Here is a 72,089-nt window from a genome sequence, read left to right on the forward strand (position 1 = left end):
GGCACACAAAAAGGCCATGACTTTTTTTTATAAAGGGCACTTGTTCAGAAAAAGGCACTTGTTAACAAAAGTCAAATGATGTCTTAAGTTATGAAATTCAGTTTTGTAAGAAACTGTCGACTATTCGAAAACACTTTAGACCGAAACATTTTTTGTTCTCATCTTATAACAAGGGGGGGGGCGCAAAAGGGTCCCTCTATCGATCCTGGAAGTGCCATGACCGATGTTTTCCCTATGTCAATGCTAGTGGGAATATTCAAACTCAATTCGTATGTGAAATTTGAGCAAAGAAAGCATTTTGTAATTATGGTCCTTTAGGTACTAGGCCTTGTCACTGTTAGCACCTCTGCATTTATTCGCAAATGGAGATGTATGTATTCGCTATTGAAGGTTGAAACTAAAGCCGAAGGCAAATACAAATATCACTTAAATAATCCAATCATATTAGCACCAAAGTACACGATTTAACAATTACATCAATAGATTTACAGAAAACAATAACGAATGGGCAGCACCTTATCGATAATATCATCGGTAGTGGGGAAGTCAAAAATCCCTTTAATACAATTAATCCAATGAATTATTTAAATAAAGAAACCCACTGGTATTACATAAACTTACAATCGTTCCCGGGGTAAGGAATCGTCAGCGCACACAGTGAGGTAACGGGTTGAAACAGTTGGGTGTACAGGGGTTGACGGCGGCATTCTGGGGTGCTGTACAAATGATATAAATAGCAAATAAATATGCAAACAACATTGCTACACAGTTCAACGATATAAATAACACCATAACATTACTCTTACTGTACCCGAAATAAGAATCCATACATTGAATGTCCATGTACCGGGGTAAAGGCCTATAAAATAAGGGCGTTGGCTCTAAGGAATGATAGACATTTCGACGTAAACTAAAATACATGTATCCATGATTATCGAGCCAGACACTAGTAGTATAGAATACGGATGAATGCTTACGGAGAATGAAATATCAAGAAATCAACATGATATCAATTAAAGTAAAAATACTTACATATTTTTGGCTACAGAAATGTGTAGTGAGTTGATCGGGAGCGTGGAGGCAACTGATTCGAATGTCCCGCACGCCGGGGTGGCGCGAGCAAAGATATTACGTAATTGCATACCAGAGATGCCTAAGAGGGGTTGGTCGGGTGACTGACTAGATTAAACTTATGTAATAAGGGCTCTATTTAAAATAAGGGAAATATTTACGCGAAGGGAGAAAATAAATAACGGAATAAACACATAGCAGTGACGATAACAGGCTTATATTGCACTCTTCCGTCCGAGCAAGGTCGCGTTTATATATCCACAAGCTGATTTACCCGATCATAGATCGGGTAGGGCGTAGTGTTGGGGAGGAAAATGTGGGGAGTTAAATGTAAATGGGGGATATAGTTGGGGAGACATGCAGTTAAAGAATAGCAATTTCTGTGGTGTGATCTGAGGCAATTTCTGATCACTAAAACCAATTTGAGCAAAAGATCATCTGTGAAAGTTTTGAGTTTTGAGTAATTGAATCAGCTACATGTATTCTGAGCAATAGAATCATTATTGTAGGCTACAATATTTTTATTCGGGGAAGAAAAAGTGTGTGTGGGGGAGGGAGACCAAACAATGTCCCCCCTCAAAATGTGTGTGTGTGTGTGTGGGGGGGGGGGGGGGAGGGGGGGGGTTCCCCTGTCCCCCGTTGATTTACGCACATGATAATTATGTACCATGGCAACTGTCTGTAAATGTTGCCGTTGGTCTGTTAAATTGGCTTTTTGTGAGGCAGTCGCATTTGGAAAACGTAGTGAAAAGGTTACTGTAGTACACAGGCGAAGGCTGGTTGTACAGTTTGACAATAAATCATAATGCAATAAAACGTGAAGGTGTCATTTAAAATGAAAATGTTGAGTGTTACCAAAAAATTACAAACGGTCTGAATCATGGAGGAAGGTCATAATTAAGTTTCAGTATTGGACTCTTCAACAAACGTAAACTTGAACTTCTTACAATTTGCGAGACCGTCTGCGATTCAACTTTTATTCAAGTTGGTTCAACCATCTATATATAAGAGCAAGTTTTACTCGGCCTCCGAGAAATGTTTGCTTCTGAAAGGATCCGAGACCGCGGCGATCCTTCGTTGACCCCAAACAGGCCCCCGAAATTATAACGCGACACTGAATTATACGTGGCGGGCAGCGAACTCACAACGCTCAGCCTTGGTGGTGGGAGCTGTAAACACATTATGGAAGCAACAGCACTCTATCACGTCACATGCTTGCGCTTCAAATAGCGAGCACCGTAGACCCAACCTCGTTTACAGGGTGTGGAGCAGGCTGCAGTACGCGTTGCCATCGACAGTTTTGCATAGCCCGGAAATACTACGCAGTGTAGACTTTCGATTGGTCAGACCGCGCAAGGCATACTTAATGTGTAGTCCTTCTGAGTATTCGTTGCACTCGGCGAAGGGGCGGCAAGCGAAGCATACGAAAGAATAGGGGCACTTGGTGGCCACGCACCATGGAGAAAAAATATTTTACCAAGGTCACACCAACTACAATTTGGTGAACGCTTTTGCAGAACGGCCGAGTAGAACACGTAAACGCAACCCCTACGTCGAAGCCGCTGACCTCGCACAGTCTAGACACGCAGAAAAGCCAGGACAGGGGGCGGCCAGGCTGTCAACGTGAAAGCACACACGACGGCAAATTCCTGCGCAAAATGCAGTCACGAAAAATAGACGAAAAGGATCGCCGGTCCGTACGGGAAAATCAGGACGACCCGAAGTGTCCGACCCGGCGGAAGACACCCTCCGCATTTTTCCACGGACGTGGAGCGATTTTGGCGCCGCGGGAGCCCGCGGTCTCGGATCCTTTCATGAGCAAACATCGTCTCGGAGGCCGAGTTAAACTCTCTCTTATATACATAGATATCGTCTACAATCCTTAAACAATGTTTCGAAATTTGGGGAGAATGCCATGCCCTGTTTTATTCAATTTCTTACAGGTTTTTCCGTATGATTTAGTACAAATTGCAGCCTATTTTCACAAATTTAACGCCTAAGTTATATGCGGGCTGGACGCAGTAAAAAAAAAAGACTCTGGAGGAGGGGCAAGAAATTGCAAGATGAATGACGAGATGAGAAGTCAGCCCTTCAAGGAATTCTTGCCACGAATCTTCTCCTGACACTTCAGCAGGTGGGTCAACTGCAAACAGCTCCTTGTAGTTAAACGCCTGATTGTTTCTAGCACGCGAAATATTTTGAATCGACCTCACGCGTAGCGGCCATCTTAGAGGGCGTCTTTTGTTCTGTAATCTAGTAGCAATGAATGCATGAAAGGTTGACTCATGCATATCCCAGCAAAACAAATGCATTGCCCCCCAAGATTGCTACTGTGTAGAATGTCTATAAAGAAGGAGCGATATACATTTAGTTCCAGTGCTGAAATGGGGGCGCTCTCATTGTAGCCTATTGCAAACTTTACAAGGCAGGGCAGCAGTGTTAATTCAACTACTACAGTTTAGTATTATGTGCAAAAAGGGGGCGGGGACATCGCTCCAGTGGGGGTTGGGGAGATACACAGTCAAACGTTATAGAAGGCGATGGATTGATAAAGAAAGAATTGACCTGAACTTGCACCGACACATCCTACTATTGCACTCCCGTATCAAGCAGGTTTGCAGAGATAACAGCAAGGGTTAGAACCCACGAGCAAAAATACAAAGGAAATGCACCACAGAATAATTGACGGTGAAAACTTTGGATGGATAATATAAGTATTTTGTATTAACAAAGAAAATATTACAAACCAAGATATACAATATCTCTGATATCATTTATTTTTGTTCACTATGTCCGAAATAATCCAGCTGCAAGTTTATACAAAAGTTACCAAAATAAAAAAGTCCATACAAATATTCCTGTCATACAGATGAAGTTTCAGGATAAACATTAATTAAAAAAAAATAATAATCGTTTTTATATGTTCACATTTATTACCTAATTGCTAGTGTTTTACTTTCATTGAAGCCAGAAATGTGTGAATTTTTCTTGCAGGCAAACATAAACCAAAAACACGATGATAAATCAACAAGTGCTAAGAAATACACTGACAAAATTGCCTGCGTTAATTTTACACAAGACATGGTGAAAACTGCCATTATACCCAAAATTGGGTTGTTCTATAACTCAGTGACATTTGTAAAATGGAGCCTGGTTTTAATGGTTTAACAACAAATGACCAATTCATTTTAGTGATGTCGTTGTCAGATAAACATACTATTCAATGTGTAGCTAAATATACTTCCCTATGTACAAATCCTAAAAAGAAGCATAGCATGACGTAATTTCAAAGCATATTCTTTGTTTACCCAATTGCCAAAAATTTGATGTTTTATTTCACTGTTGTACCCTTTTCCGGGGTTATGGGGTTTGTTCCTATTTGTGGAATAAAACATAACATAACATAACTATAACCAATTATTTGGGTAAGTTTAACCAAAAGTTGTAGTCATAGACGTTGCAAAAGTAACATGGAAGAGATTATGACAATTAAGGTATCATTTATTACATGTATCCAGGTCGGAACGAATAGCAGACAATTTGGAAAACCTTCATTTCATATTAATGATTTACATCAAACTCTAAACAAAGAAGCGTACAAGTAAATAAATCCAGGACACAAAGACATTCTAATGATTTACAAAAGGTTAGTGGAGCGTCTTACAGAAAAGTTGTGGAAACCTTGGTTTCATTTTTAAATTCAAATACAAACCAAATAGTTGCAAAAAACCTTGCTCTAGAATCCATTAATTTTTTTTCGACTATAGCTTGAATTTTATCTTATTCATTAGCTGTTATATACATTGAACATACATAGTGTACAATTGTTTTACATATTAAACTATCTTTGTGAAATCACACTATTATCAAAAGTGTAGATTATTAGAGAAGTTATAGTAAGAATCGAGAATTTACTGTAGATTCGTTGCGAATTCACTGTAAACTGTAGATTCGTAACAAATCACAGATAACATAGATTCCGGAAGTTTGTATATTTACGATTAATGTACTGCTGAAATGAGGTAAAATGAGAAACAAACTGAAAAAGCGATAATGTTGCGAAATTGTACCATATTGTACTTTGCTCAGATTTAATGTACCAGAGATAATTTAGAATGTCAACTTCATTGCCAGTTGTCAAACTGATCTTCGAGACAATGGATTTAACAAATCTTGACATCGTATTACTAGGAATGAACAGTCAACAGATAAACAGAATGAACTCAAGCCTTGAAGATGTTTAATAAAACAGGAAACCAAACCACATACACGTTCATATTAAGTTCTGTACATGCATGTCACATGACATGTCACATTGAGAGCTCAAGAAAACTCTTCTTGTTTCAATTGATTAATTATTCTTTCAGGCGGAGCATAGATTAATGTCTGACAATTGTGTTTCACAATACATGTAGTGGGTATTTACGCAAGATTTTATTGGTTTGTCATAAAGTTTCACTTGCTCAGAACAGCGCTGTGTTAGTCATTATAATTATGACCGCAGCAATTAAAGGTCTGATAGAAAAATGCAAATGACGAGTTGTTGAGCTGTACGCTGGAATTTTGAACAGATTCTTGGGACTAAGCCAAAAAATGTTGAAATCTTCATGATATGTATTTCATGTGGTTGCCTTAGATGTGTTCAGGAATATTCAGCGTTTTGTCTCTGGCACTCCTCAGGTGATTTATTAGAGTTGAGAGAAAATAAGGAAGGAAATTCAAGTCTAAGAAGCAAGAAAGGGACGAGAAAGAACAGTTCTTGGCAGAAACCACGTGATGCAGCTGTGGCATCTGCCCTTGACGAGAATCGAACCGAATGGTTGTGCGATGGGAGTACCCGACCACTACCTCAATGTCCAGACAACACATCTAATACAAACAGCCACGATTCAGAGTCAATAAGCCTCAAAGAAGCCCTAGTTGGATGTGGACCTCGCCAAAACAGACAAGAAACAAGAAAAGATCAAGCGGATAGCCAGATTGAGTAAAACGAGCATTCAGAGAAAACAACAAAGTAGTCTTGGTTGGATTCAAACCGTGGACAAGATAATATCGAAGGTAAGGGAAATTTAGTCATTCCACACTGCAAAGATGTGAACCGGGTACCGATTGTGTAAAGGCAAGCATGCACTGTAATGCCAAGCTACGTTCGTAGACATGCTGAGGTGGAAGGCAAGGGGCGTGAATTCACGAAGTCCTGGGATGTGAACAAGGTACAAGAGGACAGAGGCAGACCATGAACCAAGTTACTAAACTTACAATTAATCTTGGATGACATTTGTAATTTTATCTTTCCTCTGTATTTTTGCTCGGGTAATTTTTTGATCTGTAGTTTTTTTTTTATTGTTCCATTGTAATTAACACTAATGCATTCACCATTACGCTAATTCCGCTGAAAAAACGTCTGATACGTGATGTTCTTCACGTAATTAGCTGTTTCGGTGTACACACCGAAACAGCTCTTGTTTTCGTGTTTTGTACACGTTACACGGTACACGGTACACGGTACACGTTTTGTACACGTTTTAAAACACTCCAGTTTGGTATCTTCGTAAATCCGATCGACGTTACACTTGGTACACACTTAGACCATCACCCACAGAGGGTCCTTGAAGAAATTCGTGATCGTGTCGTCATCAGGTGTTACGAGTGTGACCTGTCGTGTTTTACAACAGGCAGGTCTCGGTAACATTTCTAATATAATCATAAGCATAGTACATAGGCTGTACAATATGATGAGCCATTATTTTGATAACATAATTAGCGCCCTCTGTAGTTACAGAAACTTTTTATTGCAACGCCCTCGCTTGGTTCCTTAACTTTCCTGCAATCACATTCTAGCATAACCAGCTACATTGGCCAGGAACATTCCAACATACCTTGCATTCCAGAATATTGTTAACACTTTCTGAGCTGCATTGCGAGCTGCATAACTTAGCTTTCGTGTAATGACAAGGCATTGCTAGAGAGACTCATCCACTTGCTTGCGATCAGACCACACCTATAATTTAGAAGTGCTCTGATTATAGCTCAACTACAGCTAGTTGGGGACAATTTCCCCTTCGTTTGGTGGTGGCACGACCGTTGTTCAGCCTAGGCGGTGAGTACACACCTAATTTTTATATCTTTCTTTTCAATTTTTATTGTAAATTTTGTAGAAGCCTTGTGTAAAGATACTATGGATAGATTTTCACATAATACAAAGGGTTTGATTCTCTTCAATTGTAATTATGCTTGAAAGAGAAGTGTTCTCGATATTAAAGGGAATACATGCTATAAAATATCACCTTTTCCCACCAGCTTTAGGCATAATTGGCCATAATTGTAAGGTGAATTAGCAAGAAATGTAAAGCAATAACTAAAGTAGAACGTGCTTCTTCAAGTTTCTCTTATTACCTGACGCTTAAGTAAACTAAAGCACTGTTTCAGAGACCATGGGCAGTATTATGCACCATGAGGCTCCGCCAAATATTAGTTTAAATGTTAGAATTATCTTATTAGTTGTGTAACTGATTGGATTTTGTTAAGTAAGGAAAAATTAAATGGATGACAACCAGTTTACACGATGGCAAGTTTTACAAATATATGTACACATTCCAAATAGCTTCAGTTAAATAATTAAATTCCTGGATGTTGAAGTTTTTCCAATTTTATCAGCAAAAGCTAAGATTAAAACATGCAACAGTAATTTTATGTCCCGACATGAAACAGTCGTTGTATACAACCATGTGCTTTACCCGCAAACGTTTTCACCAGATTGATACGATAAATGAATCCCAAATTACCCTTTTTCGATTCAGCACATGGACTTGAGATTTGCACAATGGAAACAGGGATGATAATGAGAGAATATGGCATAGTAATTATGTAATATATCTAGCAAATTTATCATTAATAGTTAGGGTTTGGGACACGATTTAACCTACCTACCTACACGTTTGGTGGCGGACCCGAAAAGGACCGTTTTGCACAGCGCATTATAAGATGGCAAGTCACATGTGTTATAAATAGACATGATGGAATCACGGTTTTGCATAAACACTACGGTGTGTCCTAAAGGAAACGGACTCTGACAATAATAATTATTGGCTGGCCTATTATTAATGGATGGATTTAGGATTTTATAATGCATTTATTGCATATCCTTGGAACTCTGAGAAGAAAATATATTGAACCTCTTTCAGGATTGTATGGTACTGTTACATATAAATTAACGTATTTACATTGCGGAGCTAAGCTGTAAATGCTGAATTGAATTGCTATGTACATGTACTTTTAAATGATAACAAACTAATGAGATGTCCATTTTTGTTTTCTTTAATTCCACAGACGTACAACTGTATACCCATTTGACTGTCGTTTTTTTGTATATATATTCGAGAGAGCCACAACTGTTTATTTTGTATAGATTCATCCGAATAAATTAATCAAATCTAGTCATCGCTCCGTGTCCACTCGCTTCACATCAATATTTATTAACTATAAGTAGCCTTCGGCCACATGAGGAGTTCCCTGCTAGACCAAACCAATAACTCTTCCCTTGGCTACACGTTACTTCACATTAAAGATGCACATTTTACCCATAGGTTTTGTACACGTTTTAAAACGCTCCACTTTGGCACTTTCGTAAATTTGATCGACTATATACGTGGTACAAACTTAGACCACTACCCATAGATAGTCCTAGAAGAAATTCGTCATCGTGGCGTCATGAAGTGTCAGGTTACATCACATTAAAGATGCACGTTTTTCTTCAAACTGAACTTCGGAAGTACAAGTCTGATTGGGTTAAAACTTGGTATGCATATTCACATGGATGTGTTATACATGGAAATTGAAGTGATATCATCATCAAATGTCATGTGAAGTCCCTTAAAGGGGCATTTTATTCTTTTATAGGTCTATATCTACAGAACTAAAATGTTCGATTTGGTTGTGACTTGACATGTGCATGGTATAATGTGCTGTTATAGATGACATTTATAGTGCCGTCATTGATTGTTCATCACGTGCACAGAGTATTTCAAATATCCGAAACAGCTTGTGTTTGTCCACAAACACATTTCTAGTTTCATTTGAAATACTTCTAAACGGGGGCGGATCCAGGAATATTTTTGTTTGGGGGGGGGGGGGAGGTTGTTATGCCCGTCACCGTTTTTTTTTTTTATTTATATCCTATTTTTGCAGACAGGTAACATATATATGGGTAATTATCATTACAATAATTGTTATAATTTTTTGTTTTTGTTTTTGGGTGACAGAGCAGGAAGGGGTTTTCGATCTCAACCCCCGGGATCCCCGCCTATCTCAACGTGTATTTTCACGGAATATGTGTCTGTTTAATGCTTACCAACGTTGTGATTTACACAGAAATATGATAGGAATATGTCTCTGCAATGATGTCAACAACAGTTCTAATTTGGAGATTCGAGCGAAATAGCCCAACTGCCCAATTTGAAATGTTGGTGATGTAACTGGTAAGAACATCAACACATTAATGATATATTTTGTATCATTTAATAAAAAAGACTGGACCGGACGTTTGGAAGATTTTGCTCGACCATTTCCCTGATACACTCTGCATCGGGACCGTTGTAATAAAGCCAAAAAGAGTGCAGTTTAGGTAGATTCCTGAGATGAGCAGTAAGAGTCTCCAATCCAACCACACTGAAATCATTGCCAGAAACATCAAGCTCCACCAAACCATGCCCGGCAGGGAGGATGCTGATCAGGTCAGGGATGTCATCATCATTCAGTCCACATGACTCTAATACCAACCACTCCAGGGATGGAGGAACAAGAGGGGCTACATCAGCCAGATGGCCGTGAAGGTTGGTATAGCACACAAATACCCATGCCAACCTATCACAACCAGCCAGTGCACTCACTAGTCTAATGACGTCAGCATACGTCCTCTCCAACAGCATGACTGTCTTAATGATCTGCTTGCATACACGACACAGGGATCCTAACACAGGCTCATCAACGTGAGACTTCTCATCAATCCACAGTGTAAGCTGTATGCGATCATGAAGCCTCTCATCTACCACTACGGCTGTCTGCATCTCCTCGTCCGGTTTATCCGACACGGTGTAGATGACAGACACCTCAAATCTCCTGATTGACCTGATGTTATCAATCGGTAGTATCTCCCCCAGCAGCTTAGGCATTCATGCAATCTACCGGTGATACTTAAATCAATGCGTACCTTTGTGTCATCATGCAGTAGGCTTACTATTCCCCTCAACGGCACCAATTCTTCAAGCAATCTGCAGCAGACAATTAAGCGCTCAAGTTCTACTAGTGGCTGACGGAGACACTGTAAGCGTCTAATTCTACCTGTACCTCTATGATGCAAGAAGAAGCGCATCGCTATCATATCCTCCTGACTATCACATCTCGCGTTAGTTGGTCGGTCTAGCTTATCAGCCAGCTTGCCACAACCAGACTCCCATAACATCTGATACGTCACTTTCTGCAGTATAACCGCGTACTCATGTCTCCGCCTGTAACGTTGTTTTTGTACGTGCTCAAGAATGAGCGCAGTAGCCGGAGACTCCGGTGATATGCCGCATGCAAACTGAAGCAGATATTCCATTTTATTGACATTGTCTCGATTGATCTTTTTCAACCTCTTTTGAAATTCCCTTTTGTTCTCGGTATACAAGTGCGCAAAGTAGTATTCCGCACTATACTCCTGAAATGTCGTGTGGAGGAACGTGACTACTGTCTTCTCATCTGTGCCACTCGTGTACCTATCCAATTGTATGAAGCCACTCTTTCCAGATGCAGACGTGTCTAAGACGGATTCATGCCCACCGGATTCAAACACCAACTCGTTTTTCCTGTCAATTAATGCTTCAAATGCAACCCTTTGTCACACAATGGGTCCGTTTTTCCCTTGTGGACGTGACAGAGGATAGAATTGATAAAACAGCAGAACAGAAAATAAAACACAGGACTGCAAAGTTGTACGATCAGAACTTAATACTAATATTATTCAATTATTCAATTAATATTACAACTTACCCACCACCACAATAATTATCTATTTACAATCAACGCAATTAATCTTGATCCCTGGGGACGAGCGGACAGTTCTAGGAGAGCTGAACTCCCGACGTTGTCGGCTGTAATGTCTGGTAGGGTGTTCCTTCTGAGGTAAGTCTACCCCGTGAGTAAGACACTGTGAAACTCACGCGATCTGTCTCCACCACTGAGCTCAGGTAAGGGTCTATAGATGGGCCTACTCCTGGACGTCCGGCGTCTCCATTTAGGACGATGGATCGAGGTGCGTACTTCCCTTGTCGGATAGCTCACCTCGCCGATGGAAGGAATTACGGGGTTACATACTGCAATTTCACACAGAAACTGTGTACATACCTGATGACACGGCACAGTCGGCTTTCACACAGGACCATTAGACGTGCACATGCGGTGGTAGTTCACACAGAACTCACATAGTCGGGTGCGTAGTGTTTACCCCCAGTCCACACAGGATCAATGGGCTCGTAGTCCACTAAGGACAGGCAAACCCCCGTAGTCCCACACAGGGAAAAGCCCTTTAAAGAAAGATTAAACATAATACACCATGACACTACAACTATAAGATTCCAAAAATTTGCAACCAATTAAATAAAATTTACATGCGCTATATCCTCAACCACAACTCCAGTTACATTTTTGCGAAATGAAAATTCCCCTAAAATCGCCATACTCTCATAACTATATTTTACTACATCCCTGTATTTCCACAGAACACTAAATCACAAATATAAAGGGAACTCCAATTTTCAATCCTTAAGATCTGCTTCAAAATTCAGTTCTTGGAATGAATGTTTTCTCCAAAAAACCTCCTCACACCATTTTGTAAACTCTTTACTTGCCAAACTGACTAATGATTAATAAATTTACAATGAAAGAAATACTTACAGTTTACTGACAAAACTGGCTTTTAAAACATGGGCCGCGCCCTGGTACACACAGTACCACTGTATATACTCCCAAAGGAATATAAGGTGACTGCACACAGTGAAGGCTAAAATAGCAGTGCCCTGGGGAATGCACATGGCATCTAAGTGCTAACAAAATTACTCAACCAAATCATTAATTTGCATACTGCATTAACATAAGAAAGATTTAACTGTGCTGTACATTCTGGGTAGCTTCATTTCTGGATGGGGGAGAATTAAATTAACTTGTGCTAAAAATAAATGTATAAGTGATAATCCAATAATTAATTACTTGAATAAAAACAATGATCACTACTTGATTAATAAATCTATCACATCTTGTGACACCCTTCCAAGATTTTTGAGTTCAGATTCCAACTTCGTCGACCAGTTTTCAATTTCTTGACAGCGGCGCTTTGCAAGAACCTCTGTGAAGCGTCTGTACAGTGCCGATTTACGGTCAGGCAATTCATCATCTTCACTGAAAACTACGCACATTATCTGACAAAGAAGTGGAATATGCGCCATGTTCTTCCACATTTCCTTTCGTTGTAAGCATTGAATTAACTTGTCTGCTTTATTTGTCTGATCATCTGAGAAATGCTTCTTGATATACTGATTGATGCCTTTGGATGAGAATCCCTCTGTATGAACGCGAGCATATGATGTCTGGTTGTCTTTCAGAAGACGATCCACCATGTGTTGCCGTGTTGCCACCAACACGCGACTGTCTCGTAAAACCTTGTTATGCAATACGTTATAGAGACAAAATGTATTATTCTCCTTAGGCTCAAGCAAATCGGGCCGAAGTTCATCTAAACCGTCTAATAAGAACACACTTTCCTTTTCGTTTTCAGTAATTATCCTGATTAAATCAGCGCGATTAGGCTGTTTATCTTTCCGAAAACATTGGTTTAAAATTGCATCAATGACGCAGGGGGTTTTCATGTGTTTTAACTCGAGAAAAAATAAAAGCCTGAAATTGGAAAATAAGTCACGTTTTGCCCAAGTATCCACGATTTTCTTAAAAATAGTTGATTTCCCATGTCCAGCTCCACCTGAGAGAATAATTAACAATTTCTTAATCTTTTCGGCATCTAACAAGTCCTCAAAAGAGTCGTATGGTTTTGTTTTAGCTTTATTGATTTCGGATTGCCCTAACCTTTCCTTAACCAGCTGTGTATAATCATCTTGAGACAGAAGTAACCCGGTATAAATACCATCAACCGCCACCCGATGTTCTTCCTTGGTACTGATGGGGTGTTTAGAGATGAAGCCACTTTTGTTGTATTGTTGTTTTAGCTGTTCCTGACACGAGTTCATATCCCAAGTTCCTGTCGATTGAGAAAGGTTTAGGCCTACGTATATGTTACACATGACACATTTATTTTTACCCAGGAAATCGTTAGCTCGCCGGACCGATGAAGTAACCGCCATGCGTATAGAAACATCGAAATATTATTGCATTAAGACCTTTTTTTCAATGATTCTTGTTGTTTTGTGCTCTTGTAAATATTTTAAATCAATCGAATATTCAATTGAGCTTCTAATTAAATACCTGTGGTAATTAATTAAGGAACTAAACAAGGCGTTCTCCATTAATGCCTTTTTTGGCAGTGGGACAAACAATATGAAACAAATGACAAAACAAATGTACTCTGAGTGAACTGAGCCACCGTCTTGGGGAATTTCGGACCTAATGTTATGTAATTGAAATTGTTGACAACGGTGCAATAGCAAGTGTTATTAAGGCAATAGTACCAGTACTTGACTGAATGCATTTGATGCTAGTCGACAAAAGGGTTTGGCAACAACGTAATCGAAGTGCACCACCTTAGGAGACACCACTGTACAACGTGTGTAGAAGATAAACGACGGCGGCGGCTGCGCTACAATAATTTGGTCACCGACATCACACAACTGGTGATAACTTCGTTTAATCTGTAACAATAAAATAATATGAAAACAATACAAACATTACGTTAGGTTCCAATTATTAAGCTACAATATACATCATATTTTGGTCATGAATATCCATGCAGTTTGAAAATGAACGAATCAATGAAGAGTATTTTAATTTACTTACGACTTTGTTGGCATTTGTAGCACACTTCTAGTATTAACGATGTGTATTTAACATTTGTATGTAAAATCAATGAACAAATTAATATGAATTCGAACGATTTTTTTGTAAGCGCAGCGCACACGCGCAAAGGCGTGCGTGCGCCAGGCGCGCGCGCTACAACGCCCGCTGACAAACATTTTTGACATTGACAACGTGGACACCAATTTGAAGACGTGACTGACAAAAACTGCTCGAATGGATGGATCCCGTTTGTGCATGTAAATTTTAATCGGAGCAGACGTTTCTGTGGAGGCTATCCTATGCATCAAATTGAGCTAGTGACACTGCGACTATTGAACTAGGAAATATAAATACACATATGATGACGACATTTTACATGTTCCCCTAAAAGCAATAAGCCTCTGGCGTGATGACGCCACAGTTTGTTTACACTAACTTTATGCACTTTCCTATGGAGCCAATAGGGGCCCACGGTCCACTAAACACCATAGGAAAGCACACACGTACACACAGTGTGACGTCATCAGTAGTGGTGTATCCAGTGGGGGGGGGGGGGGGGGGGGGCAAGGGGGGAACTTTGCACCCCCGGCGGTTTTTAGACATTTTTTGGTTTTTGTCAGCAATGATTTGAAGTGTTTATATAATTCTGCTGACATCAATCCCACCAAAGAAAACCCGCTCATCAACCATTACAATGCGCCGTGAAATTGTACATATAATAATATAGTATACTCGATAATGGTCAGTTTTGGAGAGCGCTCCAATTTGAAAGATGGGTAACAGCAGAGATGCATTCTCGCACTCTATGGTTTTAATAAACTTTCAGTAAATAAATACATTGTAATACAATAAAGCGTTATCACGAAGGGGCGAATTTCAGGCGCGGGCAATGAAAAGTGTTCACGAAGGGGCGAATTTTAAGGCGCAGGCGCAGTGGGGCAAGATCTGCGCGTACTGTAAATGACTCAGACCGCAGAACGCAGTAGGGCGAAATTTGCGCGTACTCACTTTGGCGTTTTCACGAATGGGCGAATTTGCTAATTTGCCGTTCTTTTTTTTTTCGTTTTCACGAACAACCACTTTTCGTAATTCATTAATTCTAAAAAAATAATGAACTATTTTGCTTCAAGTTTGCTTCATTTAGGAAGATTAGAATCTCTTCTTTCCTCTGATACCTAAATCTTGCATATTTCATGCATCTTTAAGTTTCAAATTGTTTAATGAAAAAAAAACACCAATACTAAATTCGCCTCTTCGTGAAAACGGTGACGACATGTTGCAAAAACTGTTACTAGAACTATTTTCTCGCCATCTTAAAGTTGCCTTAATTATAACATACTCGTGAAACACCAATACATCCTTACCTGTGCCAGCATTTTGTGGGTTTAAACCTAGCCGATGAGAAGCTGTTGATGGGTGTGATGCACTTCCTGGATAAAGATTTAAGAACAAGAAGTAAAGGCATCAATGTAAACTCGTTGGTATTGTGTATAGAATGTTAATACTTTCGTTAACACCGAATATAAAGGTATTTTGAGTGGTCGTCCGATGACTTTAGGGAAAACATTTCATCCAATGATGACCACCCCGAAAAGTGGTCATGTGGCCCACCGCCGTTTTGAAAACGATGCCTGTGAGCCATTGCAAATAAGAGCAATTCTTGGGCCCACTGTCATGATCCAAATTTGAGACATACGAGCTTGCAGGCCTGTGCACGGCATCAACTGATATTGTTTACAGAGCTTCATGTTCATGGCCCACAAAATGCCCTATAATAACAACAATGGAGGGCATACAAATTGTGACTTGGCCTGCGTAAGCGTAAGCAGGCCTATTTACATGTCTGCACCCATAAAAGAACAAATTACAAGAATTTAACCAATGCAAATACCACACCCAAACCTTGTGTCCAGCATAATAAAATTGGTGACCCTCTGGCTCACAGAACTGAAAATTCTTCCCCGTTTATATCACCCTCCCCATGCCCCTCCCCCTTTAAAAAATACATTAACACTAAATCTAAGAAATCAAACTACTCTATTGTATCGAGCATGATTATATTTACCCGGTCTCTCCGACGTCAAGTTGCAAGTGATATGAACTTTCTTTGCACCGATATGCCCGGTGTTTCCTATGATGGTTCGAGTACTGTGTGGGTCTACAATCAAAAGCAAGAATAACAATTGCGAGTGGATAATAAGCTCTGGTGAAAAATGCAACGCCAATGGCACATATGGAAAACTATACTTTTGCTCAATTTTAGGGACAATATAATTCCTCCCTCTGTCTACCGTCCAATCACTACACAAAGTACCACCCGACCATAACACAACTCCACCCCGAAAAGTGGTCATGTGGCCCACCGCCGTTTTGAAAACGATGCCTGTGCGCATTGCAAATAAGAGCAATTCTTGGGCCCACTGTTATGATCCAAATTTGAGACATACGAGCTCGCAGTCCTGTGTACGGCATCAATCAATATTGTCTACAGAGCTTCATGTTCATGGCCCACAAAATGCCCTATAATAACAACATTGGAGGGCATACAAATTGTGATTTGGCCTGCGTAAGCAGTTTTGGGCCTATTTACATGTCTGCACCCATAAAAGAACACATTACAAGAATTTAACCAATGCAAATACCACCCCCATACTGTGTCCAGCATAATAAAATTGGTGACTCTCTGGCTCACAGAACTGAAAATTCTTCCCCGTTGATACAACCCTCGCCATGCCCCTCCCCCTTTAAAAAATACATTAACACTAAATCTAAGAAATCAAACTACTCTATTGTATCGAGCATGATTATATTTACCCGGTCTCTCCGACGTCAAGTTGCAAGTGATATGAACTTTCTTTGCACCGATATGCCCGGTGTTTGCTATGATGGTTCGAGTACTGTGTGGGTCTACAATCAAAAGCAAGAATAACAATTGCGAGTGGATAATAAGCTCTGGTGAAAAATGCGACGCCAATGGCACATATGGAAAACTATCCTTTTGCTCAATTTTGGGGACAATATAATTCCTCCCTCTGTCTACCGTCCAATCACTACACAAAGTACCACCCGACAATAACACACAACTCCACATATCCTGCCTCCATTTACAAGCTTTTATAAACACATATTTTGTTTGATTTTTTAATTTCAATTTGGTAGTTATAATTTATGGGAAACTTAGGGGTTTATTTTTGGAAATCTTCGAAGACAATCGTATGTATTAACAAACGCGCATGTGCGTCGAAAGCAACAAAACCAGTGTTCCGAAAACTGTCGTATGGCAAAAAGTCAATAAGTCAATTATTTTTGGTCAAACATTTTTTGTCAATTTTAGGGGACGGACATACAGACAGACCGACCGACTGACCGACTACCAAGTGACACGTAGAAGCTCCTGCCAGAGATTGAAAATATCATTCTTAAAATCAACTCAATTTAATTCAATTAAATTCAATTGTGGTTCATTAAAACATTTCTTGCAGGTGAAAATTGAATGTAAATGTCAAGATCCAAAAACTAATTAAACTACTAGAAGTTTGCATTTGTTGAGATACATACGGAGAGTGGTCGGGCAAACAATTATTTCATTACACATTTCCTAGTTCAAGTTAAGTTGGTATTATATTTTACAGAACAGAAAACAAATCACAAAAGCTAGCTTTTCCAGTACAACCATGTGTTTTGTTTGAAAAAAAAAATATGTCGTGGTACGATCAATTTCCGTATACGTACATGTTAGGGAAAGCTACAAGTTATTTCCGATTAATGGCTTCAACAGGAAAGGAATAATAATGTTGTTGTACCTGTTCATCATTAATTGAAAATAACCCAGGTTAATATGGTAAGTAAAAGTGTATGTATTGATAACATCTAACTTCCGGTTTGATGACTTCACAGTATTTGGAAGCGAAAGGTCAACATCAAGTGTAACAGATTTGTGTTTCCTTTATTTAGTATTATTTTTCAGTAAGATTGTGTTTTCGGTCATAACTGTTTTTTTCTTTGTCTGATTCGTGGCTCTAGAGGAGTTTTCGTTATTCGTTTAAAACAAAAAATAATAACATAAATGAAATAAATAACTTAATGACGTCATTTCGTTTAAGTTGTGCCTGACTTTTTCCTTATCTGCAAAATTGTAAGCCAATGCGGCTTGTATACGAGTTTGAGAAATTCACCTTTAATAAAGCGTCGCTTACATGTATATGATGACGTCATCACGACGACACTTGACATGTATAATGCGGTCTTGGTTTGTGTCAAATGTTGGCTCGATACACACAAAAATATCGGTAAAGGTCCACCAAATGACGTCTTCATGACGTAAGTTCTGATTTTGTATAGCAATTACAATACCTTACTGTCTGCAGAGTTTGTGTCGATCTGATTTCCGCTTATCTATGTTTTGAACAAAAAAAAACAAACCGATTTTTCTTATGACGTCATATCAGGACGTTACACATGTATTCCTTTAAAACCTATCACAAACACAAATCTGATTGTCGCGTGCTGCGTTCGTGAGATATGGCGAGACACTGTAAAGTTAAAACATCCATATAAAATCACATACGACGTCATCATTACGTCATCTCAAATTTTGCATATATCGCATCCCGGTATAGGTACATGTAGATTCAACCCATCAAACAAGTAATTCAGGAGATATTGGCCTGCACAGAATGCACCTTAACGGTTGTGTCACGTGACCAGCAATGACGTCATCGTTTCGTCATGATTCGTTGCACGTCTTCAGATTATGGTCTGGGTGTATGCCAAGTTGGACGTAGATCGGATTAACAACAAGTGGTCCGTAGTTGCATGTGCATTTTTAAAGAACGACTTCCAAGTGACATTATAATCCATCAAATTCTGTAGACGAAGACACTTTGCAGCATATTTAAACAACCACCTCCAATGACCCTACATGACCGTAGACATCGGTAATCTGATGGAAAATTGTGTCTGTTCAACAAAGTGTCACTATATCAAAGTTAAGTCGAAATCCATGAAAGCGTTTAGAAGTTATACTTTTTTTTTTAACTTAAAAAGGCCATACGGTTCGTATTGGTCGATCATACGGGGAGGTGTTCCCAAAAGCCTCGCTTAGGCGACACAAAAGAGGGCCAAAAAAGTGTCAACTCCGGGGTGCAGAAAAGTCGATGAAAAAATGAAAAAACACGGATATATTGGATATTGTGAAGTTTAGGCGTCATATTAGTGTCTGGGGTGTTTAATTATCATCAAATACTTTTCAGACAAAAAAAATTGACTTCCCTGAATATAGATGACAGTCAACTGCTTTTGTACTTAAGAAACGTTTGTCAAGGTAGAACTTGTGATTTTTTTTACCCGCACTTCGATTTGGATTGATTAGAAACAACCGATAATCCCGCCAGTAGTTGCATTGATGTGTATAGCAGGGTATTGCGCAATCTCGTATTTTTGTGTTTTAACTCTTAACGCCAGATTTTCATAAAAAAAATTTTACGAAGATAACCCTATTTTAAAATAAAAGGCTATAATGATAAAATTGAGGAATAATGACGTTAAACGTACAAATTAAACAGAGATTTAAACAGTTTCTATAATGAGAACATTGCAGAATAATGACTCTGTACGTACAAATTGGTGCGTCCTCTGATACTCCAACGCCATGACTTGTAGGCAGCCTGGTGGAAGTACCAGCATCATCAGCAGTCTGAGTGCCAACCTCCTCCCTTGATGTAACTCCAGATGTTTGGGGGATCTGACTTGTAGACGGTCTGGTGGAAGTACCAGCATCATCAGCAGTCTGAGTGCCAACCTCCTCCCTTGATGTAACTCCAGATGTTTGTGGGATCTGACTTGTAGACGGCCTGGTGAAAGTACCAGCATCATCAGCAGGCAGAGTGCCAACCTCCTCCCGTGATGTAACTCCAGATGTTTGGGGGATCTGACTTATAGACGGCCCGGTAGAAGTACCATCATCATCACTAGTCTGAGTGCCAACCTCCTCCCTTGATGTAACTCCAGATGTTTGTGGGATCTGACTTGTAGACGGCCTGGTGGAAGTACCAGCATCATCAGCAGGCTGAGTGCCAACCTCCTCCCGTGATGTAACTCCAGATGCTTGGGTGATCTGACTTGTAGACGGCCTGGTGGAAGTACCAGCGTCATCATCAGGCTGAGTGCCAGCGGCCTGTCGTGATTTCTTGATGGTCCTCTCAGAATCTTGTTGATTAGAAGACTTTCGCTTCATTGTGACATTCTGCTCTTTATAACCAGTGCCAACTGGCTGCCTTGATTTCTTGTGACGTCCTAGTAAATTGTAGTACACAATATCTTTATTAATTAACCCTGGCTAGGCACACAATATGATTTATTTATCCTTTTTTTTTTAAAAGACGGGCCTTCAAAAGGACTTGAATTTTGTTTTGTTTTTTATTTTTAAATGAGGTTGGCTCGCTGGTGATGTTTGAAGACAATTGGTTACCAGTTTCACGAAGAGACAGGCATGTGGATTTTGAAGAAAAACTGTTTTCGAGATAATCGCAAGAGAAGTTTCTCCGTTTTTAAAACTGCAAAAACTACTACTTTGCAACAACTTTATGCAATAATAAAACCGTGACGTAATTTTTTGATAGGTAAACGTTAATTTGAACCCAGTAATTATACTTCACATAGTGGTTAAAGAGCCAAAATTAATTAGTAAAGATGCCAGTCTCTTCGTGAAAACGAAAATGTCACATTTCCACATTAATTAATTACGCCCTTCTTGTTCAACGTATTTCCCCCACAGGAATAAAAAGACTAGATCGGCAGTGCGTACAGACGCGCGTTCTACCATCATGGGAGGCGCCATTTCCCAGCGCGTGGGGCAAAAGTTGCGTTATGCGCACCTTTATTTTCGTAGGTTTGCATGGAAAGATAAATGTTTATGTCCGTAAAAGTAATATTTTTGACCTGTAGTAGTTATTTCCTCAACAAAATTCAAAATGGGTTATCAAGCTGCATAATCATTTCGAAGTTTGGTCCATTTTATTTCTCGTATTTATTTCCCGTTTTAAAATGCTGGTGCGCGTTGCTAAAAAACAACACCTTGCATCCAGTTGTTTAAGTGCTCTTTTCTTCATTTTTTCAGGGACAACACCTAGAACATTATTTTCTCCATTGTCCCTCTTCAGGACATTACATCCGCCGTTATCAGATATACTTTTGTACTGTTAGATACTGGGGGAATTCACGCCCCTCCCCCAGACCTTCATCAAAAAATAGAACAAAAACATTTGAGTTATTGTGCACTCCTCTAGCGCAAGAATCTCACAACGTTGAAAAAAGTAATGGGTAGAGCACATGAAATAAATTTGAGGAGTTAATTAGATTTTTCTTTTTAAATTGTTCGTACAGTTTACCCATCTCGTTTGCCTATGAGTAGCAGTGGTTTTGTTTATTGCTCATTGCAAATCATAACTTTTACCGTCCCGATTTTGCTTCTATCGGCTTTCCCGATTGCGCTTTTAAGATCTTCATGATGTTGCAATCTACCAATGCCCCCCTCCCAGCCTGGTCACGCCACCACTCTTAGCGTCAACTTGAGGTCAAATATCCCTGACGCTTTTTCGAAATATGCACAACAACACACCCATCATCCGTACCCCTCAACCCATCCTCCCAAAACGTTCGAATCCGCCAATGCATTGAGAATACTGGAACATTATGAGGTCCGCTCATAAGTCCGACGCCTCATAGGTCCGACGCCTCATAAGTCCGACGCCTCCTAGGTCCGACGCCTCATAGCTCCGACGCACCGTAGGTCCGACAAATTAAACGCCTCGTTTTTCCGACGTCGGACTTATGAGGCGTCGGACGTATGAGGTGTCGGACCTATGAGGCGGAATAAATACATTTTATGCATCATAAATCCGACGCCTCATAAGTCCGACATTTTGGACTTATGAGGCGTCGGACCTATGAGGCGTCGGACTTATGATACGACCCCAACATTATGGGAGGGTAATTGAATTTCATTCTTAAAACGGTTTTCAGGTGGAAGTATTATTGTCTTTAAAAGTCATACATATAAAATGCAATCCAAGTAAACAGTTCTCATCTAGAAAAGGATAATAATATATTGTAGCACAAATCACCAAAATCATCCATTCAAACATTTCACAATTTTAATTTTAAATAATACAAAAGTAATTTAAAGCAGTGTTTACATTCTACGTTTTCCTTTTCATTGTTTAAAACAATGTTTGTATTCACAATTTTAACAGATAAGCTGACATGATATTTGGAGATTTTTAGCAACGCCCACCACCATTTTGAAACCAAATAAATACGAGGGGAAAACAGAGCAAACTTCGAGGTAAGTATCCAGCTTGAAATTGCATATTGAATTTTGTTGGAGACATAATAACTACTGTTCAAAAATGTTACTTTTACGGACATAAAAATGCAAGTTTGTGCACAAACCTACGGGAATGTAGGTACGCGTAACGCACGTTTTGCTCCACGCACTAAGTACTGCGCGTAGAGCGTCCATGACGGAACGGGTACATTTGTGCACACTGTATGGTGCGTATGCACGCACTGCCGATGTAGTCTTTTTATTCTATATCTATAGTTTTTCCATAGTGAATCGCGCGCGTGTTCAATTACGGGCGCGCAGCTGATAATGTAACAAAGATGCCCATCCCTTCGTGGAGACGAAAATCTCTGTTGACCTACTTTCACGCCTTTCCGTGCAATACGTTTTGTACAAATACAAAGACCTCAAAAAACCCTTATATGACCCTTGACCTCCAATTTTGAAGAGTTGTGACGAACCCCTACCCAAGGATCACTCCATCTAAGTTATGAAACATTTAAAGCATAGATGACATAAAACGTATGTGCTCAAGCAGGAATATAGTTTGATAGGCGGATGTGGCATGCCAAGATATATTATGTTACTTTACCTTTTGGTCCACCGCCCAGTAGGCCATCAGTACACAGGCGGAGTGAGATATTCTCGTCCTGTTGTATTCCACAGTCATAAAGTGTCAGCAAGTTACAAAGCTGAAACAAATCAATATTCAAGATCTTCACAAAATACTCTCTTAAACGGAGGCTTTTTAAAGACGAAAGTCTGGTGGTTAGGATTAAAACATAATTAAGGAAACATTTTTTTCAGTGGTGAATTTTCAAATTGAGACGTTTTTAAATCGGTGGGTCTTTAAGGAACCATTCCCGCCAGCAATTAATTATTTAATGTTTCCTGAACTTTAGTGAAACAACATAATTGTACCGATATCAGAGCAGCGTCTGTACTCAACTGATAGTGCTGCTTCTCATCCACGGCCTCTTTAGAATGAAATATTGAATGATACTTTACAACATGGTAATTTTGAAAAATGTGGAGCCATTTTTACCTCGAAGTTACGAAAGTTTCTTCGGATGAACAATCGTTGTTGTTGAGGATGGACACTGATGATCTCGTTTAATATAAGTTTTAAGCACCAGACAGATGTCTCTGGATCCAATTGAAAACAAAGCGTTCTGGGCTTTTGTGTCAGGTGACATCGGATGAAGAAACTGTCAGAAAAACATGTTTTGCATGTTAATGTACTTTTATTAGGTTGAATTGGCAATTACAATATAGTAATGAAAGTAAAGACCATGGACCATTATTGTAACCATTTTTGTACACCAATGTTTAAGTGAGGAAATATTGTTTTTTTTTTTCAAATAAAAAGTTTAGTTCTTTACAAAATAAAATGTGATGCCTAGGTAATTTTTCAAACACAATGTGCAGTACAAATAGCAGCATTTAATCACGTTTTACCAGATGCGCCGAGGTTTGTCTAAATCACAAATGTCTTACTTTTTCTGTGTCTTTTCCTTGGTTGATGCCGCCTTGCTTTCTTTGTTCTCCTCGTCAACTCCTGCATCATGACGCCTGTCTGACTCGGGTCTAGCTGCTTCGTCTCTTGATTCATTCGTTACTAATACAAGCAGGAAAACAGAGTGCATCATAGTATTTCTAATTGTTTTTTTTTAGTAGCAGGTTTTGTAATGGCCTATTTGCTGTCAAATGCGTGAGGTGTGATTTAAAAAATTGGTCCTCACTTCTAGCGTACCTGGTACATGTTGGGCCAAATCAGTCAACCCAATGGCCTCCAATGCTAGTCTCAGTTTCTGAGCTGCTTCGTCGTGATCTGTCGTTTTTTCCCACCAAGTGAGTAGCATGTGACGGCCAGCTTCATTGCTGCCTTCGTTGCTGGATTGGATGTCTGCAATTTCCGCTTCTTCATATCCTAGATGTTCAGCTAGTTCCTTCCATGATGATTCACTTTTCGAAGACAAGTCCTTGAGGTACTCATCATCAATGTTGGCTTTGTCTACCAAAATAATGATTCACTTAAGTGAAACATTCTCAAATGCGTCCACCACCGTATAAGTTACCAACGTAAAGAAATTATATCATTACCTAAAGCTAAAACCCAAAAATACACCTTTTTTCTTAATTAATATATCAAATCAAGATTCAGTTTATTTACTTGAAAATTCTATTCCCACATTTTGTAGTTTACCTTTTGTTACACTGTCATCATTTGGACCATCTACTGAAAGATGGAGAGAGATGATTTCATCCTTGCCGACACCATTCTCCTCAAGTGTGAGTAGGTCACACAGCTACCAAAGTGAATATTGTTTGAAAATAAGTTAAACGATCAGGGGAAACACAGTGGATTTTCGTTAATTGTGAATTGAAATTATGTTCGTTTAATCTTTAGTATGGAGATATTAATTGTAATGTGTTTGTGTATTTAACGTGTGTGTATCATCAATACAAATAACATTGATTAAAACATAAAAATGTGCGATTTTACGTTTTATATTACCATTTGGAAAATCACATCACACCAATATCTAAGATGGGATATTTCAAATTATCTGTATTGATATTAAAGTATACCTACCTGAAAGTTTCTCCTGATGTACAGACGCTGATATCGTGCCTCAACATCAATTCTCTTCTGGATTGTTTCTTTGAGAGATGTGACTGATGTCTCGGGATGGAGTTCAAAGTAAAGTGTCTTGGTTTTTTTTGAGTGGGAAGTCCGGACAAAGAGATGCAGTTTCTGTTTTACGTCTTCGGTATTACTGTGAAAATAGGGGGAAACACTGTGTAGTTTTAGAAATAAATTATTAAACAATAGAATGAGATCAACGAAGAATTTATTTTGAAACTACAATTGTCACTGACATTATTCTAATAAAGGTGTTGCATTTAATTGTACAATTTTTTAAAAACTTTTAAACAACTATTTGTAAAGAATCAAACATCAAATAAATCCTTCAAAATAAAGTTACAATTCTCATATAGCTTCTATTTGTCTCAATGTATGACTCTGTAAATGTCATTGCTGTTTACCTTTGACTTTGGCGAGTGCCCATCGATTCTCTTCGAATCCATCGTTTCAATGGTCTCCTCTTTGCATAGGAAGCATCAGAAGACGTGTTCCCGAAATGCAGTCCAGACAGGAAAGCTTGTTTCCTGCTTGGTTTGACTTTAGTCTTCCTGCTGATGAGTTTGGTGTTGGAGTGGTCGCACACGACGGCTGTTGCCTTAATGTATGCATCCAACTGCTGAACGGTCTTTCTCGGCATCTTGGTAGTAACAAGGTAGAAGTACTCTCACTGAACGAATATGAAGGAAAGGCCTTGTAATAAACACAGGTGGACATTATTGCTATCAAGCTGCGTCTGAGCTACGACCGTCGCGAACAACTCAGTCACCGATTCAGTGCGACCTGAGTGTAACTGCGACGATATTAAAATGAACGGCATAAGGCGGCGCTCAACAAAAATCAATAGTGGCAAGAGTAGAAAACTTTCAACTGCTGCGACGTGTTCCGCGACTATCATACGATTTTTCAGTTTTGTGACTTTAGCATAACTTTTGTATTTGATGCCGACGGTTCCGTCGTGGCGCAAACGAATCGTGGGTCGACCTAAGGCCGGCTTTAGAGGGTCTTGATGTCATTGATCCTAATTAGACTGAGTGGCGTAGAATCTGGGCAGATGCGAACACCAACAATGGAGAAATGGCAAGTCCACATAGTTTTTCCCCCTTTCTGGAAAACAGGTTTAGAAACATTTTTGGGTTAGTTGTATCCGTGGCAAAAGAAAAGAAAAGAAACACGAAAGGGAATCATAGAAAAAGAATGGATTGAAAGATTTTTACAGTGAGAGTAAAATGATTTTTTTTAGAGATTTTTCTTAACAACACGAAACCAAGGGAATGTCAACACTTGGTATGTAACGTAAACATGTGTGTGTACGTGTGTAATATTAAACACACACAACGTGTATCGTACATTGTTTGAAAACGACAGGAAACACGTATCATACTCCGACATGTCCGATGTAAACAACCGATTTTGTTCGTCTTTTCTCGGGTACGGTAAGGCATGAGGTTGGTTTCTTTTCAACCAGGTGTTTAAAATAGGATAAGTAAAAATCCAAAACATGAAATTTTCGGGGATTTCAGGACGCAGTGCCCCTTTAAACATTGAACATGTTTAACCGTGGTTTTCTGGTTCTCTTAACAACTGAGGACGCTCTAATTGCTGTGATGTCATTATAGGAACACATTCTTAAGTGTGTTTGTTCATATTTGAACGTCAAGATTTACTGATTGATGTGAACCACAACTTGCACGTATACAAATCCTTCAAATTGACGTTCAAGGCGCTTAAAAATCATTAACCAAAAAAAAATAATAAAATAAAATTACAAAAACAAAACAAAATTTCAAAATTACATATTGTTACACTAAAATTATTAATAATAAAATAGTAAAAGTACAAGCACATTAGCATTAAAACGTAAGAACAAACTAATCAAGTAAAAGATACATGCTTAGGGGAAAAATGGCATATGAAGGACCTAGATTAATATAATAAATGATAAAAAGACAATACAAATTTAAGAAGGTGACAAGTACAATGTATAACGAGACCATTATGGGAAGACAGAAACAATCAAAAATGAGCAACTAAACGAAAACCTATCAACAGACCGACAACTAATGACAGACAGACAGACCAGGAACAAAGTACAGTAAGTACTTGTTGTACTAGTTTAAAAAACAGCTCTTCATCCATACAGTTCGTGTTGCACCTTTACGTGCATTCGTAGCCCATACTACCATTGTATGCATAGCAGCTGAGGTTATCTTACAGGTCAAAGTTGTGAATTATTAACCACAAGTAGGTTAGCATCTAGCAGGTCTCGGATCCCTACTAATGAGTTGAATAAAAGCTACTTTTGTCTGCTAAGTGTTGTTGACACTGGTATGAAAGTCCATTTGAACGCTATCGAAGTAGTCCTGCAACATATAGTGCTTCAATATACAGCGGGCCAGAATTGGTATTTCGCAAGTGTAAGAAGCCTCGTATATACCTCGTATATACCTACAAAGATTTATATTGCCTTAATCTCATCTTTACAAAACGTAACACACACATCAGCAGACCCAGCTCGTTCTTACTATTCTCATGTGGACCTGCCCCTTTCCTACTTTTGTTCCCTTTTGTTTGTACTACGTCGACTTTTTCTCGACAGCTCCCATAAGGTTTGTACACGAAATCTTCCCGAGGACTAGTACCCAGGTCCTCGGGCCCACTGAAATTGCACACACCCCATATATATTTAGAAATATATTTCTAAAGATTTTGCTGAACAATTTTACCTCATTTTCTTGAAACACCCTTTTGCTCTGTTATGGTATGTGCCTTTCAATTTCGTAGTCCCAATTGCAAAATGTTTATGACCAACCCTCCAGTGTTAAATCAACCGTTTAAACCACCCACGTGACGAGCTCTTTACCAATAGGAACGGGTCAACCGTTCTAAAGATTTTGCTGAACAATTTTACCTCATTTTCTTGAAACACCCTTTTGCTCTGTTATGGTATGTGCCTTTCAATTTCGTAGTCCCAATTGCAAAATGTTTATGACCAACCCTCCAGTGTTAAATCAACCGTTTAAACCACCCACGTGACGAGCTCTTTACCAATAGGAACGGGTCAACCGTCTAAGATATTTATGAATGAATAAGAAATGTTTCTGAATTAAATTTAGTAACACGGAGTCTTGTTGATAATTTTACACAACCTTGTGCCAGTAAATCGTAATATTAATATCAGTATTTTGGCAATAACTTGTTTCAATTATTTGTTTTTTTGACTAACGTTTCCTACCTGTTGCACTCATCACGGACAACTCGATCGTTGCAAACAGCTATATCACAGCCTCGGTAATGGACGGTTCACTGGGTTCTGGGTACAAATTCAGACAGAAATCCACCGATGTTCATCAAAGAATAAGGTGTAGTTTTCAAATAGCGATTGTTGATGGCTGACTGTTAGTAGGGCCTGAGTTGTAACTTCGGCTTTACTGTGTGAAATGATCGCGTGATGCCAGAAACATCACCTGGCGTTCGACGGGACTATTTCCCGATCAAAACTAGTTCGCTAATCATATTGCGTATTGCATGTACGCGTATTGATATTGGCACTTGTCATGCTTACCAAACCTATCATTACGAAGTTAATATTAACATGTACCAAGGTGCGCCCTCAGACATATGAAACTTTGAATAAACAAAACAAAATAATTTCAGCATTGTATTACGGTTTTCCCAGTTTTTTTTCTTGTCTCCTGACGTTGGTTGCTTCATTGATCTTATATTTTTTACTAGTATTGATTATACTTATACCAAACCTGCGTATATTATTAGGAGTTAATCATTAAAGGAGCATACTCTGGCATATTTTGGGCATTCCTTGAAATGTAACGCCATGTTTCATTTAACTTTATGTTGAGTGTTTAAATTGACATTTTAGGGTGCCTTGATATATTAATTTTTTGATACTAATGCAAGTTTCCATATTCATGAGCAAAACTGTGACGCCATGGCAGAAATATCAGTTTCACATCTGCTGAAGCATAAGTGTCCCTAAAAAGTCCCCATAATGTAAGGGCTTTGCTGTTGATATTTTGATTGCTTTCAATTGTTCAGTGTTGCTTAAGTATATGACAGTAAGAATTCGAGGGAACTGTATGCACTAATCTTTTTTTTTACAATTAACAGAATTTGGATTTACTATTTGAAGAGAAACTCTCTTATCTGACGAGTGTGTTCATCTAAGACATCACGGCAACAGCGCCCTCAGTTGTCAGGGAAAACATATGACACTTTTGATTGTTACAAAAAGTGTAAACGTTTACAACTATACGGATGTCTAATATTTTTTTGTATACATTCCAGAGAAATATATATTAGCTAATTATATGGCTCAAGTATTAAGTTCATTTCATTGACCCTTTAAAGGCGCAGTCCATCATTTGCAGCTATCCAAAAAGTAACTGACGTAATTGATGTTCAAAAGCATACTTGGTTTCAAGATAGTTTTAAAAATGATGGATTGTTCCTTTAAAACATAATCAAGAAGAGACCTATTCATTTCACTTCACACAAGCTAGAACAAACCCGAAAACTAATTCTATTCTGATGTCCCTTCCCAATGTTGAAACAACTGGGAAACCTATATAGTTCAACAAAAGTCCTTCCGCCCACCAATGGAGGCGTGTCAGTGGCGTACCAAGAAGGAGGGGTGTTGCAACCCGCCTTTCAGCCACTGACTGGGGTCACAACTAATAAACTGAATGGTAAAGTTCCTAAATATAATTTTCACTGCCTTGGAATGCAAAAGAAAGTATCACATATTTCAAACCTTTCCGGGGCATGGCCATGGCACCGTTTCCTTAAACTTTAAAAGCTACATCGGCGCTGCGTGTTCCCTACTTACATTCATCGCCCATACAGACTACCATTGCATGCTATAGCTGCTGAGGTTATCTTACATGTCAAAGTTGTGAATTATTAACAACAAGCGTGCTTGAATCGGGTCTCGCTTCCTTCCATTATGTCAATGAGCTTGATCAAAGCTAGGTGTGTCTGCTAAGTGTTTTTGACGCTGGTATGAAAGTCCATTGGAATCGAATATCAAATGACTCCTGCCATATGGTGATTGTACACGTACACGTAGATATACAGTATGCAGAGTATTACGAAAACAGATCATGAATCGCTAATATATTCAGACGTGGGTAGGGTTGCAAAAATGCCTTAAAACAAACCATGGTTTCGCTGTTGGTGATATACAGAAGTTTTGAGTCCAAATGTGGGCAGATGGATGACAGTTTACGATCGAAGGACCACTTTAAGTCCCCAGACTTTGTAGGTATTCCCCTTCATAAAAACAATGTGTACCATATATAATGCTCTTATGTGCTGAAAATGAGTCGGAGCTGAAAAGAACATTTTGAAATAAACCAATCTTCCAAGACTCAGTGGTTTGAATCTTACGCGCTGCAAATAACTCAGAGGATGACCTTTGCTATTTTAATTTACATGCAGTAACAATGAGTGCATAAAAGGTTCACTCATGCCTTTGCACGCAATACAAAACCATTGCCCTCTATGGCATAAGGTCTATTTCGAAATCGTGATAAGCAGTGTTAAGATGTCCTAGTCGTATGGTTGTATTGAACGCGAATGACGTGATTTTATGCAATCCTCGGGCGGAGATTCGTGTTGACTATAAATCTCATCTTTGCAAAAATGAATACACGTTTACACGAAAACAGGTTTAACGAGGTCAAATACCGCCCTATGAATGTCATAATTATTATGATATAACGGTTCGTGAGTAATATTTAATATTTAATGTTTCCTACAAAAACACAATATCAACATTTAGAAACCCACATAAATTAACTGTTTCAGACAAAGGAAAATTATAGCTCAGTCTAAATCTGGTCGATAATATTACAGCTCAATCTGTTACCCATTTCCTTCCGCTTACAATGACAGTATATCGAAATGGCAATGGTAATCAATATTTTAGAAAATAACAAGTTGTTTCTTTTACTTTTTATTGAAATCAAACAAGAGCAGTTCCTACCTTTGTTTGTTTGACTCGCTATACCGACGGGCTGTGTGTTGCAAACAGCTACCGAGACTGTGGCATCACAGTCTCACAATGAACGGGTCGGTTCACTGCGTTCTGGGCCTTGGTTCTTGGTACGAATTCAGACACAAATCTACCGATGTTCATTAAAGAATAAGGTTCAGTTTCGTTGGGTGTATAGATGTATAGCCAGTATGAAAAGGAAACTAACATGTGAGGTTGTTGCAATGCTGAAACAAATTATAAGGGTGTGCTGTGCCAGTGACGTACGCACGCGATAAACAACGTGTGCCGATAGACTTGACAAACGTCGTCACTTACGTACAGTACAGGTACCGGTACATTGAACACTGATCCACAGCACGCACCATGTGAATACGACCGTTTATCACAGACTGGAATGGCAGTCTACGGAACGTAGTGAGAATGTATATGTCTGCTGCATACGTAGACTTGAACAATACACTGCTTAATACAGTGCCCTGCGCAATGAGTACATGAAATCATTGTATTTCTGGGCAAATTCTCCATAGTCGCGTGCTTTGACACGCTTGTTGTCCAACTGTGATATCGGTCCCCATGTATTTTGGTCGCCCAGACGTGAAGTACGCATAGTCATGTATTTGTTCTCTTTTGGAATTTTAGAAACTAAAAGCAGATAAAATTGTATGGGGTGGACATATCTGACTAATGACGATTGGGAAACTGTGCCGTACCCTTAATTACGCTTATATTCCATCACCTAACACAATTTGCTTTGTCTCAGAAAATTGGGTCGGTCGGGTTATCCAAGCCGAAGGTATGTTTTCTTGGCCTTAATTTTCATGGAATTTTCAGGTTCGTTTGCACACGTTTGCGTATCAATATTATATTTCAACTTGAAATTTCACGAAAATTAGACATCTGAAAAGGGCAGCACTTTCTGATTAGCATATGAAGAGGATGAGTATGCTTCTAAAGTAAAGACAAACTACAAACTAAGCCTAAATGTGAAAATAAAAAATTGACAAAGTTCGACATTTTTTGTACAAGGTGGAAGAGTGGCCTTTATTAATGGAGGTAGTCCAGTAAATTGGCCACATTTATGGGGCTATGTACCGGGTAGCCCCATAAATGTGGCCTATTTACTGGACTGCCTCCGTAAACATAGGTCACACATCCACATGTAAAAAAATCGTGTCGACTTTGCCAAATTTTGATTTTCACATTTAGGCTTAGTTTGTAGGATTTTTTTTTGCTTTAGAAGCATACTCACCCTCTTTATAGGCTAGTCAGAAAGTGCTGCTTTTTTCAGATGTCTAATTTTTGTGAAATTTCATGTTGAAATTTTGATACGCAAACGTGTAAAAATGAATCTGGAAATTTCAAGAAAAATATACATCTGAAAAAGGCAGCACTTTCTGATTAGCCTATAAAGAGGGTGAGTATGCTTCTAAGCAAAAAAACCTACAAACTAAGCCTAAATGTGAAAATCAAAATTTGGCAAAGTCGACACGATTTTTGTACATGTGGATGTGTGGCCTATGTTTACGGAGGCAGTCCAGTAAATTGGCTACATTTATGGGGCTATGTACCGGGGTGCAAGCCTTTACAATAAAGACAATAATGATAGACATTTCGGCGTAAACTAAAATACATGTATCCATGATTATCAAGCCAGACACTAGTAGTATAGCATACGGATGAATGCTTACGGTGAATTAAATGTCCAGAAATAAACAGGATATAAATTGAAGTCAAAATACTTACAAATAGTTGGCTACAGAAATGTGTACTGAGTTGATCGGGAGCGTGGAGGCACCTGATTCGAATCTCCCGCACGCCGGGGTGGCGCGAGCAAAGATATTACGTAATTGCATACCAGAGATGCCTAAGCGGGGTTGATCGGGGGACTGACTAGATTAAACTTATGTAATAAGGGCTCTATTTAAAATAAGAGAAATAGTTACTCGAAGGAAGAAAATAATTAATGGAATAAACACATAGCGGTGACGATAACAGGCTAATATTGCAGGCTTCCGTCCGACCAAGGTCGCGTTTACATACCCATATCGTTTACAATCCTTAAACAATGTTTTGAAATTTGATGAGAATGCCATGCCCTTTTTTTATTAAATTTTTTACAGGTTTTCCCGTATGATTTAGTACATTTTGCAGCCTACTTTCACAAATTTAACGCCTAGGTTATTTGCGGGCCGGACGCAGTGAAAAATTCACCCTGGAGGAGGGGCAAGAAATTGCAAATGAATGACGAGATGAGAAGTCAGCCCTGCAAGGAATTCTTGCCACGAATCTTCTCCTGACACTTCAGCAGGTGTGTCAACTGCAAACAGCTCCTTGTAGTTAAACACCTGATTGTTTCGAGCCCGTGAAATATTGTGAATCGACCTCACGCGTAGCGGCCATCTTAGAGGGCGTCTTTTGCTCTGTAATCTAGTAGCAATGAATGCATGAAAGGTTGACTCATGCATATCCCAGCAAAACAAATGCATTGCCCTCCAAGATGGCTGCTGTGTATAATGTCTATAAAGAAGGAGCGATATACATGTAGTTCCAGTGCTGAAATGGGGGCGCTCTTATTGTAGTCTATTGCAAACATGACAAGGCAGGGCAGCAGTGTAAAGTCAACTACTAAAGTTTAGTATTCTGTGCAAAAAGGGGGCGGGGACATTGCTCGAGTGGGGGTTGGGGAGAGACACAGTCAAACTTTATAGAAGGCGATGGATTTATAAAGAAAGAATTGACCTGAACTTGCACCGACACATCCTACTATTGCACTCCCGTATCAAGCAGGTTTGCAGAGATAACAGCAAGGATTAGAACACACGAGCAAAAATACAAAGGAAATGCGTCATAGCAAGCTGTGGAGTAAAACAGAATATTTGACGATGAAAACTTTGGCTGGATAATATAAGTCTTTTGTATTAACAACAAAAATATTAGAAACCAAGATATACAATATCTCTGATATCATTTATTTTTGTTCACTATGTCCGAAATAATTTAGCTGCAAGTTTATACAAAAGTTACCAAAATAAAGAAGTCCATACAAATATTTCTGACATACAGATTAAATTTCAGGATAAACATTATAAAAAACTTAATCGTTTTGATATGTACACATTTATTTGAAGCCAGAAATTTATGAATTATTCTTCCAGGCAAATATAAAACAAACAAAAAGATGTTAAATCCTGAAACTCAACAAGTGCTAAGAAATACACTGAAAAAAAATTGCCTGGGTTAGTTTTACTCGAGAAAGGATAAAAACTGCAACTACCCAACATTGGGTTGTTCCATAACTCAGTGACATTTGTAAAATGGAGCCTGGTTTTAATGGTTTAACACAAAATGACCAATTCATTTTTTGTGATGTCGTTGGCAGATAAACATACTATTATAGGTGTGGCTTAATATATTTTCCAATGTACAAATCCTAAAAAGAGGCAAAGCTTGGCGTTATTTCAAAGCATATTCTTTGTTAACCCACCTGCCAAATAATGTATGTTTAATTTAACTGTTGTGCCCTTTCCCAGGGTCATGGTGTTTGTTCTTATTTGTGGAATAAAACATAACATAACATAACTATAACCAATTGTTTTAGGTAAGAATTTCTCTTAAATCAACCACAAGTTGTAGTCCTAGACATTGCAAAAGTAGCATGGAAGAGATTATGACCTTGCATGTATCCAGGTCAGAACGAATAGCAGACAATTCGGAAAACCTTCATTTCATATTAATGATTTACATCAAACTCTAAACAAAGAGGCTTGCAAGTAAATTAATCCACGACGCACAGACATTCTAATGATTACCAAAACGGATAATTAGATTAGTGGAGCGTCTCACACAAAAGTAGTGGAAACCTTGGTTTCATTTTTAAATTCAAATACAAAACAAATGGTTGCAAAAAACCTTGCTCTGGAATCCATGAATTTATTTTTGACTATAGCTTGAAGTTTTCGTTTGCATTAGCTGTTATATACATTACACATACATAGTAGGAATCGAGAGTTTACTGTAGATTCGTTGCAAATTCACAGAAGACTGTAGATTCGTAACGAATCACAGATAACATGGATTCCGGACGTTTGTAAATTGACGATTAATGTACTGCTGAAATGAGGTAAAATGAGAAACAAACTGGAAAAGCGACAATGTTGCTAAATTGTACCATATTGTAAGTTAGTAAGATTTAATGCACCAGAAATTATTTAGAATGTCAACTTTAATGCCAGTTGTCAAACTGATTTTTAAGACAACGGAATTGATAAATGTTGACATCGTATGAGTAAGAATGAACAGTCAACAACTAAAACAGGATACTATTTAATCTAGAAAAGTACATGTAGATAGATTGCTTCATGAAACAGGATAACAGACTACATACACATTCATATTAAGTTCTTTATATGCATGTCACATGACACGTCACATGACATGTTACATTGAGAGCTCAAGAAAACTCTTCTTGCTTCAATTGATTACATATTCTTTCAGGCGGAGCATGGATTAATCTCTGGCATTTGTTTTTCTTAATACATGTAGTGGATATTTACACAAGAATGGCCAACATTTCACTTGCTCAGAGCAGCTCAATTCAAGGTCTAATAAGCTGATAATGTTGTCAAGCTGGTCGCTGGAATTTTGAGCAGATTCTTGAAATTAAGCCACAATATGTTGAAAGCTTCATGATATGTATTTCATGTGGTTGCCTTGGATGTGTTCAGGAATGTTCAGCGTTTTGTCTCTGGCGATCCTCAGGTGACTCGTTAGAGTTGAGAGAAAATAAGGAAGGAAATTCAGTCTAAGAAGCAAGAAAGGGATCAGAGAGAACAGTTCTTGGCAGAAACCACGTGATGCAGCTGAGGCATTTGCTCTTGACGGGAATCGAACCGAATGGTTGTGCAATGGGAGTACCCGGCCACCACCTCAAATGTCCAGACAACACATCTAATACAAACAGCCACGATTCAGAGTCATGAGCCTCCAAGGAACCCTAGTTGGATGTGAACCTCGCCAATACAGACAAGAAACAAAAAAAGATCAAGCGGATTGCAAGAATGAATAAACCGAGCATCCAAGCAAAACAGCAAAGTAGCCATGGTTGGATTCGAACCCTGGAGAAGATGAAAGGCAAGGGAAGTACGTAGCACTACAAGGCTGAGTCATTCCACATTGTCAAGATGTGAACCGGGTACCGATTGTTTAGAGGCAAGCATGCACTGTAATGCCAAGCTCCGTTCCTAGACATGCTGAGGTGGAAGGCAAGGGGCGTGAATTCACGAAGTCCTGGGATGTGAACAAGGTACAAGAGGACAGAGGCAGACCATGAACCAAGTTACTAAACTTACATTTAATCTTGGATGACATTTGTATTTTTATCTTTCCTCTGTATTTTTGCTCGGGTAATTTTTTGATCTGTAGTTTTTTTTATTGTTCCATTGTAATTAACACTAATGCATTCACCATTACGCCAATTCCGCTGAAAAACGTCTGATACGTGATGTTCTTCACGTAATTAGCTGTTTCGGTGTACACACCGAAACAGCTCTTGTTTTCGTTAAGATTTTTTTTTTCTAGGTTCTTATTTTTTTTCTCCTTTTTCAGACTTTTTCTCCATAGGTTTAACACACGTTTATTCTACCAGTCCTCTTTGCCACTTTTTTTTTAAATCCGATTGATCTCAGACTTGGTACATACTTAGACCACCACCCACAAATGGTCCTAGAAGAAATTTGTGATCGTGACGTCATCAGGCGTCAGGTTACGTCACCTTAAAGATGCATTTTCCCCCATATGTTTTGTACACGTTTTAAAACACTCCAGTTTGGCATCTTCGTAAATCCGATCGACGTTACACTTGGTATACACTTAGACCAATACCCACAGATGGTCCTTGAAGAAATTCGTGATCGTGACGTCATCAGGTGTTACGTTACTTCACATTAAAAATGCACATTTTCCCCATAGGTTTTGTACTAGTTTCAAAACGCTCCACTTTGGCACTTTCGTAAATTTGATCGACTATATACGTGGTACAAACTTAGACCACTACCCATAGATAGTCCTAGAAGACATTCGTCATCGTGGCATCATGAAGTGTCAGGTTACATCACATTAAAGATGCACGTTTTTCTTCAAACTGAACTTTGGAAGTACAATCTGATTGGGTTAAAACTTGGTATGCATATTCACATGGATGTGTTATAGATGGAAATTGAAGTGATATCATCATCAAATGTCATGTGAAGTCCCTTAAAGGGGCATTTCATTCTTTTATAGGTCTATATCTACAGAACTAAAATGTTCGATTTGGTTTTAACTTGAGATGTACATATTATAATGTGCTGTTATAGATGACATTTATAGTGCCGTCACTGATTGTTCATCACGTGCACAGAGTATTTCAAATATCCGAAACAGCTTGTGTTTGTCCACAAACACTTTTCTAGTTTCATTTGGAATACTTCTAAACGGGGGCGGATCCAGGAATATTTTTGTTTGGGGGGGGGGGGAGAATGTTATGCCCGTCACCGTTTTTTAAAATTTATATCCTATTTTTGCAGACAGGTAACATATATATGGGTAATTATCATTACAATAATTGTTATAATTTTTTTGTTTTTGTTTTTGGGTGACGGAGCAGGAAGAAGTTTTCGACCTCAACCCCCGGGATCCCCGCCTATCTCAACGTGTATTTTCACGGAATATGTGTCTGTTTAATGCTTACCAACGTTGTGATTTACACAGAAATATGATAGGAATATGTCTCTGCAATGATGTCAACAACAGTTCTAATTTGGAGATTCGAGCGAAATAGCCCAACTGCCCAACTTGAAATGTTGGTGATGTAACTGGTAAGAACATCAACACATTAATGATATCTTTTGTATCATTTAATAAAAATGACTGGACCGGACGTTTGGAAGATTTTGCTCGACCATTTCCCTGATACACTCTGCATCGGGACCATTGTAATAAAGCCAAAAAGAGTGCAGTTTAGGTAGATTCCTGAGATGAGCAGTAAGAGACTCCGATCCAACTGTGCTGAATGCATTGCCACAAACATCAAGCTCCTCCAAACCATGCCCGGCAGGGAGGATGCTGATCAGGTCAGGGACGTCATCCTCATTCAGTCCACATGAGTGTAATGTCATCAACCCCAGGGACGGAGAAATAAGAGGGGCTACACCAGCCAGATGGCCGTGAAGGTTGGTATTGCGCACTTCTACGTCTGTCAACCTATCACAACCAGCCAGTGCATTCGCTAGTCTAATGACGTCATTATACGTTCTTCCATACAGTACGACTTGCTTAATGATCTGCTTGCATACACGAGACAGGGATCCTAACACATGCTCACCAAGGTGAGACTTCTCATCAATAACCAGTGTAAGCTCTATTTGATCACGAAGCCTCTCATCCACCTCCACGGGTGGGTGTATCTCCTCATCTGTCTTTTCCGACACGTAGTAGGAAACAAAAACCTGAAATTTCCTGATTGACCTGATGTTATCAATCGGTAGTATCTCCCCCAGCAGCTTCAGGCATTCATACAATCTACCGGTGATACTTAAATCAATGCGTACCTTTGTGTCATCATGCAGTAGGCTATCAATTCCCTTCAACGGCGCCAATTCTTCATGCGATCTGCAGTTGACAGTTAAGTCCTTAAGTTCTGATAGTGGCTGGGGAAGACACTGCAAGTAATAGCGCATTGCTAACAGGTCCTCCTGACTATCACATTTCGCGCTAGTTGGTCGGTCTAGCTTATCAGCCAGCTCGTCACATCCGGACTCAAAAAACATCGGGCGAGTCAGTTTCTGCTCAGTCTCAAATGATCTTGAAAACAATGAAAAGCCACCCTGTTGTTTTTGAACGTGATCAAGAATGAGGGCAGTAGCCGGAGACCCTGATGATATGCCGCATGTAAACCGAAGCAGATATTCCATTGCATCAACATTGTCTGCATTGATCTGCTGCAACCTCTCATGAAACTCCTCTATTTTGGCGTGATGCAAATTGGCAAAGTAGTATGCTGCGAAGTATTCTTGCTTAGACTTGTGTAGGAAAGCTACTACCTTCATCTTCTTCAAGCCACTCGTGAAACTTTCTTGTTGAAGGAAACCCAATCGACACCCATCTTCTAAGGCTTTCTTATCAAATTCCTCTGAGGAGAACACGAGCCTTTCCCCCTTGGGATCTAGTAACCCAGCAAGAGCGACTGGTCCCAGTCCACGCACGACTGATTTCATCAGTGCTACCTGATCCTCGCCTTCATCGCAACAGCGACTGACTAGAACCTCAGCAAACTCTGTGTAAAGTGCCGTTAATTTCCCAGGCAATTTTGAAAGATTATCCCAAACTATGCACAGAAAGAGTACAAGGATTGGGATCTGGGCCAATGTGCGCATCAATGAGCTGGATGTCACATGTGAAATTAATAATTCACCATTTTTGGCGTCACCTTTTGAAGCAAAGTAGGATGTTATGTATTTCTTTGCAGTGTCGAGTGTGAAACCCAAAGTTTTAACGTGGGTGTAACGTGGGTATCCCTTGATGGCAAAGTCAACCTTGTGTGGCCGAGTTGATACTAAGACAGTACTGCGTCTCAACACCTTGTTATGCAAGATGTCCTTGATCCCATAGCCACCTTTCGGGGCCGCAGAATTGAGAATATCGGATGGAATCTCATCTAATCCGTCCAATAGGAAAGCTGTATCATTTTCGTGTTCTTCAATAACTTTCTTCAAAATTGCCTTCTCAATGCCAGGTAGAATCTGGTCGCGTATGGCCTCAAGGACGCAACTTGTCCTCTGCATTTGGCTCAACTTTATTGGAAACACAAGTTTGAACTTTGCCATCACGGAGTTTGGATCAGTGCTCGCATTCGCAACTCTCAATAAAAGAGTGGACTTGCCAAATCCAGCCCTTCCTGAAAGAAGCACCTTGAGCTTTGTTATTATAACGTCAAGCATTTCTTCAAAAGAGTCAAGGGGCTTTGTTCTAGCTATATCTAAATTCCTTGTCCCCTCCGGTAAATGAATGGGTTCTTGTGTTGTCTCATTACCTTCTACGTTCTGAGTGAGTTCTAGTTCAGAAATCTGGTCCATTTTCAAGGTTCTGGAAGGATCCAAGGGGTGTGCAGGGATGGTGCGTGTTTGGTCCTTGTTGTACTCCATAACAAACTGCTTGATATTTGTCAGATCAGTACGCGGTGCGAATTCACCAGTAAGCCCTGCAACGAGTAAGAATGAACAGATAATGCAGAATGCACGTAGCCTGGCCAAATTTCTTACTTGAGAAGTCATTCTTCCCCAAACAGCGGTAATCAGTTTAGCTGGGATTTGGATGATGATAATAAGTTGAACAGTGTTGTACATGCTTTTTTGAGATGTTTGCAAAACAAGCACATTTTGGTGACCCTTTGGGCTCGTTTTTAGCAATACAAAAATATTTACTTTACAACAAAACATCGAAAAAAAATCCGTCAAACTTTGGATACGGCCGGACTAATCACGTTACAAATTTGTGTGCGGAACGACTATATGGTTCTCGCGGGTCAGGCCGGTTCTTTCCACCCTATCAGAATGCAATAGGGATGTTTTATACGGGGTTCGTGAAGTCAATTTGCCGACTGTATTGCGATCAAAATATGTTTAATACGGGGAAAATCAAAGTTCAATGCAGTCCGTCTTGGCGCATCCAAAAGTGCCTTTTGTTTTATTCTCACAATTTTAAAAACAACAGTGCATTGAAATCGGACAACAATATTTGTCTCTATTACTTTTCTATCAATTCAACAAATATAAAGGCATACAAATAAACAGATACAGAATTTGATGGACGGGACGCGAAAACGAAAATAAAATATACACGATTGACAATCAAACAACAATGAGGAAAAATTTCGATATCACGCAAAGGACAAAAAAACTGCTTCGAAAGAAAAAGTTCAATAATAAACTAGAAGAGGTAAAAAGTGATGTTTAATTTCTTTTAACATGTAGCTTGAGGTTTCCTACTGTGTTGATTGCAATAAACGAAGATGAAACCAAAAATGCACAAACTGCACGATGGACTGGATTTGAAAAATCGTTTACTACAGACATACTTGACTGCCATTTTGTTGAAGAAAACTTAATATTTATATACCTATTATGAGTAAATTTCGTATTCCTACGGAAATTGAATTAGAATTTTCAATCAGTTCGTAGTACGTACGTTAATTAGTTCGTAAGTTTAGCAATCATGGTTGATATGATACAAACAAACAAACCAGACTTACCTTGAAGGCACGTAACGATGTCATTTCTGTCGATCCTGGCCAATGCTGCACACAACACGTCCATGTGACCTCCAATGGTGGGCTGCCTACGTCGCCATGCTACGAGCATCAGGAATCTCTGATAGTTGACATTGCCTGGGCTGTCGGCCTCGAAGGTTGAGATGTCTGCGGATGTGAAGCCAAGGTGTATTGCAAGATCCTTCCAATCGAGACCAAGCCTCCGAGCGACATCGGAGAGAGTCGGCTCTGATACTTCCGCTACAAGAACACAAATATATTACTCCGAACTGTATTCATATTTGCGCGTGAAGAGCCCAAAATACAATGTACCCTAGACATAATTTCCCAAGTATGAAAAACAACACTATCCGTGTCGAAATGACCTAGCAAAATGTCATTTTTTTTATCCGGAAAAGTGTTAGGTCAATTCGGATGCAGATAGCGGGTCAGTCTAACCAGGGAGTTTTTAGAGTGTGAAAACAAAGATGACGGAATATTTATTACAATGAAACAAGTGAAGTATGACGAATTTTTAACGTACAACTTGTAGACGTCCTGGTTGAAGTACTAGCATCATCAGCAGGCTGGGTGCCAACCTCCTCCCTTGATGTAACTCCAGATGTTTGGGAGATCTGACTTGTAGACGGCCTGGTGGAAGTACCAGCATCATCAGCAGGCTGAGTGCCAACCTCCTCCCTTGATGTAACTCCAGATGTTTGGGGGATCTGACTTGTAGACGGCCTGGTGGAAGTACCAGCGTCATCAGCAGGCTGAGTGCCAACCTCCTCCCTTGATGTAACTCCAGATGTTTGGGGGATCCGACTTATAGACGGCCTGGTAGAAGTACCAGCATCATCAGCAGGCTGAGTGCCAACCTCCTTCCTTGATGTAACTCTAGATATTTTGGGGATCTGACTTGTAGACGGCCTGGTAGAAGTACCAGCGTCATCAGCAGGCTGAGTGCCAACCTCCTCCCTTGATGTAACTCTAAATATTTTGGGGATCTGACTTGTAGACGGCCTGGTAGAAGTACCAGCGTCATCAGCAGGCTGAGTGCCAACGGCCTGTCGTGATGTTTTGACGGGCCTGTCAGAATCTTGTTGATGTGAAGACGTTCGCTTCATTTTGTGAAGTCAGTGTGACATTTCGCTCTTTATAATGTGTGGCCCAATTCGACGATAATTATCTGGAAAACAACAAATATGCAATGGCTTTAGTTATCAGTGGACGTAGATTGTATTCGGAGAGTAATGGCTGGGCTGACACTGTTTTTTCCATGTTCTTTGTATCCTTATTAGTTTCCAATAAACACCTGTTACTCCCATTCACGTTTGTAATTGGCCAGGCACGACTCAGGAAGGGATCACGATGAGATTGACAGTCTCCCCTTAACCCACATCTCTGCGAAACTACCTGATAAGAACAATCACAATGTATCGACGGGCATGTGTTTCTGTTTTATTCCATGATCATTAGAAAACGATCGTCAAATGTGGTTTCTTATGTACCATCTAGTTAGTTTCGTAAGGAGGGATACGAACAGGGTTGGGAATTTATGCTTCCCTAACTTCTTAACTTAATAAAAGATAATAACAGTAGTTACGACGTGATGTTCATCTAGACCCGTTCCCAATGGTCCGTCTTTACAAGTTTGATAGTCCGTTGGGCTAGAGGCCAAAAGCTCTTTAGTTTTCGAGATAGGCGATCTGGTTCGCCGAATTTTATAAAACGTTCCAGACATGTGGATTATGATGCATCGTATTGAAAAAAAAAAATTTGCAATCAACAGTTTGTTTGGGAATGAGAAAATCTGGGATAAAAACGCCAAAATTCTGCATGAAAAAAAAAAACCTTTTAGCACGTAACGAGTGTTTGCTAGATGATACTTCTTTCATATTGCATGCATTTTCTAGATTTGGGTTATTATTTCTCATCAGGATGCCAAAATATTGTCATTACAGTTTTGTCAAACTTGCAATTATCAAGTTTTAAGATCGAGGTTATCTATTGTCTACATTAAGATGTATACGTAAGATCAGAATACTTGTGTGAACTCTTATCTCAGGGTAACATCTTTCATTTCTGCTCCCACTTTTTTATCTGATAAATTGAAGCGTGTTGTTACAAAACCACTCAAAAAGGACAACTTTCAAGAGTTCTCATACATGTTCTTAAGTTGATTTTTTTGGACTACACTTAATAAAAAAAAGTGACTCATAAAAATAAAGACGGCAAATACTGTTTTGGTATGTTTCATATTCCAAGCACATTGTGCTTCATAGTAATCACCAAAGTAGTCACCAAACATGTCAAAAGTATCATCAAATTGAAGGACCACCTTTCTGTTTGCAACTATTTTAAGAAGAGACAGTTAATTTATATTCCCCTACTTTAAAGCTTTTAGTGGCATCATTACAACTGTAATCTGTTTCAGCTGTGCATGCAAGCATTGGGTTCAAGTTACTGAAAACATCTCACCGTTTTTATTATTTTGAATATTGTTTTAAGAATCGATTAATTTTTTGTTGTAGCTTCATCCATTCCGTGAAAACAACCAATAAACCTTAACGGCCCATCCCCTGTTTTTTGTTTCAGGCATAACATTATTTAAAGATGTTTCAGAAGTTCAGATGATTTATCAGATGCTACGCACTTCTATATGTATTGTTGAAAAGATGTTACCCTGAGATAAGAGTTCACTAAAAAATTTGATTTAGGGTTCAACCATACCAATCGACTTTTATGTAGATAAATACATAGCATTCGATCTTAAAACTTGATCATTTCAAGTTGAAAAATCTGTAACATAGATATTTTGGCATTGTGATGGGAAATAATAGCACAAATCTAGAATATAATATGACAGAAGTACCTAGCAAGCACTCATTGGCCGAGTTCAGACGGTCTTGTTCTTGACACGAGTATATTATTCTTGCAAAACCCCGACGGGTAGGCTAGGCGGTGTGTGATCCTGTTCCGAGTGCAGCGTTTGTGGATCGTGTTCTCGCCGTTTGAGCGCGAGAACAATGAAAACGCCCGAACTCGGACGGCCATTGCGTGCGAAAAGGTTTCTGGCTATGTCAACAGAAGGCGCTGTTTCTTAGGGTTTTTTTCTCATGCAGAATTTTTGGCGTTTTATCCCAGAATTTCTCATTCCCAAACCAACATTGGATCAGGGAACAAAGTTTTTTGTAATATGGTACATCTTGAAATCATGTCTGTGAAGTTTCATGAAATTTGGCGAACCAGACCGCCTGACAAGCAAATAAAAAGGCCTCGTACCACGGACTTTTAGTTCAACAAAAGTTCTTCAGTGCATACAATAACAGGCGAGTTGGAACCCACATGTACAATCATATGTAGCAAATACTGTACCATTGCATGCATAGCAGCTGAGGTCAACTTACAGGTCAAAATTGTGAATTATTAACCACGGCAGTATGTCAATGAGTTGGATCAAAGCTAATTAAGTTTGTCTGTTAAGTGTTGTTCACACTGGTATGAAAGTCCATTTGAACGCTACAGCAACGCAGTCCTGCAGTATTATATACAGCGGGCCAAGTGCGCAAGGCCCGCGTACGCAACGCCACCGCATTCAACAGGATTAGTATTTCGCTATTGTATTTAGCAGTGTAATAAGCCTCTTATATACTTCACGTAACCAAAAGATTTATATTAAACCATCTTTACAAAACGTAACACACATATGTACGAACAAACAATATTTATTGTCAAAACCGTTGTGAGATTAAAATTCACGAGTATAATACTAAGGGAATAAATATGAACTTGGCTTGTTTTAAACAAGTACGTTTAAACCCAGCTTGTGTCGGGACGCTGATAATGGTCCCTGCCGGTTCCATTCATAAATATCTCTGGGTCAAAATGTCCCATCATATTTACTTTTTGGTCATAAAGCCAAAAACAAGTATTTTTTTTTTTTTTTTTAGATTTTCCAAAGATGTTGTTGAACCCTTTTCCTTCATGTCTTTTGAAACTCCCTCTAGCTATGTTATACGTGCCTCTCAATGTCAGTAGTCCAAATTTGTTTAAAACCAACTCGCCGGTGTTTAATCAACCGTTTAAACCACCCACGTGACGAGCTCTTTACCAATAGGAATGTGTTAACTGTCTAAGGTATTTATGAATGAATATGAAATGTTCGTAAATCAAACGATCGTACACAAAAAATGCCCCCCCAAACAAAAAACAACAACACACACACACACACACGCACACACCCATACTTGTTTCACATGACTAGTGTGGACTTTCCATTGCTTTCGTGTAGTTAAGAAAAACCAGTGAAAAAACTCATTTTTCTCAAACTGTGAAAACTCTTTCAACCCAATTTTTTTTCTATGATTCCCTTTAGTGTTTCTCTTCATTCTGCTACAGATAAACCTAACCCAAAAATGCCTCTAAACCTGTTTTCCAGAAATGGGGAAACACTGTGTGGACGTGGGGTAAGTCCACACAACGTCGGTGCTACCTACATTATGTGGACGTCTTTTGTTCGGAAGTCCACACTGCGTATGTAAGACAAACTCACTCCTTTTGTTGTCTGTCCTCAGGCGTAATGCCATGCAGGAACACACCCACACACCCACACACACACAGACTTGTTTCACATACCTAGTGTGGACTTTCCTTTCTTTTCGTGTAGTTAAGGAACACCAGTGGAAAAACTCATTTTTCTCAAACTGTGAAAACTCTTACAACCCAATTTGTTTTCAATGATTCCCTTTAGTGTTTCTCTTCATTCTGCTACGGATAAACCTAACCCCAAAATGCCTCTAAACCTGTTTTCCAGAAATGGGGAAACACTGTGTGGACGTGGCCAAGTCCACACTTCGTCGCTGCTACCTACATTATGTGGACGTCTTTTGTTCGGAAGTCCACACTGCGTATGTAAGACAAGCTCATTCCTACCTACCTACCCTATTTTCGAATGCCATGTAATCGGAAGCAGCATTCTGTCATTATGTTTAAGGGAATAAATGTGTGTTCAGGAGGTATTAAAACACTCTGTTTAATACCGGTGGGACTCTGGTGACAATTACCTGAGGCGAAAAAAAATACCTTTTCGGTCAAAAAAACCCAAATCGTTTCGGTCCAAAAATCAAAACCACTCAAAAATTAGACGTTGCCAACCATTTTGTTCAACAATTTTACTTCATCTTTTACGAAACACCCCTCTGACTATAATATGGAATGCCTCTCTACAACTCGTTACCTTATAAGAACATTGGCGTGCGCGTCGCGCGTACTGCGCGATGTCGCGCAAAACCATAGATATAGAATAAAAAGACGCAGCTGGACTGGTGTAGTGTAACTTTCGGACTATGAAATACTGATTCACTGGTATTATTGCGCATACATATACGTGAGGAATGTGAACATTCAACCAATGAAACCATAAAAGGCACCAGATTTTATGGGGTTTCAAATTTCATGTGAAACTGGAAAAGTGTTTAAGACCAGCAGCTAGCCATGTCTTTATCATCCGATTAAGACCGGCCACGTGACGGGCTCTCGACCAATAGGAATGCGTAAACTGTCTTAGGTAAGTATGAATCCGAGTTAATCATTATAGTCCAGCGGATATGTGACAAAATATCGATGAATTGTGCACCGATGTTTATATTCATGCGAGAAAATGTTTTAGATGTGGAGCCATCGCAAATTAGACCGACTATTATTTTTGGCCTAAAAATCATTAGTTAACCCCCAAAAACATTGAAAGGGAAAATGAAAGATGATGTGTAAATAAGCTTTAATTTGATGTGTGTCTCGAGTATTTTCCTGAATTCCTGAAATGGGAGATTTATAATTGGGGCTTATGACACTTTTTTACTGGTCTGCAACCTGACGTGTGACTTGTGCGGGAGGGGGGGGGGTCGTCAAGACTGGCAATTGTCTTCACAAGAACATTTGTCAAAAACGGGCCTTCAGAACACAAAATTCTCAGTCTTTACCATCGTGAAGACGATTATAAAGCAATGAATTAAACGTTGATTAGGACAAACAAACCTTGTTTCGTAAAAAGGGCCACATTTCACACTGCTAAAAGTGATTTTTCTTATAATTTATTGTGTCATTCCTTGGAAAATCTACTAAGTGAAAAGCCAAGTTCAGGTTTCTTTATTTTTTCTCCTGGAAAAAACGTCGCTTTAAAAAAAAACATTTTTGGCAGTGTATTACTTTCAGCAAGCATTAGTACTTTCGTTTCTCTACACACAAAATTTAATATGTACGATCTGTGACTTTCATTTCGTTTCAGAAGTGTACACTAGAGATTTAGTAGTTCGGTTTGAATGGCAATCGAGGTTTGTGCATAAAATAGCCACACAGACACACACAAACGAACAGTGTTTGTCGAGGGAATATCATTTCTAAAGCTCAAGCCCAAAGGCATTGCCATGCTATTGAGTCAAGGCGTAGTGCAGCAACAATGATTCTTTTCTTATGTTAAGAGCCTGTATAGGAAATCATTGATACGTGTCAAACGACAACTTCCATACGGTTAAGGCAATGGTACAGTCTGGAGTTGCCGTGAAGCCGCCATTTTGAAAGCTTGCATGGCCATATTTTAAACTGCATTAGGCCTACGGGTGGTGTACACCAGTAAATAAATAGGCCCAAAATGGCCTATGCCGACCAAATCACGATTTTAGGGTTGGTGGAAATGAAGGGCCTTAGCTCTGAAATGATCTTGGAACTTGTATTTCTGGAAAAATTGGGATGAATTTGGACACAAATTAAAGTATCTCTAATTTGCAAGAAAGTGTCGGAATATTTTTCCTTCAAAATGGCGATACTGGTTTCAGGACTTCTTATCCACGAGGCGACGTTAGTTTGAAGTGGAAAATCAGCCCAAATGAAGTCATTGTTTACCCCCAAATGGAAAAGAAAGTGAAAGATGGTAAACAAGCTTTAATTTGATGCACTATCTTGATCACCAGTGAGAGTAATGAGCATTTCCTTGATCTAGTTTGAGGTGTAGGCATTTTTCATTGGTGCCTATATTTACTAGTCTGCACACCCATATACAAACGAGTACATGATATAGAATCAGGGCTTCGCTTGCGCGGCAACCCTGAAAACCTTAAATGAATGATATTTTTAGGGGATGTGGATTAAATATTTACTTGAACTGGTTAAAGCACGAGAACACCAGGCTCGTTAGAAGCTAAAAAAAATACTGGACAGGTTCTTCGGAATATTTGGCCAAATTTCTCCCAAATGAAACAGTAAACCACTATCTCCGGGGCAACCTAGTTCAAAAATGTTGGACTCCATTCTGTGGATGAGAGACCCAAAACTAAGGTACTGACAACATGCAATACAAGAAAATAGAATGGCATCTGAAACAACCAGTCCAATAACTCTTCAGCACTACATCAATCAACTGTGCCAAACAAATATATAGGATGTGAGGTACAAGTCTGTAGTTCCGCACATTTCACCATAGTCAGCCACCAGACTATACATGACAATGGATGAAGAAGTCAGTCTTTTCGAACAGTTGGACCATGGATGGACATAAATAATTCTAGTCTATAGCCTCATTTTGAAATCCCTTGACTTCCCTCTCATGTGCAAAATATTGAAGAAAACTCTTCTTTGAAATTGAGTTGAGTTTTTCTAACTTGGTTGGTGAACTGCTGAGGACCTTTTTCTTTGCCCAGTGAAAATTTCGGAGAATTGTGCTGGCTAAAGAGTGAGTTAATACGTTGCATTGCTTTTATTTTGCATGTTTTTGAGCACTCAAATTCCCAGTCTGGGTGCATCCCCTGAACATTAAGGCGGACAGGCTAAATACCCCCTGTTCACTTACCGGGAGCCGCTTTCAATTGAGCCCCTCTTTTATCGGCTCCCGCTTGAAAAGAAAGCGGGTGAACTGTTTCAACAAACCGTCCCACGGTTGGCACTCCCGGCTCCCGCTACAAATAACCATTTTTATAACAATGAATCCTGCGGTTTCATACGCATCATTGGCGGCTTCTACTCACCGACCGCAAAGACCTGGTACATTGCTAATCCTCTGATCTTTTGTCTGCCCTAAACATACAAGCCCCACTGCAAACCGTCACCATGCACGGCTGTACCGTGTGCGTTCATGCGTGGACCGTCTCCCGCTTTGGCTTGAAGGGTCCCACACTTCCTCAATAACAATACCGTCCCACGGTAAATGAACAGGGGGTATTTAGCACGCCCGCCTAAACATACTTGTACAACAGACGTGTGCAGGCACATTGGGAATTTGATTGATCGTACAGCTGTGTACTTTGCTTCACGCTCAGATAAATACATTACCGACTCAGATAAATACATTACCGACTCAGATAAATACATTACCAAAGACAAGCAGTTGACGGAATACAGTCAGCTCCACACGAAGTACAAATGTACCTTGTGAGAAAAGACACACTACTACGCAAGACAAGATCAGGGAAGACACCATTTTGGAAAAAAGTAGGGGCGAGGGTTCACAATTCAATATAAACAAAATGAAGAGTCAATCACACAGTACAAGAGACTCAAACATTGTGTAAACCAGAATTCATGTTGAAACACTAATCAACCGAGCACGGATGTCACCGAGGCCAAGGGAACTGATCGTGGATCCAAGATCGTTCTCTTTCACTCTCGACACAGTGCCTGCAGTATACGTACCTGTTTGACTCTGGCCTTGTCTTTGCTTTGGCTGATCTCCGGACATGTACCCGGCGGATTTCAGGAACTTTCTCCTCAGATTACAATATGCGTGCTAAGAAGTGATGTGCTAGATCTTGAATCGGGATCAGGGTAGATACACAAAGAAAACATCTGTGACATGGTCCGGCTTGCAGATTGTTTGTGAGTACTGTACCGGGTTCCTACGCCGATTATTCCGTTCCGTTGTTATAGCCAGTATGAACCAATATGCAACACTGGCCTGAGTTTGGCAGGCAAGCAAGCAACATGTTACCGTGCGCCAACGCCCAGCGGCCCACGCATGCGCAATACACCAGTTCACAATGAAGTCAATTCCATACCCGCCTGCGCATTGATTGGCACATGCTGATTTCCCTTGACCTCGTGCGCACGGGACGAAATTAATTGTATACATATTTATTGTTTGCCCCCCCCAAAACCACTAAGACCACAAAACATACATATCACGAGTTCAGGGACTTTTCAAAAGACAGATTGTACAAATCCTGGAGAAATTGAGAGAAAATGACAACACTGTTTGGACCCAAGTGCATTCGCTTTTTTCTCCTTGGGCCAATTGATGCGCATGCGTGCATGAACTTGTATTTATGAAGGAAGTTATCTATTGACAGTGTAGTACTCGTACCCGTGCTGAGCTTATGTCGAAAAAGCGCACTCGTTGTTTGGGGCAATAATCCAAGAAAGACCAGTATTATTTAACATTTCCTATGTAGACTCAATTTGATGAAAAACTGCCAAACAATTAAAATGCAATGGCAAAAACAATATCTTGTTTTAAACGCAAAACAAAACAAATCCTAATGAAATTCAATTTTCCAAGAACGAAAGCTTTACATTTCTCTTCCAAAGAAAGAAATGGCTGTTTTACTGAATTGGTAGTTCGTTTGTTACAGTACTTTGCAAAAGCATTTTACTCGCATACTGCTTTCATCGAAAATGGGCGCGTCGGACCAAAATATTGGTGGCGCACTGCCGGAGACAAACCGGCCTAACGGTCTTCTTCAATTTTCTGTCCATAGAGGGCGCCCCACATCAATAGTGTTGCAAACAACAGAACTGACGAAACATTATTTCGGATGCCTCATTCATGGGAGTCTTTAAGTGGGGAAAGGGGGCCGCTTGCCACCCCCCCCCCCCCCCCACCGAAAAAGGAGGGGGGGGGGGAGAGGGGCGGAGAAGAAAAAAACAGAGAGAAAATGAGTTGTGAAGTCAAATTTGTTAATACACATTTAACAAATGTCAAAGGGGGCAGGGTGGCAAATGTCCCCCGCACATCCTCAAAAAAATGATACATTGAGAATATGCTAGAGAAAAGATTTTGGGGGAAATGTGCTTTGTCCGTCCCCCCCCCCCAAAAAAAAAAAAAAAATAAAAAATAAAATAAAATAAAAAATAAATAAATAAATAAATAAATAAATAAATAAATAAGAATAAAAAAAAATACTGGCGACACCATTGGCCTCACTATTGAACAGAAAGAACACGTTTGTTTGGGCAATAACTCAACAAATAGCAAATGTATTGAAATTGAGAATTCGTCCATTGATGTGTCATGATGTGTTACATTGGGATTTAATGTCATGAGAAACCGCAAAACGAAAATAGTGTTTAAAAAGCGAAAATACAATCTGAATGAAAGTTAACGTTCAGGAAACAATAACACATTCGTTTTTGCAAAAACCCGATATACACCAGTTGTATTAAGTTAAAAATATCTTGCAGCTATCGGTTGATGTGTTAAGAGATTCAATTTCGTTAGAAACGTTTTCAAATACAATGACCCAAACATTTTGTGTATGAGTCATCTTATAAGAAGGGAGGAGGGGTCGTTATTTCCAACCAGGAAGTGCAATGACCGATGTTGTCCCTATGCCATGTTAGTAGGAATATTCAAACCAAGTTCGTATGAGAAATTTGAGCAAAAAAAGCATTTTGTAAGTATGGTCATGTAGGTATTAAGCTATGAAGGTAAAAGGTAAAGCCGAAGGCAAATACAAACATTTATATTAAACAATACAATCATATCAGCACCAACATACACAATGAAACAATTACATCGATAGATTTAGGAGATCATCAGACCAATTACGAATGGGCAGCACCTTATCGACAATATCATCGGTAGTGGAGGAGTCAACAATTCATTTAATACAATTAATCCAATGAATTATTTAAATAAAGAAACCCACTGGTATTACATCAACTTACAATCGTTTCCGGGGTAAGGAATCGTCAGCGCACACAGTGAGGTAACGGGTTGAAACAGTTGGGTGTACAGGGGTTTACGGCGGCATTCTGGGGTGCTGTACAAATAGCAAATAAATATACATACAACATTGATACATAGATCAACGATATAAATAACACCATAATATTACTATAACTGTATCCCAATAAGAACCCATACTTTGTATGTCCATGTACCGGGGTAAAGGCCTGTAAAATGAGGGCGTTGGCTCTAAGGAATGATAGACATTTCGGCGTAAACTAAAATACATGTATCCATGATTATCGAGCCAGACACTAGTAGTATAAAATACGGATGAATGCTTACGGTGAATGAAATGTCCAGAAATAAACAGGTTATAAATTAAAGGAAAAATACTTACAAATGGTCGGCTACAGAAATGTGTAGTGAGTTGATCGGGAGCGTGGAGGCAATTGTTTCGAATCTCCCGCACGCCGGGGTGGCGAGAGCAAAGATATGACGTAATTGCATACCAAAGATGCCTAAGCGAGGTTGGTCGGGGGACTGACTAGATTAAACTTATGTAATAAGGGATCTATTTAAAATTAGGGAAATAGTTACGCGAAGGGAGAAAATCAATAACGGAATAAACACATAGCAGTGACGATAACAGGCTTATATTGCACTCTTCCGTCCGAGCAAGGTCGCGTTTATATATCCATATCGTCTACAATCCTTAAACAATGTTTCGAACTTTGGTGAGAATGCCATGCCCTGTTTTATTCAATTTCTTACAGGTTTTTCCGTATGATTTAGTACAAATTGCAGCCTATTTTCACAAATTCAACGCCTAAGTTATATGCGGGCTGGACGCAGTAAAAAAAAAAGACTCTGGAGGAGGGGCAAGAAATTGCAAGATGAGTGACGGGAGGAGAAGTCAGCCCTTCAAGGAATTCTTGCCACGAATCTTCTCCTGACACTTCAGCAGGTGGGTCAACTGCAAACAGCTCCTTGTAGTTAAACGCCTGATTGTTTCTAGCCCGTGAAATATTTTGAATCGACCTCACGCGTAGCGGCCATCTTAGAGGGCGTCTTTTGTTCTGTAATCTAGTAGCAATGAATGCACGGAAGGTTGACAGACTTAAGACCCGAACCATGGAATATTTTTGTTATGTAAGATGAGCGATGACATTCATTCGGAATGTGATTTTTTTAGGTTTGATGCACTAAATTATTTTGCTCACAATTGTATTGTTTTGTAAAATCTCGTAAAATGAAATTTCCGAACGTGACACATCATTAAAAATTACTGAACGATGTTTCAGTATAGTACATTTGGTATTTATTATTATTATTATTTATTCGGCCAAATTACAAAAAACAACAAGCAATCTACAAAAATAAACAAAAATAAACAAAAACAGCCAAATCCAAGCTGGCCAGGATTGACAAAAGTATAATAAAACACTGTGACTCTAAAGCCTGTCAATCTTAACTTGAATGGTAACAAAAATACATTAAAAAATAGATATAAAGTTGAATGAAAAATATGACCAATAAAGTAAGTTATTGATCTAAACAACGAGTGGTGTGTTGTATTGGACGTTGACTCATTCGGATTGTTGGTCACGGTTAATTAGAGTATAAAAACTATCTGTATACTTGCAAGTTCCTGCAAAAGAGGGCGCACTTCATAAACACTGCTCACCGCGCGCCAACTTCTATCCATTCGTGATGTAAACACAGTTATTGTAACGACGAAAATTCAAAATATACAAATTTTATTGAACGTGAATTTCGTCCAATATTATGCAATGATATTAAGACACAAGAATCTTGAACATTGACAGGAACAAGTATTTTCTGCACTCTTTTTAGTTTCAGTATGTGGTAATAGTTTGTCCTTGTCACTCAAAACATGAATCGTAAAAATCAAATTTACCTTCTTCATACATGATAAAAAACATTGTTTCGCGCGTAACGGGGACACCAAATTCGGTTTCCTGGTTACACGTGAAGTCACTGATTTTTGTCATAAATATCCTGCATGATTTCACTTAAAAAGTTTGAAATTCATTTATTTCATAAACTAATCGGTATGAGTACATACTGAAGGAAATTGAGACATTTTGAATGAAATACTTAAGATTATGGTGCATAACAGTTCCTGGTTTCACGTGTAATGGGAAAACCAACCTCTAAATAAATATCCATTTGTTTTTGTCTGAATATTACAGGATAATAAGTACATTAAGTTATGAATTTATAGAAATCAGAAATTTTCAAAGAAAGCTAACAGATATATGGCACAAAAGGTATTTTGCTTCACATTGTAACGTGACATTTGGGGGACACCATGGTTTTCCCTGTTACGCGTGAAACTAGAAACTTATTTGCGCCATATTTCTTAAGCCTGCCTTTGAAAATTCAAATGTTCCTAACAGATACAAGTATCTTCACTGTGTTATATTATATATGAATTTTAGACATTTTTGATGAAAACCAACAGAAATATGGCACAAATAAGTCGCCAGTTTCACTCACGTGTAACATAACATGAACAGTGTCCGTGTTACACGAGAACAGATTTTTTTTTGGTCATGTAAGAAGAAAATCAAGTCCGAAAAATGAAAAAAAAATGTATGTACTAAATCAACCAGTCCTACATATTTATACAGCAAAGTTTTAAGAAACATATATAACAATGTCAAACTTTGGTACCCTTATCTATGGAATGACCCATATACATCAAATAAACAAAATGCACGACTGCTCTTTCAGATTGAATTATTTCAGTGACATCACACTTTTGTTATAAAGTGTAGATAATTAGAGGTGTTATTGTAGGAATCTAGAGTTTACTGTAGATTCATGAATTACGGATTATTGTAAAAAAAATCGATTAATGTACTGCGGAAATGAGGTAAAATGGGAAACAAACTGAAAGCGATAATGATGCGAAATAGTACAATATTGTACTTCGGTAAGATTTTGTACCGGAAATAATTAGAATGTCAACTTAATTGACACTTGTCAAATTGATTTCAAGACAATGGAATTAATAAATCTTGCCATCGTATAACTGGGAATGAACAGTCAACAGATAAAATGGGATGATATTTAGTCTTGAAGATGTTTTATGGAAAAGGCAATCTTTTCGATTTCGTTCCAAATGGGCTTAACCGTTTTACATGACCAGAAAAAGTGCTCAATGTAATCTATTGTATCATGGCAAAATGTACAAATATCTGTATCGCTTTTCTTCCTTTTTGTAAAGCCAGACTTGCGTCGGGTAACAAATATGTATGATATTCCAATTTATTGAAAAGGACTTACTATCTGGACAGCAACAAATGAGCCATTTCCATATTACATCCCAGACAAAGTTATGCCTTTTTCCAGAAAAGTCTCTGCAATAAACCATACTACATAAACGTTTATTTTATATTTTGTACATACATGTCACATGACATGTCACATTGATTGACAGCTCAAGAAAACCCTTCTTGTTTCAATAGATTAATTATTCTTTCAGGAGGAGCATAGATCAACCTCTGACAATTGTGTTTCACAATACATGTAGTGGATATTTACGCAAGATTTTATTAATTTGTCATAAAGTTTCACTTGCTCAGAACAGCGCTGTGTGAGTCATTATAATTATGACTGTGGCAATTCAAGGTCTGATCGAAAAATGCAAATGACTAGTTGTTGAGCTGTACACGGGAATTTTGAACAGATTCTTGGGACTAAGCCAAAAAATGTTGAAATCTTCATGATATGTATTTCATATGGTTGCCTTGGATGTGTTCAGGAATGTTCAGCGTTTTGTCTCTGGCAATCCTCAGGTGACTCTTTAGAGTTGAGAGAAAATATGGAAGGAAATTCTAGTCTAAGAAGCAAGAAAGGGATGAGAGAGAACAGTTTTGACAGAAACCACGTGATGCAGCTGTGGCATTTGCCCTTGACGGGAATCGAACCGAATGGTTGTGCAATGGGAGTACCCGGCCACCACCTCAAATGTCCAGACAACACATCTAATACAAACAGCCACGATTCAGAGTCAATAAGCTTCAAAGAAACCCTAGTTGGATGTGAACCTCGCCAATACAGACAAGAAACAAGAAGAAGTCAAGCGGATAGAAAGATTGAGCAAAACGAGTTTCCAAGGAAAACAACAAAGTAGCCATGGTTGGATTCGAACCCTGGCAAAGATGAAAGGAAAGGGAAGTACGTAGCACTATAAGGATGAGTCATTCCACATTGCAAAGATGTGAACCGGGTACCGACTGTGTAGAGGCAAGCAAGCACTGCAATGCCAAGCTACGTTCGTAGACATGCTGAGGTGGAAGGCAAGGGGCGTGAATTCACGAAGTCCTGGGATATGAACAAGGTACAAGAGGACAGAGGCAGACCATGAACCAAGTTACTAAACTTACAGTCAATATGGATGACATACGTATTTTATCTTTCCTCTGTAATTTTGTTTGGGTATTTTGCTCTGTATTTTTTGTTAGTGTTCCATCGTAATTAACACCAATACATTCAATATTGCGCCAAATCCGCTGAACAAAATGTCTGATACGTGATGTACTTCACTTAATGTCAGTTTGTAATACTTGTCAACAGGGGCGGATCCAAGTATATTTGCGGGGGGGGGGGGGGAGGTCATGCCCTTTACAGTTTTTTTTTGTCCGATTGTCGCAGACAGGCGGACCTGTCTCATTGTGTATTTTTACGGAATGTGTGTCTTGTTGTGATTTACATAGAAACATAATGATGAGGACGACATGTAATGATGACGGCAACAATACCAGTTTGGAGATTCGAGCAAAATAGTCCAAAGGCCCAAATGGCAATGTTGGTGATGTTACTGGTTCGAAAATCAAAAAGTTAATTTTATTTGTTTGTATCATTTAATTACAATTATTTGACATTTGGAAGATTTTGCTTGACCACCTGCTCGACGCGTTCTGCATCGGGACCGTTGTAATCAAGCCAAAACGTGCTTAGTTTAGGCAGATGCCTGAGATGAGCTGTAAGAGTCTCCACTCCAACCACACTGAATGCATTGTCATGAACATCAAGGTAACGCAAACCATGCCCGGCAGGGAGGATGCTGATCAGGTCAGGAACGTCATCATCGTTTAGTTCACATTTCCATAATGACAACAGCCCCAGGGATGGGGGAACAAGAGGGGCTACACCAGCCAGATGGCCGTGAAGGTTGGTTCCGTGCACATCTACGCGTTGCAACCTATAACAACCAGCCAGTGCACTCGCTAGCCTAATGACGTCATCATACGTTTTACTCAACAGTAAGACGTCCGTAATGATCTGCTTGCTTACACGAGACAGGGATCCTAACACATGCTCATCAACGTGAGACTTCTCATCAATCCACAGTGTAAGCGGTATGCGATCATAAAGCCTCGTATCCACCTCCACGGGTGTCTCAGTCTCCTCGTCCGTTTTTTCCGACACGACGTATAAGACAGCCACGTTAACTCTGCTGATTGACCTGATGTTATCAATCAGTAGTATCTCACCGAGTAGCTTCAGCCATTCATGCAATCTACCGGTGATATATAAATTAATGTGTACTTTAGTGTCATCATGCAGTAATCTATCAATTTCCGTCAACAGCGCCAATTCTTCACGTGATCCAAAGCTGACAATTAATTCCTTAAATTCTACTAGTGGCTGACGGAGACACTGCAAGTAATAGCGCATTGCTAACAGATCCTCATGACTATCACATTGCGCTAAAGTTGGTCGGTCCAGCTTATCAGCTAGTTCTTCAGAACCAGACTCAAGCAATAAAAGGCGCGCCAGATTCTGCACTGTAACTGTGTCCTTCTCTTTACGTTGTTTTTGTACGTGCTCCAGAATGAGACCAGTAGCCTTAGACCCCGATGATATGCCGCATGCAAAGCGAAGCAGATATTCCATTGCACGGACATTGTCTGGATTGATCTGCTTCAACCTCTCATGAAACTCCTCTTTGTTCTCGCCATACAAGTGCGCAAAGTAGTATGCCGCACTATACTCCTGAAATGTCTTGTGGAGGAACGAGACTATAGTCTTCTCACCTAAGCCACTCGTGTGACTTTCCATTTGTATGAAGCCACTCTCTCCAGACGCACGAGTGTGTAAGACGGACTCACGGTAATCAGACTCAAACACCAACTCGTTTTTCCCGTCAATCAATGCTTCAAATGCAACCTTCCCAATATATCTGAGTTCGGAATCCAACTTCTTCTCCCAATTTTCATTTTTTTGACAGCGGCGCTTTGCAAGAACCTCCGTGAAGCGTCTGTACAGTGTCGTTAAACGATCAGACAATTCGTCACCGTTATTGAAAACTACGCACATTATCTGACAAAGAAGTGGAATGCGCGCCATATCCTCCAACGTTTTATGTTCATGTATCCATTTAATTAACCCGTCTGCTTCAGTTTTCCTATCATCAGTGAAATGCTTCCTGATATACTGATCGATGTTTTCGGATGTGAAACCCGACGTATGAACGAGAGCAGATTTCTGGTTGTCTTTCCAAAGGTCTTGCACCATATGTGGCCGTGTTGCCACCAATACGCGACTGTCTTGTAAAACCTTGTTATGCAATACGTTATAGAGACAGAATGTACCATTCTCCTTAGGCTCAAGCAAACCGGGCCGAAGTTCATCTAAGCCGTCCAATACGAACACACTTTCCTTTTGGTTGTCATTGATTATCCTGATTAAATCATCTCGATCTGGCCGTTTATCTTGCGGAAAACATTGGTTTAGAATTTCATCAATGACGCAGCGGGTTTTCATGTGTTTTAACTCGAGAAAGAATAGAAGCCTGAAATTGGAAAATAAGTCACGTTTTGCCCAAGTATCCATGATTTTCTTAAAAATAGTTGATTTGCCATATCCAGCTCCACCTGAAAGAATAATTAACAATTCCTTAATCTTTTCTGCATTTAACAAGTCCTCATAAGACTCTAATGGTTTTGTTTTAGCTTTATCAATTTGGATTTTCCCCAACTTTTCCTTAAGCACCTCCGTATAATCATCTTGACACAGAAGTAACTCTGTATAAAACTCATCAACTCCCACATGATGAAGAGGATCGGTGGTGGAGGTGGGGTGATTAGAGATGAGATCTCTTGTCTTGTAAGTCTTTTTTAACTGTTCCTGACACGAGCTCAGATCCCAGGTTCCTGTGAATTGTATTTACATGTGTGTTACACATGACACATGTCTATGTTAACCCTGGAAATAAAAGGTCGGAAGACTAAACTAAATAGGTGAATGTACCCTGTGGTCGTTACCACCATGCGTATAGCAACATCGAAATATTATTTCATAAAGATTTTGTTTTTAATGGTTCTTGTTATTTGGTGCTCTCGTAATTATCTATAATCAACCAGTTGATCAATTACGCCTTTTATTGATTAATTTGGTAATCAATGAGCAGCTCAATAAGACAGTGGGACAAAGAATAAAACAATACAAACTGTAATTGATGTGCCCTGACGTGGCGCGGCCACTACTGCAGCGCCCTTGCATTTTTTAACTCGTGTTTTTGTTCGATTAAAGTTTGACTCAAATTTCACAGGTAGTGAAAACGTCGTCAAGCGATAAGGAAGTGAAGATAATAAAGAAAGTCGGAACTGGTAAGTAATGACAATGAACAATTTAGTCCTTCCAATGGGGCTCAGAAAAGATTAATAAGTGTGACAACATGTTGTAAAAACTTGTTACCAGAACTGACTCCTCATCTTATTGGTTCTTATGGTTCCCTTCATCATAACATACTTGTGAAAAACCGAGACATCCTTACCTGTGCCAGCATTCTGTGGGCTTACTTTTATCTGCTCATGAGCTGTTGATGGTTGTGGCCCACTTCCTAGATTCAAGAAAAAGAAGAAAAGGCGTTAGTACTTTGTATAGAATGGCAACACGTTAACAAAGAAACTAAAGGTCAATACAGCATAAGTGGTAATCCAATGACTTTAGGGAGAACATACCATCCAAAGATAATCACCCCTGAAAGTAGTCATGTGGCCTAACGCCATTTTGAAAAACGATGCCTGCGTTTCAAGGCAACATAGAGCAAGTGCAGGACACACTGTAATGATCTAAATTTCACAAAAGTACGAACTCGCAGTCTTGTGCACGGCATACGCCAATATTGTCTACGCACCTTCAAGTTCACTCCCCACTTAATGCCCACATAACAACAATTGAGAGCATAGAAACTGTGATTCGGCCGATAAGCAATTTTGGGCATATTTATAGGTCTTCAACAGTCCCATAGCGGAACAAATTGCAAGAAATGTAAACACTATAAACAGCGCCCCCATACTGTCCACCATATACTGCAGTGCAGTGGTTTCGCTCGTACCCCGACCCCCCCCCCCCCCCCCCCGGATACGCTGATGAATTCACGTTCTGATTGAATTGGGTACGGGCAAATGCTGTGGCCTACAGTTGTACTGAAGAAAATTGATGACTCTCTAGCTCCCGGAGCCGGACATTCTTCAATGTTTATACCACCATCACCCCTACACCTTCCCCTCTAAAAAGATACATCAACTTCTTTTCATCCGACAGTACTAGGCCGTTATTTACCTGGTACTTCTGGCGGCGAGTGGTAATTGAAATGAACTTCCTCTGAACCAACAATTTATTGTCTGCAACCTACAATCAAAAGCCAAAATAACAATTGCGTGTGGACAAAAAGTTCTAGCGAAAAATGCTACGCCATACTTTAGTATAATTTAGGGGACATTATATTTCCTCCTTACACAAGATACCACGCGACTATCATTTTAAGGCAACATATTTTTTTTCTCCATGTACACACAGTTGTCAGAATTGTTACAAATACATGTATTCCGTTTGCTTTTTTATTTCAATTTGGTATTTATAATTTAGGGGAAATTTTAATGGGGAAATATTTTTGGCATTCTTTATGGACACACGTATGCCAAATAAACGCGCATGCGCATCAATATCAATATATATCCGTTATCGAAAACTTTCGTAAAGAGCGCATTTACTCATGATGGCATTGAATTAGTCAGTATGTCAATTAGTTTTGGCAAAATACTTTTGGGGGAAAGACAAACTGCCAGGGCTTAAAAATATCCTTCATATCAATTCAGTTTAATTGAATTAAATTCAATAGTGGTTATTTAAAACATTTCTTGAAGGTGCAAGTGAATTGTAGATGTCGACATAAAAAACACACCCGTAAAAGTATCGTTTATTGACATACAATCGCACGGTGGTCAGGCAAACAATTATTTCATTACACACTGCCAAGTTCTGGTTAAGTTTTCGCTCGTACCCCCCTCCCTGCAAACAGGACGCTGGGATACTCTGATGAATTCACGCTCTGATTGGTTGGATTTTGCGTGACGTGTGCCCTGCGCGTCATCACGGTCATGACTCTGCAAGGTTTGAAACGGCCGTTAAACGATTGATTCATTACTCTTTTATTCCAGTTTAAAGCTATTTTTTTTTTGATGAAAAGCGTAATAATGTTGGAAATTATGTATATCTTATCTTTATAAGCAGATAAATGAAAGAAACACGCAGTCCAAATTTGTGTGTGACTACACGCCTCAGCCAAACGGTTTATTCAAAACATTTCTCCAAACTGTTACTCCGGCTACCGTTTTTCAATTGGGCCACCGGGTATTATTTCAATTGTGTAGCACCAAATAATTTGTCAATATCCATATCAATATCAGAGTTGGGCACCAGAAGCCCCTGAGCACCACAAGCCCAGAACCATTAATCATTTCAGCCAATGGGCACCAGAAGCCCCTGGGCACCAGAAGCCCAGAACCACCAATCAACGTAAGTGCATTTAGTGTGGCTATTAACGAGTGCCACATAAGGCCGAGTGGGCACCCGGTCAGGAGACCAGATCAACCTAGGTCATTGCATGTAATGATGAATAACACCTAACAATACACACTCCAAATGCCATAAACAATAAACTATAAATTCCCAGGCACCGTTCGATTCCTTGGTTTGTACTCACAGAAGGAAGAACGGTGCTCCTCCCCTGTTGAACTGACTCAAGGGAGAAGCTGCTACCTGTACAACTACGATTATAATTAATAACCTTAATGCAATAAACAATAACATATAAATTGTGGTTATACTTCCTTTAATTAATGTAGTTAATAAGCCACTGTAATAACCCAAAATGGGGAAAATCGTGGGCTGTTTTATTTCACGAGCACAAAAAACGCCACACGCGCCTAGCGCGGCCCAAGGAAAGAAAACAACCCACCTTCTGCACGCACTTGTCCAGAATAAAAAAGCTCTACAAACCGTACAAAAAGTGCCGAAAGGCCAATCGCAAATTATCCCTGAAAAGGGTATTCCCGGAGGGTGAAAGGTGCACCCCGTCTCTTCGGTATAGGTGAAACTGGGTTCGAATGAATTGGGGGTGTTTCAAACTTAATATTGCTCCCATTCTGCCACAGCGGGACCGCGACCAGCGGTTAACTGCTCGCCGTTGCCTGTCCATGCTTTCTTGGGGATTGGCCCCATAATAAAATGCCCTGGGGAGAATTTCAGACCAGAGCAAAAGTGCACCAGGATATGGGTCCTTACACAACTGCATAAAAAGCACCACACGTTGCCGAATGGAGAAAAAAAATCAACGTTGCCCAAGTCATTCGAACCCAAATGTACAATAAAAGAGGGAGGGGGACCTTGCATATTACTCAGTAAGTCAGGAAGAGCACCTACCCCGCCGCCACTCTTGCCATTCCACAAGACAGTGATATCGACCTGTCAGTAAGCGAAGAATTAATGGCCTTAGTATTTAGCATGTCTCTATATACCAGGCATAGTGACGGAAGGGGTGGGACGGATATACGTGAATACGGCGTCTGATCGCCAGCGACCCATTCGCTGAATGTCCCGTGGAGGGACCCCCACTTCGTAAGCCGTTGTGGCAGCACCTATGCGAAAGGAGTGGGAGCGATAGTGAAAACCAGTTATCCCACAGAACGAAAGCGCTTTCTTCAAAATGGCATTAAACTGGTATGCCGTTAGTGGAGTCCCATCAAAATGACCCAAAAAATGGACCTCGGCAAGGGGGCGGAGTGAAACATAGGCATGCAGAGCGTGCACTGGGCATAAGTTAGGATCACGTGATGAATTCAGCTGTACCTTTTGTGGGGGGCCCGTTTTATTATTTTTTACTGTGGTTAAAGGAAACCAGGACGGCAGCTCTTGGAGTTCCCCAGTCATTGAAGTGAATATCTGAAATATGGAGGAGCGAGTCTTGTGTATGATGCTTAGAGTTTGCTGCAAACTCCCCCAAACGCATGAAGCCAAAAAAGGCACTAAGTACTACCGCCTTAAACAAAGAGGACCCGTAACGCGAAAAACACACATGTTGAAATGAGTGAATTATTTGGGAAAGAAGTGGCAATGACATTGCTAAGCGTTTGTCCCCGAAATTATGGTCCCTTCGGTAACCCTCAAGCAGCTTTGAAACCAAAAAAATCTTTCGTGGGATCAGGGCATCCATTGATCTTATGATAATAAGCAACGCCGGATAGGTAAGTGGCAATCGTGGTAGGAGCTAAGCCCTGTGAAGATAACCAGGCAATAAATGTCCTGATGTCACCCACTGGAGCTGGCAAATCGGTACCTCCCCCCTTATTACACGCTTTAAATTTACAGAAGGAATCCCAGCCAGTAGCATACGCCCTGTGTGTGTGCGAGGAAAAAGCCATTGACAGCAGGCGGTTCATTTCGTCGCCTACCAAATTTGGGGTAGACTGGGCAGCGGAGTCATTAAAGCGGCCGCACGAGGATGAGCTGCTCAAAATCTGTCCGTCTGAAAACGAGACAAAGCATCGGCAATATCATTGGTTGCGCCGGGGACATGGACAACCTTAAACTGGATATTGAATTTCAAACAGTCGACCACACCCATACGCACAAGGTACATAATCCTCGGGAAGCGCGACGTTTGTCGGTTAATGATGTGCACCACTGCAATGTTGTCACAGTGAAACATCACCCGTTGATTGGCTAGTTCATGCCCCCAGCAACGAACCGCCATCATGATAGGAAAGAACTCCAAATATGCAATTGAAGGGGAAGCTTGGATCAATTCGGGTTGCAATTTGCCTTGAAACCACATGTTTCCAAAAAATGCCCCAAACCCGATACTGGCCGCTGCGTCAGTGTACAACTGTATTGCTGAATTTGTCTGTCATTCTCTGTCCTGAATAGCAGACACCCCATTAAAGTGAATAAGAAATTCATTCCACATGAGTAAGTCCAGCTTTGCCGCTTTGGTCAGTCGTATTATGTGGTGTGGTTGCGCAACTCCGCGTGTGAGAGCAATGAGACGGCCCATAAAGGTGCGGCCTGGCGCGATAGCCTTGCAGAGAAAATTTAGAGAACCAATTAATGACTGCAAGCGGACTAAGGTTATCTTACGAAGACTCATCGTTTGCGCTAATTGATCACGCAGCGTCTGCACCTTTGACATTGGAACTCGAACTTGCTTGCGCACAGTGTCAATCTCTAAACCTAGGTACGTCATTTGCTGCAAGGGGCCCTCTGTCTTTTCGTGGGCAATAGGACTCCTAGAGTATCACAAACCGCTTCAAAAACCTTGAGTGTCGCAGCGCATGCGGCGGCGTTTCTGCCGATGAACAAGAAATCATCGAGATAATGTGTTACCCATTGACTGTTCGCTACATCCCTAATCTTAACTTCGAGAAAAGTAATGAATTTTTCCAAAAAGGGAACAGGAAATAGAGCAACCCATAATAATACTGCTCCTCAAACATAAAACCCAGAAGATCGTAATCTCTAGGGGTAACGGGGAGAATGCGGAAAGCGGATTTGATGTCTGATTTAGCTAACCAGGCACCCTGACCCGCCGACATAGTTAAATCAAGAGCCTCATCGAAAGATGCATAGTTGACCTTGCAGTCCGCTTTATCAATGAAGTCATTGATAGAACTGCCCATTGGGAAGGACAAATGATGTATGAGCCGAAAAGAGTTGGGCTCGCGTTTTGGTGCAAGGCCTATGGGAGAACACTGTAGAGTAGGGAAAGGTGGATCGTTAAAGGGACCGGCCATCCTATTCAAACTGATTTTTTTGGCAAGTTTGTCCTTAACTATGTCAGGCCTGGCCGCCGCTGAAGAAAGGCAGCCCGCCTTGCGACTGTGCCTGGGACCCGTATACTTTAAGGAAAACCCACGAGAAAACCCTTCCTTCAAACGTTTAGCGTCGTCTGGTTTTGGGTAGCTCATAAGCCACCGGCGCAGCACAAACAGTTTAATGGGAGTTGGGGGGACGAAAAGAATTCCCAGCTCCTCCGGTCCTTGTCATGCTGGTCTGTTTGGGAACACCTGTATTTTGACCGCTATGCCTACGCCCGAGCTGGGGTTGCACGGTAAGGTCACCGGAGACGTTGGCTGTGGTTTTTTTTTTGGAGGAAGGGTTTTTTCGCCAAGCATATGGGGAATTCAGCACCAAACTAACTTTACAAGCGGCGGCCCCATGGCCCCCATGAGAGCATTTGCTACACTTGTGCCAGTATTTACACGAATGGAAATGGCATCCTTGTCGCCCCTTGAATGCAAAACAAATCCCTTGCCCTGACATGGCTGGTTGCCTAGAAAATATGTCATAGGGTGATGCGGAAGTATGTCCACTTGAGCCATATGCCATGGTTGCCACCGTAACTGCGGCCGCCACTGTAAGCCACAACTCAGTATCAATTTCGCCCCAGTTCCGGCTCGGGTTCAACCCCTGCCTGAGCCGAAACTGTTCATCATAATTACGCCACCCGAAACCGGGGAACTGCCGCGAGTAGTGGAGGTAGACTTCCTGGCGCACTTTGACCTTTGGCATAGAAATATGTAAAGGTCACATAAATATGTAAATATGTAGATACAGATATAAATATGGATAAATGGGGTTAGGACATTCTGGCACAGTTTGACCCCTAAAGAATGGATGGGATGAATAGGAAATAGGTAAGGGTAAGGAATTGGGTACAGTTTGACCTATTCTATGATTGCATATTATGTATGGGGAAATATAAAAATGTATAGTACAATTTGTCTTGTAGATACAGGTATAAATATGAATGAATAGGGTTAGGAAATTCTGGCACAGTTTGATCCCTAATGAATGGAAAAGATGAGTAGGAAATAGGTGAGGATAAGGAACCGGGTACAGTTTGACCTATTCTATGGGAAGATTGCATATATGTATGGGGAAATATAACATTTCAATACAGTATACATGTAGTTATGTATTTACACATGTATTACATGCGGTTTACGCAATCCGAACACGGCCACCTGTGGCCGGCAGTAATCCTCTCGGACAATAGACTGTTGACGTAGGTGGCCGGAAGTGAGCATCGATCCCCGATAATCTTTCCGGACAATGGACTGTTGACGCACGTGCGCTCTCGTGTGGCGAGTGTGTAATCTGTTGGACAATGGGACTGTAAGTGGCCGGAAGTAATTATTGATCACTTTTAAATTCAGGTTCAGAATTATCCACCTCAACTTCGTCTATGTCGGATTCATCTTCAGCATGTACATTTTCGGTATGTCTCAAGAGGTTATACCTCCGTCCAAAGTGTTTGTCACACTGGTGACAAGCATAGGGTTTGACTGCAGAAATAGTATTCATGTTGAAGGTTTGAAGGTTAATCTTCAAATGGTAAGGAACGGATGAAATCATTTAATATATATCTACTCATATGGTTACTCATTTACTCATTTGATCACTCATTCACTCATGGCGTTACTCATTTACTCATTTGCTATTCCTTTGGTTACCCATTTACTCATTTGGTTACTCATTTGGCTACTCATTTGGTTACTCATATACTCATTTGGTTACTCATTTACTCATTGGTTGCTCATTAACTTCTTGATTACTCATTGGTTACTCATTTACTCATTTGGTTACTCATTTGATTACTCATTTACTCATTTGGTTACTCATTTACTCATTTCGTTACTCATGTACTCATCTGATTACTCTTTTGGTTACTCATTTGATTACTCTTTTGGTTACTCATTTACTCATTTCGTTACTCATTTACTCATTTCGTTACTCATTTACTCATTTCGTTACTCATTTACTCACTTTGAACTCTTTTGATTACTCGTTCACTCATTCCTTGATTTTTCTTGCTCATTGTACTCATTTCTGCAATTTTCAGAAATGAGTACAATGATCAAGGAATGAGTGAATGATTAATCAAAAGAGTTCAAAGTGAGCAAGTGAGTAACGAAATGAGTAAATGAGTAACAAAATGAGTAAATGAGTAACCAAATGAGTAAATGAGTGACCAAAAGAGTAATCAAATGAGTATTTTTAAACTTCTGCTTCAACCACAATTAACAAAAATGTGCAAGTAATTTACAAATATGTCTTCACAGTTTCTCCTATATTTAGTTTTCATAGATCAGCCGGTTTGATCATTACAATTCGTTTACCCAACAGGGTGTAACGTACGGTCAACACACTCACAATCACGCCGTCATAGAGTCTTCGCAAACATCGTTGGATCTGAAGCCATTTTAATAACCTGAATTTAATTGTAATCACTTCCTTCCATTTCTACAATATTCGGTAACATTTTGGTAGTGATGGTGGTTCAGAAACACTTCCGTATAAATTGAACAGATCGGGGAAAATGTTAAGTCTTAATTGTTTAGGTATGGATGTCAGTTAATTGTTAAAGAGAAACTTTTTTCAAAACAAATTAGTTTACAAATGTCTACAGCCTACGTGTCCGAACATTTTTGACGATAGTGGGAAATTGTGATAAACATGATACAATTCTATACACAGTACCAATTAACGCGTTTATAATGATACCTTTTGTTCTGATTCTTGCATCTTTATCCAGGAAACCGGCCACCATTATCAACAATTGAGGAACGGAAAGGATTAAACTCAAGGATCGCTGGCACAGGTCAGGATGTCTCAGTGTACAGGGTGATTTAAAAAAAAGAAAACCAAATGGCGCCCCCCCCCCCCCATTTTAGAAGAAGTTCTGCAAGTATAGCGCGTTCCAGATATAGGATTTTAATTAAAGCTTAAGTAAGAATCGTTCTTTGAATAAAACAAAATCATTTAAATGACATTTCCAGATATAGACTTTTAAACGCAAACACTGCTTTATAATTTTGTCCACGCATTTGAATTAAGGTAAGTAGGATTTCAGCAAAACGAGGACAATTCACATATCAAAAAAACATAATCTTCAGAAGTAACACTCTCATGACCATGATAACTGGCAGTTATCATAACCTTTCTTTAAACACCTTCTGCTTCCAATGTCAAAACAAAGTGCTTAATAATGTCAAGAATGTATAGTCTTGCTCTACTTCTCTGCTACCCTACACGCATATGGAATTATTCTGATGTCGTTTGGGATTCCACATCCTGGATCCGGAAAGCGCTACATGCATAACTTCTTTTAAAAAAATAGAGGGCGCCATTTAGGTTTCTTTTCTTTTCGACTCACTCTGTATAATAATAATGTGATCATTAAGGAAAATCTTAAAATTGCTCGAAAGTAGCTCTGTTCACAATGTCTGTAACGTTTCGGCATACTTGTTAATCTTTACCTCAGCCCTATTAGTAGGACTAAATGGTCAATGTTATTACCTCTTGATAAACGATGGGCAAAGGTCCAGACTCCCCCGTTGTGATCTACGATGCTCGCGGCTATTGCTATCCAGCGATAGAACCGTGCCCAAAACTCTGGTTCCAAATAGTCAACTAGAGCGTAGTCCAACCATCAGTCGTTCAAGCTAAGCCAGTCGAACTATAATTAACAGTAGTAGATCCGGGGGGGTGCAGACGAGTATCCGTAATGCTTTTTTTCCATGGGGTTTACCCTTCACCGACGTTTTTGTATGCACACTGTCAAAATTATTACGATGGACACACGAGTACCCCACCCCCATTTTTTTTCAAACTGGCTGTCACACCTCTAAAAGGATACGTTCGTGATGGCTCTACATCCGAAAATGTTTGTCTCATTATCATAAACTTTTGTATTGTGTCATGCTTTTATGAAAAAAAAAAAGATGTGAAAAAGTGCACAATTGATTCACATTTCCGTTGGACTATTGGAAAACTGTTCTCGATATCTTACTTTAAGCTGTAGAATAATCGCCTTAGACCGACTGACAGTCACTGTATTCTGAGTGTGCTTTTGAGCGCACGCGTCATGCTTTAAGCATTGATCTACTCTCAGCCCTGTCCTGATTGTGGCGACCATCATTTTAACACACACATTACAATTCTTTCACACGGACTTGGCTGATATATTCATGGGCTCTGCTACCGTGCAAAGGCATTTCTAGCGACATCGTTTGTTCCCATTCTTAGATCTGCACCCAGAAAATAGACCACAGTCATCAACGGAGCATCCAAGAGGATTACACCCATTGAATCCTGACACATCAGGTAAGGCTGTCTCAGTCAATCACGAGTATTTTTATGTTGTTTTACGTTTGCTATATTTGAAGTATATAGACCTTTAGCTAGGTGACATTTCAAAATTACCCAGAATTGCTTTTGGGGGAACATGTAAAAATGTCGTCATCATTTGTGTATCTACATTCACTAGTTCAACAGTCACGGTGTCACTAGCTGAGTTTGATGCATAGGTTAGCCTCTAAGAGACGTCTGCTCCAATTACAATAAACATGCACAAACGGTATCCATTTGAGCAGTTTTTTGTCTGTCATGTCATCAAAATGGTGTCCTCGTTGTACAGTGGTGTCCCCTAACGTAGTGGAATTTGATTACCGTTCCCCGACTGTCGTCAAGTTGCCAAACTTTTTTGGTTCACGAGCTTCAAATTAATTCAGTGAAATACGGGCAATATTACCTTAATACAGCGTGTCTCTATAACCAATGTGCATGAAGAGGTCGCTGATTGCTCAAAAGGTGGTGAAAACTAGCTAATCAAATTTATATTATTTTAAAGCCTATGGTCTTGTTTATACTTGGTGAAAATATCAAGAAAATTCATCAATACAAACAAGAGATATCGTTGATTTTATAAGGCTATATTACTTTCCTCCTGCACAACTAATAAATTATTATCTCCACTCCTACATCCAACTTTGTGAGCAATTGTTTTTTATTCCAAAGACGCATTTTAAAAGTGCTCTCCGCGTGCTTCAAATAAAATCGAAAAAATCGCGCCAGAGTAAATTTCTCTATTAGCCTAACTTGTAAAGGGAAGAAAACGTACACAAGTATAAGAAGGAGACTGTTAAGAGCTTGTTGAATTTTCACACAAATTTGTGTTCTTTACTGGAAGAAGGCAGAAGAGGTGAAAATAAATAAAAGTACTCTGCGTCAGGGGCCACGCCATGTGTAGGCACATCAACAATATTTTGTATCATGTGCGGTAAAGCATAAACAACACAGGGTCCGGCATAAAGCATTGGCACACGTTTTTGCCACGTAGCCTCTAATCCTGCAAAATCCTCTATTGTTGGAGTATCTTGGGAGGTTAGAGTTAACAAAAACCATTATGTATATGACAATAAACTTGAAATCAACAACTTCACTTACCTATTGCCACAATTACGCCCAGCCCAGCCACAATTACGCTCACAAGACCGAAAACAATCCCACCAAAGATTTTCGCCTTAGTCCAGGCAGTTGTCCCATTCCCACTTGTAGTCGGAGTAGCTGTAGTAATAATGGAATGTATTACTTCCTATTATTATTATTATTATTATTATTATCATCAATTTCTGGTAAGGTGAAACCAATGATTCCTCAAAAGCGCCCTCAGTAGCTTTGAGAGTTTTGGTAGTTTTAGAGGTGGGAGAAAAAGAAGAAAAATATTTTGGGGAAAACCCAGGCAGGGACTGAAAACCCAATCAACATTGGCCCAGGCGGTATTGGAACCCGGTTCACAGAGGTGGAAGGCGAGGAAAGTACCGCTACGCCAATTCGACTCCCTGAATATGTAAACACACCAAACTGTAAACTCGTACAGTTTTTTTCGCTTTGAAAGAATGATTATAATCGAACAAAACGTTGGCGTGTGTATTAAACAGGATTATGATGTTAGGACATTGCATAAGTTGTGACGTTTATTTATTACAGAGGCTATCAATATTGTCTTCATAAAACAGGCATTCAGAACACACAATTCGTATTGCTACATATACGTGCATTGCTAGCCTATACTACCATTGTATGCATTTGTCAGAACTGATGTGAATTTCCTATACTTTTATTCTTATTTCTTATGTTTAGCGAATAGAACTTCTCCGTACTGTGTTAAATGTTTCCTGAGCGAGACTGGCGAAGTCTATTTTGTTTGTAAATAAAGATTATCAATGTAAACATCTGTGTATGTTGTATTTGTTCTTCTTCCTATTGTTGATTGAGCCATGGTATGATCCAGTGTGTCAGTGCGAGTGCAGAAAGTGAAAGCGAGTGATTCTTATGCAAAGAGCGCTTTTCACCCGCTGGCTTTTGAATGCTGCAGATATCGCGCGAATGCCAGAGGACTTTGCGATCGCAATAGCAAGTCACGGTCGCTCCAAAACCGTTGAGTTTGGATCCAGAAATGTCCACTTTTGAGGTGGCAGATCTGCTTGATCGACCGTGAATAGTTTAAATTGGTTAAGATATTTACCAAATTCTTGATTTAAGCGAATTTTGTTAATGTTTTGTTGAGAAAATTGACGTTTGATTTATGATTTA

At 39.7% G+C, this 72,089-nt stretch overlaps 2 protein-coding genes and 1 long non-coding RNA gene across 3 annotated transcripts; all 3 read right to left on the bottom strand.

The window, feature by feature from the left end:
- Positions 1-11,043: 11,043 nt before the first annotated feature.
- On the bottom strand, positions 11,044-12,476 carry LOC119725787. Its single transcript, XR_005270734.1, has 2 exons — positions 12,004-12,476; positions 11,044-11,633 (listed from the first exon to the last, which is right to left on the bottom strand). It is a non-coding gene; the product is annotated as an uncharacterized LOC119725787 (long non-coding RNA).
- A 3,024-nt stretch (positions 12,477-15,500) lies between these two features.
- Positions 15,501-23,145, bottom strand: LOC119725416. Its single transcript, XM_038196821.1, has 3 exons — positions 23,046-23,145; positions 20,021-20,403; positions 15,501-15,539 (listed from the first exon to the last, which is right to left on the bottom strand). The coding sequence occupies exons 2-3, from the start codon at positions 20,342-20,344 to the stop codon at positions 15,501-15,503; spliced, it is 363 nt and encodes a 120-aa protein (XP_038052749.1). The 5' UTR covers positions 20,345-20,403; positions 23,046-23,145.
- A 1,011-nt stretch (positions 23,146-24,156) lies between these two features.
- Positions 24,157-25,740, bottom strand: LOC119725417. Its single transcript, XM_038196822.1, has 4 exons — positions 25,505-25,740; positions 25,050-25,233; positions 24,660-24,762; positions 24,157-24,467 (listed from the first exon to the last, which is right to left on the bottom strand). The coding sequence occupies exons 1-4, from the start codon at positions 25,738-25,740 to the stop codon at positions 24,157-24,159; spliced, it is 834 nt and encodes a 277-aa protein (XP_038052750.1).
- Positions 25,741-72,089: the final 46,349 nt, after the last annotated feature.

Source organism: Patiria miniata, unplaced genomic scaffold (assembly GCF_015706575.1).
Source record: "Patiria miniata isolate m_02_andy unplaced genomic scaffold, ASM1570657v1 HiC_scaffold_19, whole genome shotgun sequence".
In the NCBI taxonomy this organism is placed as follows: Eukaryota; Metazoa; Echinodermata; class Asteroidea; order Valvatida; family Asterinidae; genus Patiria; species Patiria miniata.

Bases quoted from the DNA above. Each gene is read 5' to 3' on its own strand.
- LOC119725416 (XM_038196821.1), bottom strand. From the start codon at position 20,344: ATGAAGCGAAAGTCTTCTAATCAACAAGATTCTGAGAGGACCATCAAG. The intron at 15,540-20,020 runs GTTACATCACGG...ATCTTTATCCAG, and splicing joins AGATCCCCCAAACATCTGGA to GAAGTGCATCACACCCATCA.
- LOC119725417 (XM_038196822.1), bottom strand. From the start codon at position 25,740: ATGCCGAGAAAGACCGTTCAGCAGTTGGATGCATACATTAAGGCAACA. The intron at 25,234-25,504 runs GTAAACAGCAAT...CTATTTTCACAG, and splicing joins GGCACTCGCCAAAGTCAAAG to TAATACCGAAGACGTAAAAC. The intron at 24,468-24,659 runs GTAAACTACAAA...TTATTTTGGTAG, and splicing joins TGATGACAGTGTAACAAAAG to ACAAAGCCAACATTGATGAT.